This window comes from Mixophyes fleayi, chromosome 4 (genome assembly GCF_038048845.1).
Source record: "Mixophyes fleayi isolate aMixFle1 chromosome 4, aMixFle1.hap1, whole genome shotgun sequence".
NCBI classification, from domain to species: domain Eukaryota; kingdom Metazoa; phylum Chordata; class Amphibia; order Anura; family Limnodynastidae; genus Mixophyes; species Mixophyes fleayi.
The window spans coordinates 85,088,196-85,160,284 of record NC_134405.1 but is presented as its reverse complement, the minus strand read 5'-3'; the positions used below and the strand labels follow the sequence as shown (position 1 = coordinate 85,160,284).

General features: G+C 41.1%; 1 protein-coding gene across 2 annotated transcripts; it reads left to right on the top strand.

Moving 5' to 3' along the window:
- The first annotated feature begins 20,538 nt into the window (after positions 1 to 20,538).
- Positions 20,539 to 56,332, top strand: ARRDC4 (arrestin domain containing 4). 2 transcript variants are annotated; one of them, XM_075207701.1, is made up of 8 exons: positions 20,539 to 21,377; positions 35,811 to 35,874; positions 40,185 to 40,332; positions 43,636 to 43,738; positions 46,274 to 46,530; positions 47,450 to 47,612; positions 48,794 to 48,948; positions 52,249 to 56,332. In XM_075207701.1, the coding sequence occupies exons 1-8, from the start codon at positions 21,119 to 21,121 to the stop codon at positions 52,300 to 52,302; spliced, it is 1,203 nt and encodes a 400-aa protein (XP_075063802.1). In that variant the 5' UTR covers positions 20,539 to 21,118; the 3' UTR covers positions 52,303 to 56,332. The 2 variants fall into 2 exon arrangements, with proteins under 2 accessions (XP_075063802.1, XP_075063803.1); XM_075207702.1 differs by lacking the exon at positions 48,794 to 48,948.
- Positions 56,333 to 72,089: the final 15,757 nt, after the last annotated feature.

Below are 72,089 nucleotides of genomic sequence, written 5' to 3'. Positions count from 1 at the left end.
ATTCCACCACTGAAAATCGGAGATCGTGTTTGGTTATCAACCAAAAATATTCGTTTGAAGGTCCCATCTATGAAGTTCGCTCCTCGTTTTATTGGTCCGTATAGGATCATTCAAGTGATAAATCCAGTTTGTTTCAAACTTCTACTTCCTAAGAACCTTCGTATTTCAAATGCCTTCCATGTGTCTTTGCTCAAACCTCTTATTATCAACCGTTTCTCGGTCCCTCCTTCAGCACCTCGGCCAGTTCAAATTCATCAAGAGGAGGACTTTGAGATTACTCACATATTAGACGCAAAAATTTCGCGAGGAGTTCTTCGTTTCCTCGTTCATTGGAAGGGCTTTGGTCCTGAGGAGCGTTCATGGATCAAAGCAGAAGATCTCAACGCTCCAACTCTTCTTAAGAAGTTCTACTCCAAGTTTCCGTACAAACCCGGTTCCAGGTGTTCTGTGCCCACCTTTAAAAGGGGGGGTACTGTCACTCACCGGACTGTGAGTGCTACTTCTCGTGTGTTTAGGAACCGTGGTAGTCCGCCATCCTGAGGGTCTGCGCATGTGCAGCCCTTTCAAGCCTTCAGTATCTGTTACTTTTCATTAATTGGCTGATCAGGCAACACTCCCTATTTAAAGCACCTGTGGTCAATACCTCGTTGCCTGATCTTGGAGTCTCATTCCCATGAGCATCTGAAGGTGTTCCTGTGTTTCCTCGTGTATTCAGCTCCTGCTGATTCCTGTTTCTATTGTGGTTTCCAGACCACTTCTACTCTCCTGTGTTCATCGTGTCTGCACCAGCTGATTCCTATCCGCTGCCTCCGTTGCTTCTACAGAGTTCCTGCTCACCTCAACTCCCCGGTGTTCATCGTGTCTGCAGCCAGCTGATTCCTATCCGCTGCCTCCGTTGTTTCTACAGAGTTCCTACTCACTTCAACTCTCCTGTGTTCATCGTGTCTACACCAGCTGATTCCTATCCGCTGCCTCCGTTGTTTCTACAGAGTTCCTACTCACTTCAACTCTCCTGTGTTCATCGTGTCTGCACCAGCTGATTCCTATCCGCTGCCTCCGTTGCTTCTACAGAGTTCCTGCTCACCTCAACTCCCCGGTGTTCATCGTGTCTGCAGCCAGCTGATTCCTATCCGCTGCCTCCGCTGCTTCTACAGATTTCCTGCTCACCTCAACTCCCCGGTGTTCATCGTGTCTGCAGCCAGCTGATTCCTATCCGCTGCCTCCGTTGCTTCTACAGAGTTCCAGCTCATCTCAACTCTCCTGTGTGCATCGGGTCAGCGCTCCGCTGCTTCCATCTCTGCTACTGGAGTTCAGACCGCCTCAACTCTCCCGTGTTCTTCAAGTTCCAGTTCCATTTACTACTGCTTCCAGAGTATTGCCTCGTTCATGATGGTTTACCTGCCGTGCGCTGCACCAACTTGATTACCGCTTCCACCTTCCAGTGATCTCTCCTCCTGCCGGCCTCCAGCCGTTCAGGTATCCCTGCACTCCTCTCTGACAGCCTGCTCTCCTGAACCGCGGTATGCATACTTCTCATTGACTTTGCTGGTGTATTGCATATCTTGCTGGACTGTGTTGTGTTCTCCTCCGGAGTCCTTTATCCATTGAGACTATTGCTATCATTGACTTTGTCTCCTATTTGCCTGGATTGTTATTGTGACTTTGTATACTTTAGCAGTGCTGCTCTGTTATCATGGTATTGTGATATCATCGTGGGATCAAGTTCTGTGTACCCGTGTATACTCTGCATAGCATTCATCTCCTCGTGTCCTCCTCACATATATATTGCAGTGGTACAACTTGCTATATGCAGACCACTGCTTCCAGTTCCCTGTGACACCAGTTTCAAGTATCCTCTCACATAGCAGTGGTACAACTTGCTATACGCAGACCACTGACTTCCCTGTTATCTACCTTCACCTGGATTCCATTCCTTTACCTTGACAGCGGTACAACTTGCTATATGCAGACCGCTGACTCTCACTACCTCCTCGCTACCTCTGGACATTCCTCCTCACTATAGCAGTGGTACAACTTGCTATACGCAGACCACTGACTACCCTCACGTTTCCTTGTCCATCCAGTTCCTCGTGTTCAATTATATACTCTCTACCAGTGCTGCTAGTCATAGACTTTCCTCGAGCATTCTCTCACCATCTGCTGTTCCTCCAGTTCCGTTGTCACCCTGCTACCAGAGTACCTATTACCATCTATATTACTCTGGTAAGCCAACATCTGGTGATTTCCTGGGCAAAGACTCCTAGTGCCCGTGACACCCTGTCTGACTATGCCCTCTCGCGACCATTTTAATGGAATTTGCAGGGCTGTTTGTTAACATTGACTCTCTCATCGTACGGAGTCTTTTTGTGTTGTAGTCAATCATATTATTACAACACAGACAGGATCTGCAAATCAAAACTGATTAGGTAGCAGATTACAAGAAACTCCGTTCACCAATAGCTCTGCCTCTTGGCAACAATCTCGGCAGAGTCAGCCGTTTTTCTCACTAACCCTGCTCTGTATATGAGATTTACCAAATCCTATAACTGGTTACCAAATCAGCAGGGTTTTTCGTGCCTTTGTTATGAGTCTTACACTGACACCAATAACGACTCTGAGTGGACAACAGTATAATTACAGCTAACTATCTGCTTTTCCCTGTATCTACATTAATACAATGTGATCTATTTTGGTGGGAATATACTATCTTTACTTACCATCTAGACCATTTCACCTTGTAGGACAGTAGTGGAGCTAATCAAAATTGACTGTAGGTTAAAGGAGAGAAAAGCCGAAAAAGATCCATTGGTCTCCTTTGCCACTCCGCCTGTCTCCTACGCTGCATCATTGGATGCTCCTGAACCCATGCAATTAGGAGCTTACCGTCTTTCCACTGAAGAACATTCCAGGCGGCGATCCTTGGGTCTCTGCATGTATTGTTGCAATAAGGGCCACCTAGTCAGTGCTTGCGCTAACAAGTCAGGAAAGACCAAGCCTAGGTGCTGCAGAAAAGGTGCGCCTAGGTCTTCGGATAGTCTCTTCAGAAAATTCTGTCCTTATCCCTGCACGTCTTGCTTATGGTGCTCAGTCCATTAATATCTCAGCTTTCGACAGTGGTGCAGCCGGAAATTTCATTGACCTCAACTTGGCCCGGACTCTTGATATTCCCTAAATTGAGTTAGACTCGAGCATCACCTTCTGTGGGTTGGATGGTAATCCATTAACTGTAGGCAAGATTCTCGCTAGAACTCCACCCGTTCAATTATCAGTGGGTGTTCTCCATTCAGAAGGCCTGTGATTCTATTTAATCTCATGTTATTTCACTCCATTGATACTTGGGCGTCCTTGGCTTCAAAGCCATAACCCCCATATTGATTGGAAGAAAGGGGAGATCATTTCCTGGAGTCCCGAGTGTTCGTCTACCTGATTCAGCCTAGTTTGGAGCTCATTCCTGCTCCATATCACGAATTTTGTGATGTGATTTAAAAGAGAAAGGCAGACACTCTTCCTACTCACCGTGAATATGACTGCGCAATCAACATTATCCCTGGGTCTAGGTTGCCCAAAGGATGCTTATATGCTCTGTCAATTCCTGATACCCAAACCATGGAACAATATGTGAAGGAGAATCTCCTAAAAGGATTTATTCGACCTTCTTAATCTCTGGTAGGAACTGGGTGTTTCTTTGTAGCCAAAAAGGATAGCAGCTTAAGACTCTGCATTGACTATCGTGGTCTGAACAAGATTACGGTTAAAAACACATACCTACTTCCTCTCATCTCTAAACTCTTTGACCAACTCAAATCTGCTACTATCTTCTCCAAGATTGATCTTCGAGGTGCCTACAACCTAGTGCGGATCAGAGATGGAGACGAATAGAAAACAGTTGTTAATACTCACTCAGGGCATTACGAGTATTTGGTGATGCCATTCGGCCTCTGTAATGCTCCAGCAGTATTTCAGGACTTAATTAATGATGTTCTGTGGGAATTTTAGACACATTTGTTGTTGTTTATCTAGATGATATTCTAATCTACTCACAGTCCTTGGTGCAGCACCATCAACTTGTTCGAGAGCTGCTTCTTAGACTCCGCCAGCATCCCTTATATGCTTATAACATGAAAAATGTGAATTTGAGGTCACCCGTGTTACCTTCTTGGGTTATGTCATTTCCTCCAGGGGGTTCTCAATGGATTCTGACAAAGTCCGGACAGTTCAGGACTGGGTGCTTACTACTAACTTGAAAGCAATTCAACGATTTCTTGGCTTTGTGAACTATTATCGGAGGTACATCCGCTCATTCCCAGTGCTCATGGCACCAATTACTGCTCTTACTCGTAAAGGTGCTGATATAGCTAACTGGTCACCGGCAGCTCTTACCTGTTTTTCTGCTCTCAAGGTGGCCTTTACATCTGCTGCAGTCCTCAGGCACCCAAACCCTGAACTCCTGTTTATTGTCAAAGTAGACGCTTCAGATGTAGGGGCTGGTGCTATTCTCTCTCAGAGGGACCTCCACAACCAAAGGATGCATCCATGTACATATCTCTCCTGGAAATTTTCAACTGCTGAGATCAATTACGACGTGGGTAACCGTGAGTTGTTAGCCATCAAATGGACCTTGTAGGAGTGGCGACATTGTTTTGAGGGGGGCTACCCATCAAGTTACCATCCTCACAGACCATAAAAATATTTATGCTGCCAAGACCTTGAATCCTAAACAAGCCCGATGGGCCCTCTTTACTCGCTTTAATTTCTTAATCACTTTTCAGCCAGGCTCCAAAAATGTCAAAGCCAATGCTATCTGTCAGAGTTTCATGTCATGTCGTGCGCCACCTCCTGATCCTCGGCCCATAATTCAGTCCTCCGCAATCCATGCTTGCCTGACCCAAGAGCTTGGGATTACATTTTCAAAGAATTGTTTTCTCCTAAACCCCTACAGGCAAGCTGTTCGTTCCGGTCCATCTGAGGTTTTGACAGAATGTCACAGGAACAAACTTGCTGGGCATCCAGGAATATCCAAAACCATTGAAGTCCTCTCTCATTGGGTTTGGTGTCCTACCCTATGCTCTAATGTTAAGACTTATGTTCTCTTTTGTGAGATGTGTGCCAGAAGCAGTCCTCCAGGACCCGCCCTTCGGGCCAGTTGATTCCCTTGTCTATTCCAGTTAAGCCATGGACACATCTCTCGATGGATTTCATTGTAGACCTGCCACGGTCATCAGGTCACAATACTATCTGGGTGGTCGTGGATCGATTCAGCAAAATGGCTCACTTTCTACCATTACTCAATTTACCCAATGCGCAGACTCTGGCTTCAATGTTTGTTCAGCATATCTTTCATTTACACGGTCTCCCTGAGGACATCGTTTCTGATCGTGGCTCCCAGTTTGTCACTCAGTTTTGGAGGGCCATCTTCAATCTGCTGGGAATGAAGGTTAGTCTATCGTCAGCTTACCATCCATAATCCAACGGACAAACGGAAAGGGTAAACCAGTCTCTGGGGCAGTATCTCCACCTATACATCTCCAAGTTTCATGATAACTGGGCATCTCTACTCCCGTGGACTGAATTTGCCTATAATAACCTCTGTCACTCCTCAACCCGTATCTCTCCATTCTCCTGCTACCTCGGCTTCCATCCCAGGGATAATTCTCTCTCCTCCATAATTCTTTTGTGTTTCCTGGAATGTCCTCTACTGCATCACAACTTAGAACTATCTGGAAGAGGGTCCACTCTGCTCTGCTCCAGGCTTCTTTCAAATCTAAATCTGTGTCAGATCGGCATCGTAGAGCTTGTTACTTTAAAGTCGGAGATGAAGTCTGGCTCTCTACACGGAACATCAAGCTTAGGCAGCCTTGCAGGAAACTTGGACCCAGGTTTATTGACCTTTTACTATCATCAAGAAGGTTAAACCTGTGGTCTTTAGGCTTAAACTTCCTCTGTCCCTGAAAATTCCTAATACATTTAATTGTTCTCTCCTGAAACCGTTTGTCTCCTCTAATAAATTTAATTCTCACAGGTGTCGAGGATCATGGCCAATCAGTGTGGATGGGCATCATGAATTCCTTGTGGAAAAAATCCTCGATTCTAAGAAAATTCAGGGACAAATTCACTTTCTTGTACATTGGAAGGGCTACGGCCCAGTGGAACGGTCTTGTGTTCCACTGAGACGCCTACACGCTAATAGGCTTATCAAAGAGTTCTTTAGGAAGTTTCACCAGAAACCAGTGTTGGGTTTCCTTAACCCCTCCGCAATGGGGGGAGGGCTGTCACAATCCGCAGTGATCACAGCTCGCTTCTCCTGTCTGCTACAGACCCCCGAACCTGGCCTGTTTGCTGACTACTCTCTTACATCTGGATTAACTCCTCCTAGCTATCCGCTGTGGTGTTGCTCATAAAGTTGCACTACTTAGAGTTAAATCCTGGGGGCCTCCGAGTACATGTGAGCACGCCAAGCTCTACGGGAAAGGTGGCTGCTATAGGTGAAGACTTCTACCATTTGTTCTGTAGATTTATGACAAGGCAGTCAGCTTAACAGACACAGACAGCATCTCCTGCGTGTCACTGTCATTTTTTAAAAAGCTCTGTACCACCAACTTGATTGTGTGAGCAATACAGGGAGTGTGATGGAATTCTCCCTGCTGTAATGCTCTAACAATATTGGTTGCATTATCACAAATCACATATCCTCAGGAGAGTCCAAACGGGATAAGCCATGTTGCAATGACATCCCTTAGTTTTGCAAACAGGTTGTCAGTGGTATACCTTTTAGTGTACATTTTCAACATATGGGTGGGAGGTCCCAAGTACAATTTCATCTTGCAACATTTTTCTTTTCTGCCACTATTGTATGGCAAAGTTTCCTAGATGTTTTATGAACTGCCGTGTGTTTGTGTTGTTGCTCTGTCGCTTAGCATCCAGCCAGCTCGCTGCAGTCTTTGGCCGAAAGTGTATGAAAATAATATTGTGACCTGTGAGGTGGTCAAAATTGACTGGAAAAGACTGGCAATTAGTGTTGTTGAGGTTAATAATAATGTAGGAACAGAAAAAGGGCAAAATTATTTGATTTTAGCATATTTTAGCAATTTTTTAAAAAAAAATACAGATCCAAAACCAAAACCAAAACAGATAAGGACAGTTTTTACAAAACCAAAACACAAAGGTAATACAGATCCAAAACCAAAACCAAAACCAAAACACGGGGGTCAATGAACATCCAAAAAACATACTAGTTAATTGGCTGCTCTCAAATTGACCCTAGTTTCTGTCTCTATGTGTGTGTGTCTGTATGTTAGGGAATTTAGACTGCATGCTCCTATGGGACAGGAAGTGATGTGAGTGAGTTCTCTGTACAGCGCTGCGGAATTAGTGGCGCTATATAAATAAATTATAATGATCTCTAGTAAAATCTAAGTGTATCTCAAGTTACATTTTAATTTGAATCTGGGTGTAAGTACCCTCTGTACTTCCCGCAAGCAGACACACAGCAAACTGCAGAATACAAACAAGCGTAAGTACAATAAAAGGTTACATCAGAATATGTAAAACTTTGATTTGATCAGAAAATAACAGTATAATCATTTATTTAAATAAAGAAATAAATATTATTTTAATGCATACTGTACATATAGGGCTTGATTCACCAAGGAACGCAACATGAATGTATTGTGCGTTTTTAAAAAATCCATGTACATCAGGCATTTAAATATCTGTATTTAACTACAAGCGAATCCGAAGAAACATTTCTTGTTGAATTCGAGTCTAGGTGCGCACTGCCTGTACCCCTATAAAATACATTTATCAGGACGTTATTAATGTCTACTGAAGACAAAATTGATTTTATTGAAGCATGAAGAGGATAGGAAGAATTGTGTATTGGAAGGCACTCAGCGATCTTCTTGTTAAAAATAAAAAACTGTTACTTTATTAATATACTTAAAATGTACCTCCTAATTGAATAGCGAAATATTTAAGTGACTAAAGTGAATTAAAATAGCAAATTGAATTGCTATGCCCTGCTACTTATTATCAATATATATAAAAAGATAATCAGTATATAATAGTCACTCCTATTCTAATTATATTTGACTACCTAAGATACCATTGCAACTGAAAATGTATGCTGTGTGTACTGAGGTTATCTTGATTGGAACCAGTGGTCATATGATTATAGTTGACACAATTTATAAGGTAATGAGCTTATATGTTGACTCAGACCTCTGATGATGTAAGGAGCATTTTATTATATAAGTATATCCCATATATAATCATATCAGTAAACACTCATGTTTATATAAGCTCACACCAAGTTGAGTATTAATATATATTATTATTAAGTAGTATTTCTGGGGCTAAAAGGAACTCTGACTAGTGTTGATTAGGTTGTATAATATAGTAATCCTTTATCCCTGTAATTTACTACTGAACTGCTAACAAACAGGCGTTTGATATGTCTGTAGTTCTCCTACTAATATTGGTAGTGCCGTTTGTGCAGTCCTGCATACACACACTTAGTATACTGCTACCAATCAAGCACCTGATATGTCTGTTAGTTCACCTACTAAATAGCGGTAGTGCCGTTTGGCAATCATACACACACACATACATTTAGATTATTAAATGACCCATACAAGGGTGGGTGATAGTTAGGTTAATGCAGGTAGCAAGGAGTGAATATTTGCAGCAGCAGGGTAAACGCCAACGCGCGTTTCGCTACATGCTTTTTCAAGGCAACCAGAAATGAGGGAGATTGAGAGTATTTATGCAGCTGTTCACGCCCACTGATCTGACGTGTCACTCTACAATAGGCGGAGACTCCGTGTCTCATGATTTCCGTGATTGATAGTTGAAGTAACCTATCCTATTGATAGAATTTATGTTTAGCCATTCCCAATGATAGAGGATTGGGGGATCTACGTTTTCCGTTTATCAGCGTGTAAACAAACAGTATGTGAATACTGAATTGAGATTTCTTGAACTGTTTCAGTTTATTTAAAATACTACAGCAGTCTAAATAAGGGAATGAATCTCCATATAATATGGTAAGTATGTGATGATATTTGATCCTATGCATATAAGGATTAAAATTAAAGCTTATTATACATATGTGTTTAGGTAACACAGATTATGTAGAATATGTTATTGATAATTACTAAACTAGTGACATAATCCAGCAATGCTTAATCCCATTAACTCAATTGATATATTCCCTGTACATATATTTTATAATGTGTGAAACTCTTATTGTATTTATACATTCTAGATTAAACTAGATTGAGATTTGTCCATATTGAACCCATCAAGATCTGAATGGATCAAAGTGGAAAAGATATATAGTGAGAATAAAATAAATAAAATAAAAGTGATGAATATGAAGCCCATAAAGATTAAGCTATTCAAATTAATTAATAAATTGTGAAATTAACGATTGGATGAGCCCATGTTAAAACAAAGAAGAGGGCATTTAAGGTGAAACATTTGGACTACATATGGTCCCTATAATATAGTTACTTTATTAAGTGAACAAATATTTTAAGTGATTAGAGATTGGTATGAAACTATACCTACAGTTTGTGAAAATATGGATAAATCTTGTATAAAAAGATAGACACCCAACAAGCATTATAATTATCCTCATAAATAGACCATAAAGTTATTAGAATCATTGAGTCCATTTGGGATCAAACTATTCATCATAAAAATTTGTCTTGCTTCTCGTTTAAGGAGTTCCTGTTGAAAATTACCACCACGGATTCCCAATGAGACCTTTTCCATGGCAAAACCTGATAATAGTTTGGGGTTACTGCTATGATGTAATAAAAAATATTTTGCCACAGTTGTCAAAGGTTTAAATTTATCTTTATCCCGAGAGGCATTTTTAATATTGTTTACGTGTTCTAAGAGGCGTTTCTTGAACGGCCTACTTGTCATACCAATATATTTCAACCCACACGGGCAAGTTAAACAGTATATCACACCGATAGAGTTACAATTCAGAAACTCAGTTATTCGCCAAGTTTTAGAATAGCGGTCAGTATATTCTTTAGTTTGTATACAATACTCACACGCCTTACACGTGCCACATTTAAAGAATCCTATAGTTGTCTTAGGAATCTTGTTGTGGGAACTGAAATGGCTGTGCACCAATTGGTCTTTAAGATTTCTAGATCTTCTCCAAGATATGGAGACTTTGTTAGGCAAAATCTGATTTAGATCCTCATCTAATAATAATACATTCCAGTGTTTCTGAAAGATCTCTGAAATAGCCTTCCATTCGTTACAGAATGATCCAATCATTCTAACTCCAGAGTCCTGAACTTTATTTTTTGCAGATGGATAAATTAATGATTCTCTATTTGTTTGTTGGACCGAGTGTACTGCTTTCCGTATAATTTTATTACTGTACTCCCGCCATTTTAATCTTGTCTGCAATTCCTGAGATCTTACTTGAAAAGTATTCTCATCTGAGCAGTTACGTTTAGTCCTAAGAAGTTCACCCTTAGGGAGACCTCTAAGGACAGGGGGAAAATGGGAGCTGGTATAATGTAACAAACTATTCGTAGCTGTGGACTTCCTATAGACATCAGTACAAATTTTACCTACTCTATTAATTTGTATTTGTAGGTCAAGGAAATTTATAGTGTTTTTATGAATATCTGAAGTCAATTTCAAATTGAGATTATTGTCATTAAGAATTTCAATGAATTCCTGAAACATATTTTCCTGACCATCCCATAATATTAGTATGTCATCTATATAGCGAAGCCATAACAGTATATGGTTCGTATATTGTTCATTATCATCATTAAATACAAATTATTGTTCCCACCAGCCGAGAAAGATGTTAGCATACGTCGGTGCACAAGATGTGCCCATCGCAGTCCCTCTGATCTGAAGATAGAATTTATCCTCAAATAGGAAGTAGTTCTTTGTCAAAAAAAAATTGATTTTATGCACAGTTGCTCCTGACTGCAAACACGTGTTCTTCACCTGTTTTAATTTTATAATCACCTATCGTCCAGGTTCTAAAAATGTCCGGGCAGACGCCCTGTCCAGAAGTTTCCTGGCACACCATGCTCCGGTTACTAGTCCAGAGCCTATTGTTCCTGTGTCTATGATCCATGCCGGGTTAACCCAAGACCTGAGCTGTACCTTACAAAGGTTCCAGAGATTGGCTCCTGATAATACTCCGGTAGGATGCTTGTTTGTCCCAGTTCATCTAAGGAAGGCAGTCCTTGCTGAAGCACACAATAGTCAGACTGCTGGACATCCTGGAGTCTTCAAAACATTGGAAATCCTTTCTCGTACTGTATGGTGGCCGTTTTTGTCTGCTGATGTCAAGAGTCACGTCCTGTCTTGTAAAGTTTGTGCCAGGAAAAAAGTTCCCAGGACTCGGCCGGTAGGTCAGTTGGTTCCGTTGGCCGCTCCTGCAAAACCTTGGACACATTTGTCCATGGACTTTATAGTTGATCTGCCACCCTCTGCGGGACACAAAACCATTTGGGTCGGGGTAGACCGGTTCAGCAAAATGTCACATTTCATTCCGATAACCAGGCTTCCTACTGCTCGAGATTTGGCCGTCTTATTCATTCAACACATTTTCCGTCTCCATGGACTCCCTACTGACATCGTCTCCGATCGAGGTTCTCAGTTCATAGCGCAGTTCTGGAGATCCTTCTGTACCCTCCTTGGGATCAAGATCAGTTTGTCATCCGCATACCACCCTCAGTCAAATGGGCAAACTGAAAGGGTTAACCAGTCCTTAGAGAAGTTTTTACGATGCTACACATCGGAGTTCCATGACAACTGGTCCTCCTTGTTGCCCTGGGCGGAATTTGCCTGTAACAATTCCTGTCACTCATCTACCAAAACCTCTACGTTTTTTTGCAATTATGGTTTTCACCCCAGATCTAACTCTTTGTATTCACTCAAGTCCGTTGGTATCCAGGAGATCCGCTCCACTGCCAGGGATCTCAGAGTTATCTGGAGGAAAGTACACTCATCATTGAGACAAGCCTCACTTGTTGCAAAAAAAAAATCGGACTGATAATGTACCACCTGCTCCCTTAAGGTGGGCCAGAAAGTGTGGCTGTCTACAAAAAATATCAGGCTCAGACGGCCTTGCAAGAAGTTGGGTCGTAAGTTCATCGGGCTGTTTCCCATCATCAAGCAGGTGAACCCCGTCGCATTTAGGTTAAAAATTCCGGGCTTGTTGAGAATTCCCAACACATTTCATTGTTCTCTATTGAAGCCAGTACTTTATCCAACTCAAGCCCAGTCTTCAAGCAAGCCACAGAGATACGTTGTTCAGAAGATCCTGGATTCTAAAAAAGTGCAAGGGCAGGTGCACTTCTTAGTGCAGGGGAGGAATCGTGGGTTAGAACGATCTTGGATGCCGCGGAGACAACTCCATGCTCCTAAACGGTTGAAGGAATTCTTAAAAAAAATTTCCAAGGAAACCTGGATGTCGGGGTTCCTTAACCCCTCCACAAGGGGGGGTACTGTCACAAGCCGCGGCAGTACTCACAACCGCCGCGGCTCGCTTCCTGCCATCACTATGACGACCGGGACGTCACTTCCCCTTCCTACCCAGCCGTTGCCAAGGCAACGGCCGGACGCCTGTCATATAGCGCTGCATCCCGGAGGTGTTGGAAGCCGGGCGCATGCGCAAAAGAGGACACAGCTTGTGGGCTAATTAAAGGGGACTAGTTACAGGCATTAGCCTGCATCTGTGTGCACCTATCAGGGACTAGCCCTAATTGGTCTGGTGTTATGTTTCTCATTAGTCTGCAGGGGTGCATGTAAGTTTTGATTGGGCCAACTGTGTATTTAAGGCAATGAGTTCTGCTGCCTCCTTTCCGGTTATAGCTTCTGCTTCCCAGTCTGCTGACCTGCTTTGTTCCTGTTCCTATCTATTGAACTTCTGCTGATCTCCCGTATATGACCCCTGGCTTGGATTTGGACTTCGTTTGTGTATCCTGTGACCCTGACCTCTGGCCTGTTTACCATTTCTCCTGTCTGCCTGTGATCCTTGACCCCGGCTTGTTAACTGGAATTGCAACCTGCTGCCGGCCCTTGACCTCTGCGTGGATCTCACTCCGCTTGCCTGGGTTCTCCCCAGCCGGTACACACTTCACGACCCTCTGCCAGTCTGCAGCCCAGTCTGTCCCCACCAGCAGGGGCTCCAGTGAACACCTGATTGGCAGAGTAGACTCCGGGGTGTGTTGTGCCGGCTGGAGGGGTTCCTAACACTATGATTTCTGATATATCTGGATCTAACTTAAAGATATGACTATGTTTTTGAAGTATATCCTGTATAGCTCTCCATTGGTTGTTAAACCTACTGATGAATCTCACTTGGTCATTAGGGGTTTCAACATTTATTTCGGGGAAAATTAAAGAGTCTCTATTGATATTTTTCACTGCATTATATGATTTTTTAAAGCTTTTGTTGCCATATCCTTTTCTTTGTAATCTCATTTGCAGTTCGTTTGCCCATTGTTCAAAGACGTTATCTTGACTGCAATTGCGTTTGGTTCGTAGGTATTCTCCTTTAGGGATGCCTCTGATCGTGGATGGTAAATGGGAACTCGTGGCATAGAGGAGACTATTAGTGGCAGTTGTTTTCCTGAACATATCGGTTGAGAGTTCCTTATTTTCTATCACACATATTGTGAGGTCCAAAAAGTTAATTTTTATCTGACTCATTTCAAATGTTAGTCTCAAATTGATTTCAATAATATTCAAAAGACGTATGAATTTGATGAACAGATCCTTTCCTTCCCAAACTAGGAAAATGTCATTGATGAATCTGAACCACATCGTTATGTGTTTTGTGAATCTCTCATTTTTCTCGATGAAAACCACTTCTCTTTCCCACCACCCTAAATAGATGTTGGCATAAGTGGGGGCACAAGTTGTTCCCATTGCTGTTCCCCGTAATTGTAAGAACCGCTTGTCAAACGTAAAATAGTTCTTTTCTAGATCAAATTTTAACAGATCTAGAATGAAACCATTGTGGTCCGATTGGATCTTCATATCCAAAAAATGTCGAACTGCCTGAAGTCCTACATGATGTTCAATACTACTGTAGAGGCCTTCAACGTCACAGGTACATAGCCATGTATCATCTGCTACCAAAATAATATGTACTTTTACAATTATATCAAGGGAGTCCCAGGTATATAAGGGCAGTGTATAGACAAATTCCCTTAGGTGATTATCTATATACATACTAGCTTTTTCCGTAAGATTTGCTATACCGGAAACTATAGGTCTTCTAGGGGTTTCCTTTAATTTTTGTGGATTTTGGGCAAAATATAAAAAGTCGCAATGCTTGGATTCTCTGCCCACAAAAATTCAGGATGTTTTTTAGTTATTATACCAGCATCAAATGCATTTTTAATCAATTATTGATAATCTTTTAAAAAGGGATCCGTAGGGTTAGATGATAATCTTTCGTAGCATTTATTGTCATTGTCTATATACTTCCAATTTGTATTCCTCTATGGGCCAAATGACAATATTACCCCCCTTATCTGAGGGTTTAAACACTACATCTTTCCATTGGCTCATTTTATTCAATGCCATTTTTTCTTCCATTAGTCTGAGTATGTAGTAAACTATCGATATCTTTGGAAACTAATTCCATGTAGATTAATGCTTTAGGTAGGATAGAAATATTTGGACAGAAAGTAGATTTTTTTCCTTTAATATTGTTCTCTTATCTTTATTTGAGGATAGATGATCTGTGTCTGATGTTTCCATTTGTAATTCCTCTAGTATGAATTTGTGAATTTGAGATGTAAGAGGTGTGACCAGCTTATTATATCTACATTTCTACAATTTTATTTTATTCAGTTAGTAATATTTTGCTGTTTTTATCCAAAATCTTATTATTTCAATAAAGGTTAAGTTTTACACTTAGAATCACTAACATTTTGGAATATCGAATTATGTGGAGTGCTTAGTGCATCTTACCAAACCATGTTCTCGCGCCTCCTAATCTTGTTTAAAACTGTGGCAATAATAAAGGGAGCATGTAGCAGGATAGCGTGCGCAGCGGAAACTGGCGTTGCTGAGCAAAAGCGCGCACCTGCCGTCATATGCGGTTGGGGGTAAAAGTACAGCCGATACCAAAAATGATAAAAATAAATCAAGCAATGTATATCCGATGTTAAGCAATTTTAAAGGTAATGTTTCTGAAGAAGATGGTGAACCCACTGTTTTTTCAGCCATTGCCCATGCTAATAACATGCAAGAAGTACCACACAGACAATAAAAGAGAGCGTCCCTCCAGCAGGGGCAGCGGCTGAAATGGGTGAGAGTAGTGGAGAAATTAATAGCCAGGGGTCAAGTCATACCTGTAATTCTACAAACAGGTAAGTTAACTGTTAATTTGTGCTAAGTGTAACTGATCTGGTTTAAAGAGGAGTAACTTAAATGTATATTTTATTTTGTGTTTGTGTATGGTGTGTGTGACTGAATTTAGAAAAAAACAAAACAAACCTCTGCAATAGAAAAAAAGACCAGTTTTTCAAACAGTCTGAAGAAACTTTTGTTTTTATTCCATTCATAAAGTGCAGCCAGGAAAAAGAAGTGTATAAAAGAAATTTGTGGTGTCCATACAATGGCTTAGATTCAGAAAACCGAGAAGGAAAAATCACATGTATGTGCTATCCAGTAGGTGAGAGACATCCATTGTGTCAAGACAAATGGTCTTAGTTAATTGACCCTGACTGCAATGAGGCTATATAGCCTTAGAACAATAGAAGGATTGTAGATAACCATTGCTAGGGAATTTTTCTGAATAGAAACAATGGTCACCAAGGAATGAAAGCAGACTGAGTTTTTTTGTTTTGTTTTGTTTGTTTTCTGTTGTCTTGTGTTTATTTTCCTGTCGCAGGTCGATGATAAAGATTGAAAGTAAAGAAATTAAAATGTTTGTTTTTCTTTGTTATTTTATACTTTGTTTTGTTCTTCTCTGTTGTAGATAAGGACAGCCAAAGAAATATATTTATTAATTATTGGGATTGCAGGAGGAGTACAAAGTTTTCCCTTAAAAGACAAGTTAACAATGGGTCATTGTAACACTCTTTCTTCTAACTGCGGTGGCCTATGATAACTTATTTGGTTGAGATTTATTATTTAAAATGAAGTGTGTATCGGTTTTTGGACATGTCCGGTGCTCCAGTCACTCTGGGTCGAGGTCTTTGCCTTGATTTCCACTGTTTTGAAAACTACCGTTGCTCCAGACCATGCCCTGGTCTTACTCCATTTATACCCGACTTCTATTCCTAAACATGGCTGCTACTTATTGGGACATATGCTTATAGCTACTAGGGCAGCGATAGCTCAAAACTGGAAGTCTCCTACCCCCCAACCATCATCCGCATTGTCTCAAAAATTCAATATAGCTTTGAGATGGAGACAATAGACGTACCCTGTTCCTCATCTGCATCAACAACTATTGTAAAATGGTTCAGTTGGCACAAGTATGTCACAGACGGCCTTGGTGCACATCGGGATGCCTCCGTTTCTTCACTACCCACATCTCCAGCAGCTCTGATTAAATCCCCCCAGTCTAACGACCAGGTTACTACCCCTCTCACTCCCGTTTTACCAGGAGTACTCCCAGAATACCAAAATGTAGGTTAACATGTTTTATTGTTCATTCTTTTTTTTTTCTATATGCATAACGTTGAAATTGTGAGCCAATAGCCCAACTGAGTGATTTCCCTCCCCCCCCCACTGCATGGGGGCCCCTTGTGTCTCCCTTTGTTTTGACTTTCCCTCTTGCTTCCCCTTTTATCTCATTCTTTTCTTATTAAGTGATAATATAATATATACACACTGTCCCAAAGGTCCAATACTAGAGTTATTGTCTTACCCACGGGACTAAGACTTTTTTGATAGTGGCCAGAATTAGGGGTACACACACTACACTGACATAGTCATGAAGGTAGCTAAAGGTTTTGTTTTTATGTTTATAGAACCTGCTGATTTTAAGCAGGAGTTTTGGTGTGGAAATATGATTTGTTTTATAGATTGCATGTGGTATCTGCCCTCCTAAGTTCTGCCTAAACTACATATGTCTCCTGAACAAAGTGTACAAAGTGTGTCTCTAGATGCACAAAGGGTGGAAGGAAGGAGACAGGAGACTAGTTGAAGGTAAATTAGGTAGACATACAGATATGCATGACTGTGTAGAACATTTGATTAAGATTTTTGCCACAAGATCTGACATAAGTGAAAACCTTTAGAAAATGTAAAATTTTCATGTTTTATATTTTTCATAGTCAGGCAGATGTGTACTGGATATTGTTATAATTGACGAAGGTGCTAGACAAATTGACCCCTTTGCCCTCCTCACTTAGCCAAGTAGCTGAACTTGTGGGATTGAGAATGGCATGTGAGTTATCAATTGATCAACATTAGTTTTCAGTATTTTCCTAGGATAGGGGGCGACGTTAAGGCGACTGAGTAACTTTTATGACAATTACAGTACATGAGTAGAACACTCACATTACATGAAGGACTTGTGACAGTGACACAGTTACCAACTGAAGTAGCTGTTATTTAAGTTAAAGCTTACACACATGACTGTACATGACTTTAATAACACGGCGGACATAGCTGTCAAGTGGGCAGCAGGTTTAAACACAGTCAATTCTTTCAATTGTGAATAGATGACAGAGGCTTGTTCAGGTAGTGATATTGATGAGATGGGGATGAAGGACAAGTTGTTAGTACAATCGGTCCTGCCAATAATTCAGGGATAAAAGGAAAATTTGTTAACCTTGGAGCTCGGAGACAGTGTGAGGGGATATGGTCTGAGGAGTATTGTGTCCGTAAGTACTTTGACCCCATAGTTGAAGAGAGGTGCATCCAGCGATGCCAGTCCAGTAATAATTCGGACTCATGCAGGCATCCATGAAAATGATTATCATTCTTGGGTGGGTAAGGTTTTAGACTAAACTGAGTGCTGGGTGTGCTCTCACTTGCCTCAGAGACTATATCAAGCAGGACCAGTTCTCTTTCCACTAAATATTTCTGAGGTACCCGAATTATGGGGTCGGAGGCCAGTGAGGAAAGGTAATACAGCTAGGACCCTTAGTTTGAAGTCTTCCAATATGTAGCAGGCTGATCACAGTTTCACGTACAAAGAAACTTGAGTATTGGGAGACTGGGAAGAACGAACAGACAATAGCCCGTCCCACAAGTGTTGAATAAAAACCTGTTGATATTATTAGAGTGTATTTACTAAAACAGGTTGAAGGAGATCATAAATGAGATTGTTGACAGACATAGGATGACGTTATTGGTGAAAATGTATTATTTAAATGTCATCTAAGCTAAAAGACACGCTTTGGACAGATGACCATGCTAGGAACTTTAGTAGAATATTCTGTATTGTTGATACATATTCTATCGTACCTTGTATCCTTCCAGATAATGTATTACATATGTGGGTTTATTGGTAAGCGATGAAATTACTTTTATCAGGTTTAGAAGGGAGTGTCTTTCAGGGTTTAGTCACTTACACTGAGTAGCTGTATGGAGGGCTCAAAGGGTGTAGGGTTTTGATATAAGCACTCGTTTTATAGTTAGTCCGGATTTTAATTTTACACGTGGAGTGCATGGTGTTAAGTGTCCATTAGGGGCAAAATCCTTCCCTGTAGTGAGGTGGTGGATAGCATTCTGCATGATGTTTGGAAAGTATGGGAAATGGAGAGGAGGTGGATGAATGCTGTAAGCTGGGGTAAACTCTGGCTGGGGTTGAGACCTCCCTAGGTATGCTTAACCATTTAACTGTTTATTAACAGTTGTCAGGATGGTAAACAGCTCCAGCAATGGTACAGCAGTCATCCAAAAACACAAAAATCCCCACCACCTACATCTGGCTAGACATAACTTCCCTGTCTGCAAGCCGGCCACTTACTGGAATCAGTGGTCCCATCCACACATACAGACAGTGCCTTTATCCTCCACCCCAGCACTACAACAAATCACAGCAAAGCAAACCTATTACACCCATGTGGAACACCTGTGTGTGTTTGTGCTAAAAGAGGAACCTAGGGAAAACTTAACCCTGTCTGCAGCCTGCTGCTGCAGACTAACTGTGTTCCTACCTGTTCCCTTATAGGGGAAATGTGGCAAATATCCCTCTTTGCCACAATACATTTAAAGATTGTTTTCTTTTCCTGACAGTAAAGGGTGTGAGTATTGTGTTAGGGGATGTGATGTTTCTTTGGTGTATATAGTTATCTCATACATGCCCACTTTTAAGATTTCTCCCCCAGGAGATCCGGGAGAGAAGTCATGTGACATGGGGTAGGAGGGGGTGTGGTGACATTTCGCATCACCATAGCCCCGCCCCCACTATAAAAAGCCGAAATTTGCAATATTGAATGTAGGGGGTGGGGCTTAATGACTCGATTAAGCCCCACCCCTCCATTCCCTGCGTGAATTTTCGCCAAATTGCGGGAGTCTTGCCTACTCTTCTGGGAGTCTGTGAGGACTCCCCGAAATTCGGGAGCCTCCCGGGAATTCCGGGAGAGTAGGCAGGTATGAGTTATCTTATTTGTGAAGTGATGCAGTAGTTTTTGTGGAGGGATTGCAATACAATCGGTTATTATGATAATGTGAAGTTTTGCTCCTATTGGTCCTTCTTTACCCTCTGATCTTGCATATAGTCTATTTTATGTTGGACAAAATGATATGGGATTTATTTTTGTTGTAATTTTTTTAATAAAAACATTGACAGCTACTTATTCAATATGATCAAAATGCTATCTATGCCCACTTTGCCACCTGATTTCATGCCCAAAATGTTGTTGGACCAGGTAAAAGCCACGTGTTTTGTATGTAACTGACCACCCTGTGTTGATTCCCACTATCAAATGTGTGACATAACGGCAACTAACCCTTGCAAAACTACAGCTACTTTTTCAAAATGATCAAAATGCTATCTGTGCCCACTTTGCAACCTGATTTCATGGCCAAAACGTTGTTGGGCCAGATTAAATACTATTGCAATTTGTGTAACGGGCCCACCTTAGAGTTAATCTAATGTGAAATCAGTTATTCAACTTGATTTAATCCTTTAAAATGAAAGTTTTCTGAATAAGAAGCTGGAGCATGAATAAGAAGTGAATAAGAAGCTATCTTCAGCATCGTCAGAATATTCTACTGAAAACTGAATAAGGCCCATTTGCTGATGTCCTTATCTATGTACCGACAGCAAAAAAAAATGTACATTTTCTTTCTCTCCTTTGTCTAAGGCTTATTAGCTTCATACACACACGTTTTCTCCACCCCAGTAACTTGCACAGAAACTTCACAATAACAAACTTTAACAGAGATGCAGTTTCCAGTCAATCAGCTCTAGTTTCACATATCCTGCTGTGCTGTGTAAGGTGGAGAAAAGAGCTGTGATTGGTGAATGACATGCAGGCTATCAATTGGACTGCCAAATGGTTGTGGGTGGGGAGGGGACTGGGCTGAGAATGACGGAAGTGTTTTTTTTGGCTGTGAGCTTTCAAAACACTCTGTACTATCCAGCACAAAACGACAGTGAACTGGCTGAAGGATCAGTAGGACAAGTGTATTATTTAAAAGATTCTTTGGAAGTTTGCTGCTTTCTTACAAACAGCAATTCATCTCTGGACACCAGGGAGTGCCACACTTTTGCCTTGTTTTGAACATGTTCTCATGACAGGTGACTGCATAGCCTCCAACATTGTGTTTTCCTGTGTGGCTAGTCTCCTTAAGATCTGTTGCCTGCACTTTTTGCACAGCGTGTCGATGACAAACAGCGGTGACACATTCCCAGCAGCCAATTGTTGGTCCTATCGGAATCCACAAGTCCATTTGATCATCTTTATTACATTTTTACAGTCTGGACGCTGCTGCGCTGAAGTTGGTGCAGGTCTCTCTGGGGTGTTTTTGCCCCCTTAGGGGGGCAGGGGGGTGTTTGCATCTGAAACAGAATCTTTTTAAGGTTCTTTTTCAAAAATACAAACAGCACAGCATTTTTTTTGCTTTGCCTATATGACTAGTCACAACCATGAATCATTTTGTTGCTTAACTGTGTATACCCCATTATTGTAGGGGGGAAATGGCTGGGGTATCTATAATGAACATTGTTCTGGAGAATGAGGGAAAAAATGGCTACTCTGCAGGTGAATCTGTATCTGGAGAGGTGATTCTGGAGCTGCTAGAAGATATTCAAGTATTAGGCCTTCACCTACGTGCACATGGGGGTGCAGTAGTGTCCTTTACACCAAAGAGAAGAGGAACGACCCATAATGCACCATCTTCAGGAGAACATGTTGAGTACCTTAATGAGGAGGTTACTTTACTGGCTGCATCCACAGGTGAGGGCCATTAAGACCACACCTCATTTAAGTATCTATTTAGAAAATAAATAAAAACAATTAAGCTAAATATATTTCAACGCATTTAGAATAGGCATTATAGTATTGTTTGTGCTTTCCATAATGGTCAAAATAACTTTACACAATATCCTAATTAAAATAAAGTATTAAAAAGTCATAGAAATGTCATCGCTCATAAAATGTATATAGCATAGTAAGACCTACTGTAAGAGCAATCAACATGACAGCTCCCAATCCACAAATGGTACAACTGAAGTGAGTCTAAATATTTAACAGTTTTAGATGTACAGTACAAATAGCTGCTTCTCTGCACTTTCTGTAACCCAGGACAGTCTCTTGCTGACATTACCTATTCACTCTTTCCCATCCAAACTCACTAAAATTTATTTACTAACATTGGATGTAGGTGCAAGTTTGCATTAAACCACAACTTTTCAGAAATTTGCTTTTCTTGTGTCACTTGAACTAGACAGGAAAAAAACTAATTAGTGAATACTATGTTTTACTACAAGATTGCGTCTAGAATGCAGTTATAGTAAATGGCTGTGTGTGTGTGTTTTTTTTTGTTTGCATTCCACTTTGTTTAAACTGTAACATGCTGTAGAATGGTTGTCTGAAAGTGTTTTCTCTGTATCACAAGTCTGGCCACACCCCGACCTGTCCTTCCATTCTATCCAATGAGCAACAGGATTATCATTCAATATATATACTATTCTACTAAGCGTTGCTAAACAGAGTACCACTGAAAACCCATATGACAACACACCAGGGTTTCTTCATCCTCTCCCATTTTGAGTTAAAAGTGTTATTTAATACTAATCATATTGTAATATCATGTTTTTAGAAGCTAGTGAAACTTCTGATCAGCTCTATTAAAAATAAAAATGTAAAATGCAGTCAAACCCCAAATTTTAAGTGTCTGTGTTTTCCAGCAACGTGCACTTTTTAGATGTGTTTGACAGGGGCCATATAGACCTCAAAAGTGTAAATGGATAAAGCAGGGGCACCTAGTGTATTTTTCAAATCTGGTTACAAAAAGACTGGTCATTATGTGTCTGTGCATTTTATCTGGCAATGGGGGAGGGGGTTATTTATGTAATATATGGTTGGCAATGGAAGGGTAAGGTATCTTGTAATGAAGTATCAGGGGGAGAGTGGACCCAGGGACGCAGCTGAAAGCTGCCCTTTCACTTATATCACTTCCCTGCCCTCTCATGCTGGTATTTTCCGTTTGTATTAAGGCTGTTGTGATGTCTGTGAACTCACCATGTCATGTGACTCATTCAGTCATATGGTACAAAGATCGCAGGTGAGGAGGGAGGAATGTGGGGGATGTGCAGGTTACAGGCCTGCAAGGAAGGGCTATTGATCAGCAATATATAAGGGTGGTATTGTAATGGTGCACAGATATAAAGTGATGGTAAATCTATAATATTAATTACAGCAGTATTTGTTTGTTTTTCAATCTTTACATATTTATCTGTTTCTGGTTTATTATTGTAAATTATTTGTAATATTAAAAAAATAATTATGCAATGATGATATCATTGTGTAATACATGACTGTTCTAAGGGGTATGTAAACTTTACCATGTGTTCTCCTTTGTTATATAGTTAAATACAAGTATTATACAAAACTGTGATAAAATAATAAAATGTGACTACTTCTTAAGTAATCATTATTTGGCTTCCAAAACATATTTAACCTGTCTTGGAGTATACAAAGAATAATTGCACCAACAAGATGCACTATTGCATTGCCTAACTATTGTAATGTCTATGTATTCAAATAAAAGGTACATAGATGTGGAGCAGACAAGATACTGCAAATATAGCGATTTCTAAACCTTATGCTGATATGCAGCATTACTGAACATGAAAGGCATTGACACTCGGGGCTTTCATCATCATCATCGTCATCATAATCATCATTTATTTATATAGCGCCACTAATTCCGCAGCGCTTTACAGAGAACTCGCGCACATCAGTCCCTGCCCCATTGGAGCTTACAGTCTAAATTCCCTAACACACACAGACTGGGGTCAATTTATTAGCAGCCAGTTAACCTACTAGTATGTTTTTGAAGCGTGGGAGGAAACCCACGCAAACACGGGGAGAACATACAAACTCCTCACAGATAAGGCCATGGTCGGGAATTGAACTCGTGACCCCAGTGCTGTAATGCAGAAGTGCTAACCACTTAGCCACCATGCTGCCCCGGCTTTATTTATTAATACTTATTTTTTTTTATCCTTACTGTGGCAATGCAATATTACTTATTGCTGCAAGTTACCATAATTTTAACAGTTTGATACTAGTGAAACCTACTTTCCATTGCTGGGGTGATGACCTGTGATAGCAGTGTATCACTTTTGATGTACAGAGCCCTAGATTTGTGATTGTAGCCAAACTATTTCACATTGGTAATGTACCCAGAAGACGTATATATTATTCCCACAAAATTTCCTATGTTGTGGCAGCGGTTACTGTGGCACTTAGAATGCCTTCCAGTGTCGCAGTCCCTCTGAATGTTGGGCATAATACAGTAGAAGGCACAATTAAAGCGGTGGTATAGCACTGCCCTACATTAGAGCAGTCAGCAGCATGCAGAGGTACCAGTGTTCCACCACTGTGGTGTAGCAGGAGAGGTGAGTACTAACCTAATATATAAACTTTTTTCAGAGATGGTTTTAAAGTGACCCAAGGCAAAGTTTGCCTCCCCTGGGAGAATTGTCCCCAGCTAAAGTACGTAGAGAAAACATAAATCTACATCAACCAAACACACATGCACTTTCCAGTTAGGCATTCATTATATTGCTTTTGGTGTCATTTTTAATGTCTGGACTGTTTATAGAAGGGCCTAATATTATTAAAATTATTGAAAAAGGCTCCCCACCCAAAAGCCACATAAAACATTACATTAGTACGGCACAGTTTGGCATTGGGTGCATTAGGAAGTTGTCCAAAAACTATTAGCATGCCAATATAGCCGAAATATTGTTACATGGGAATTTGACTATGTTTACCTAAAAAAAAGTTGCTACCCCTGTAGATGATTATGTTATACATAGAGTGAATAATTTGTGTTTTGGATATGACTTTTTCTGCCTGTGACCCAGTGATAATTAAGCAACAGGCTCTCTGTTCTGTTACACAGCTTTGGCTGTGGAAATAGGACCGTGAGCTGCCTGCTGGAACAGTATGCAGTACAGCTAAAAATACCTCCAATATTAGACTGGGCAAGCATTCCATTACCTATTGGATGCACTGTTCCTGATGCTAGTAGATCCTACTAGAGGCTAATGCGTGTGGCTAACACATCCCTCCCTGAATGGTATACACTGTTTGTCCTAGTTGTATTCTCAGCTGGTAGATGACTAAACATCACTAAGGGTTGATATTGTTCATAGGATTATGTTGACATCTGCTTCAGTGTCTGTTATCTATGCGGCATCAGATGTCTCACTGATATAGAATACAACACAAATTACAGGCACTGTGAATCCATATGTAACCTGTATAACAATATGATATAAAAAATGGTAAAGGCTGCTGTCTAAAGGAGACTGCCCTTAAACAAAACCTAATAAATTTACAATGTGTTATACAAATTTGTGTTATACAAACTTATATTAATGGTCTATGAACTTCTAACCTGGTGCATAAACATGAGTGACTGAAATATACAAAAGAACTAAAGTATACAATTATATATTCTGTATCTCATCAGCTGCGCTCTTTCTGTGCTGAGTAATATGCCTTCTGTGAACTCTCTTCTTGTTTTACTGTTTCTCAATTCACTCTGACTTCCACATTCTTAAAATAGTTGTCACTCTGTACCCTATGAACTTAACTTCTTCCAGTCTCTGGAGCATGCTATAAAGTCTAACTTGGATTGTAAACTTATGTGGTCAGGGTCCTACACACCGACTTACAAACTAAGACCACCCTATTGTTTGAGATGCTTTGTCTACTTTAAATTTTGTAAAACACTAATTGTAGTATAATAATGCATCTGTAAAAAATATTTTCAATGATTGGCAACCCTTACCCAAGTAGCTGTTTGTTTGTATTTTTTTTTTTTTTTTGGTTTTTTGTTTTTTTTACGCCACATGCATTGAATAAACTCGTTTTCAAGCTGCATAGAGGATTTGCAGTTGCGGTGAGCTTTTGTTCTCATGAAGTAACACTTGAAATCTGCACTGCTGTCTTTGCATTTTACTAGCCTCTTCACTCAACCACCTGCTGCTCCGTGCAGCTGATTCTCCCAGTGCTAGTCCGGTTATTCTCAATGGGCAGCACAGTGGCCTACTGGTTAGCGCTTCTGCCTCACAGCACTAGGGTCATGAGTTTGAATCCCAACCATGGCCTTATCTGTGTGGAGTTTGTATGTTCTCCCTGTGTTTGAGTGGGTTTCTTCCGGGTGCTCTGGTTTTCTCCCACACTCCAAAAACATACTAGTAGGTTAATTGGCTGTAATCAAAAATGACCCTAGTCTCTCCCTCTCTGTCTGTCTGTGTGCGAGTGTTTGTCTATAGTAGGGAATTTAGACTGTAAGCTCCACTGGGGCAGGGACTGATGTGAATGAGTTCTCTACAGCGCTGCGGAATTAGTGGCGTTTTATAAATAAATGATGATGATGATGATGCCCCAACTTGTTTAAAATGCATAGCAGGGAAGTTTTTCCCAAATAACACACCTGGGATAAACCTTTATTCCAAACCAAATAAAGACACGGACACAAAATTAAAGTTGGAATGAATGACGGTATTTATTTATTTTTAAACTAATAGGACTGTAAGGCGGACGAGAGCAGGGCAGTCAGGAACGCAAAACTAATACGGTGGAAAGGTCAGACCATAATACCACCAACCCAGGATCATACCTTATCTATTGGCCGGTGCTAAGATCAAGTCCAACGGCAAGACTACACCCCCTATAAACTCCACCAGTATAAACCATACAAAACTGGCCCAAAGGTCCTACTAACAAAACGGACCAACCATGGTATGACACCATAACCGCAGGGGGGTAGTGACCTATGACAAGATCAACCAAGCACCATATGCACAGTTACAGACTGCACTGTTCTCCTACCACGCCGCATGAAATTATACATGCGGCCCGCCAACTACAGACCTAACAATTCGCCTTAAACGCCAAAAAAGCTGGTCAATAAACAAACGAACACCCTCATCTGACAAATGAACACCGTCAACTCTATATAAAAAGGGGGACTCTACTTTCAACAAAGGGTGCTTTATAACAGAACCACCCACAGAACAAAAAATTTTACTGGCCACCTGATTTATTTTACGTACCGCCGCCCCGATGTTAATGGCGGGCATACCAGATCTCCAATGCCTACGAGGAACAATACAGGACCAGCATAATTTAATATTAGGCCATCTTTTTGAAATAGCATACGTGTCCTGCCGAATTCTGATGATTAACTCCAGGGTCTTAATTTGCCCCACATCGTTTCCACCAGCGTGGACCACTAAAACGTCCGGCACACCAAATGATAAAATTTCCTCTGAAAGAAGAGGGAGCAAATTGTCCCATTTTAAACCACGTTTACCTATCCATCTAATGTAAACGTTATCCGCTAACCAATGACAATTACGAGATAACGGATGTCTGCTAGCCCAGAAAATGTAGGAGTGACCCAACACCCAAACGGAAATCATAGAGGAATTGGATCCTAAAACGAGATAATAAAAGGAGGAGGATAAGCAATAAAGCACGAAAAACTAACTAAGCGGAGAAGAAACATTAACATATTTGCCATGAACTGAAGTTAAATTCCACAACTATAAAATAAACCTATTTAAAACTAGGAGGTAGGGAGTGAGGTGAATGCTGTGACAAAACATTAATTCCAACCTTAAACCTAACAAAACGAAAGGAAAAGCAGCAACCCAGGTGAAGGTGAAAACCTATAAGGAAAAAGCCCTTCAACGCCCCCGCAAATAGCGGCGAGCAGCCTAGCACCCTGGGTTCACTAGCTTAGAGGAGAAAAGAGGTAGAGAAGAGCTGCTTAGAGGGAAAAAACACATGTTAAACATCAGGACGAATATACGATTTATAACAGCCAGACTTCCATCTTCCTAGCCTTTGTATGGAAGTTACTGAAGCCCCACTTGCTGCGGCCACTGTGGCCGCCCCTATCCGAAATGAATGCGTCCCGAATTCTGATGAATTTAAACCAAGAGCGTTTAAAGTGTTGCACATAACCGCATGAAATTGAAATTTGGTGAGGGGGGAGAGATCTTCATGCACTAGCCAAACCTCTGATCCATGTGGCCTAATGCTGGAGAAATATTTACAAATTTTAACAGGACATATACTTTGATCCTGTATTTTACTAAGCGTGAACCAATGACCAATCCCTGCCTGATCTGTTTTTGATCGCCTAATTTTCACTTGAATGCTGTCGTCCGACAACACCACATATTTACCTAATAATGAAGCATCTGTCCTGCTTTTGGATTGTGCAACTAACTCACTAACTCGCATGGCGCCATGAAAAGCTAAGGAGAATGCAGCCGCAAACAGGGAAGCTTCGAAATGGTCCGATGTAATATCCGGTAAAGTAAAAATCATACGGGACAATAAAATAGGATCTATGGGCTTTCTCCTATCCTTGGGGGTGGGGTGGAGCCTAGACCAGCCTTTTAACGCTTTACTTATTAGAAATCATTTAGTGGGATCAGGTACACTTTGTAACTTGGCCATGAACGATATACCTGCCAGCATAGCTACTAAGGCCCTCCTGGTAACACCCCCACATGAAGTCTATCTTACCGTTAGAATCCCCCGAGGAACGATCGGGACCGGATAACAGAAAAACCTCCCATCGTTTCCAGGCTGCCCGATAAGCCTTCCACGTACTTGGTGCTAGAGAGGCCTCTGCTAAGAATCTTAAACCGGACCGACCATCTGATAAACATAAAATGGACAAGATGTACCCACGGGGTCAGCACTGGGAGCTAAAGATCTAAAGCGCTCCCACTCAAAACGGGACAGAGAATCAGCAATACAGTTGTCTATACCAGGTACATGTTTGGCGCGAAAATTTATGTCGAAGACCAGGCAACGAAGCACCAGAACGCGTAGCAAATTAATTGCCGGCTTAGAGGAAGCGCTCTGATGGTTAATCGCCTGCACCACGCCCAAATTGTCACACCAAAAGGAAACATTACGCCCTGACAGCTGAGAGGCCCACAATTCCAGCGCTACGATTATGGGAAAGAGCTCCAATACCAATAAATTCTTTGTAAGCCCCCCCGTTTATCCACGATTGCGGCCATGAAGCAGCGCACCACCGACCTTGGAAGAAAGCACCAAAGCCTTTAGCGCCTGAGGCATCTGTGAATAGGTCTAACTCTAATGTGGAAATGGGAGGTGAAGGCCAAATCCTGGAACCGTTGAACTTCTGAAGGAATGTCACCCATATTGTTAAATCTTCCCTTATCTCGTCACTCAGAGCTATTAAAGCATGGGGTCTGTTTCTGCCTGCTGTGGCCAACTGCAGTTTCCTGCAGAAGATTCTACCCATGGGTATAACTCTACATGCAAAATTGAAGGATCCTAATAACGCTTGAATTTGTTTAAGAGTACGACAAGGAGAGGCCAGAGTACTGGATATCAAACTCTCCATTTTAGCTATTTTGTCAGCTGGCAAGCGACAGCAGCCCGCCTCAGAGTCTATTTCTATCCCTAGGAACGACAAGCAAGATGATGGGCCTTCTGTCTTATCCCTGGCTACTGGTACCCCCATAACCAAGAAAAGAGCCTGAGCCGCGTATAGCAAATCAGAGCACACTGAAGAGCCAGCCGGGCCTATGAATAGAAAATCATCCAAGTAATGAGCGATGCCCTCTTGCCTTGTGCCCGCCTGGATCGCCCAGTGAAGGAAGGAACTAAAAGCTTCAAAGTAAGCACATGACAAGGAGCACCCCATGGGAAGGCATCTGTCGATAAAATATTTATCTTTAATTTTAAAACCCATGTACCGGAACGATTCCGGGTGTAGGGGAAGTAGTCTGAAAGCCGACTCAATGTCTAGTTTGGCCATAAGAGCCCCTGTTCCAAACCTTCGAATAAGCATTGAAGCCTCTACGAATGACTGGTAAACCACTGAACTTATGTCCTGATCTATGGCATCGTTAACGGACTTGCCTGCGGGATGTGACATGTGCTGAATAAGCCTAAATTTACCCGGAACTTTTTTAGGGACTATACCTACTGGGAATATGACTAAATCCGCCAGGGGGGGGAATCAAATGGGCCGATCATGCGGCCTAGGCTTATCTCCACGGATTTTTTCGTCTAGGATATCAGGGAATAAGTATGCCGATTTTAAGTTCCTAGAGGCCCTAGCACTAACTGATGTGTTGATAGGGAGCCTAAACCCGTGGCGAAAGCCTTCACTTAAGAAGGAAGCCTGCTCCGTATTTGGGTACAGTCTAAGCCATCTTTCAAGTGCGTCATTACATATGGGGGATGGGGCTTTACTGAGCGTTGTTATCATTGCCACGGTTTCTGGAGAGGCCGGGGGCACTCCTCGGACACTCTCTGGCTGCGTGGCCACCGCGGCAGTAGGAGCAGATATGTTTGTATCTGCAAGATTCACCCCTGCCGCACGCTCCATTGTTGAAGGCGAAGCATCTGTTTTTTGCAAACTGGGGAGCTCCATGTCTCCCCCCTTGCGGAAACCGATTCCACTGTGCCCCTGAACTAAAGGCTAAACTAGCGCGGTTTAGTTGCATCCAGATCTCGACATCCTTAACGCCCAATGGCATGTCTACCAGACCCTCTACTCTCTCTCTAAATAATTTGTCGTATTTGCGCCACGTACCTGGGCGGTCATTAATAAACATCTCGTTTATCATATGCAAATACTTCCAGACCTCCTCAGTGGCTTGAGGTCTCGTGTCAATATAGCACGCCGCGAAGGAGCAATAACCTGACAGCCAGTTAGAGAAGGTTTTGTATGCGTCCTCGCCTATCCCCCCTTTCCCTCGGGCCGATTCTAGCTCTTTCTTGCTAGCCTTAGTGATCTCGAACATGTCTACAAACCAACCTTTCTTAATCCTATCTGTAATACAGGGGCGAATGCCTGCTAAAAGAGCGGTGTTCTCACAGAGCACCATGGGGTTTTTACTCAATGACGACTTCACTACAGGCCCTTGTCTATCTCCTTTCGATGCTGACCTACTGAAGTGAGTATTAAGGATCTTAATCAACTTCCAGGGACCCTCCCCCGATGAAGAGGGGGAGTCCTCGTCAGTGGATGACATGGGTGGGCTATGTGTAAGTGCGAGAGATAAACCAACATTAGACAACTCACCGCCCGCACCCGCAGCCGACCGGATTCTGCCGCCCCAGATGGCCCCGGGACCGCCGAAGTCTCCATCGCAACCTGTTGAGATTCCGGAACCGACAACACTCCCAGCGGTATGCCTGCCGACGACGCCTGATTCTCAGATGCGACCTCCGTCTGGACCGTGGCTCTACTGTGACCACAGCCGGATTCGGGGGCTGTAGCGAAGTTGATACTCCTAGACCTTGGTATTCTGAAAACACAGGCACGTTAACGTGGGAAACAACCTGATGAACACCAGCAGGAGGTAAACCCCAGAGACTGTTTTGACCTGTCCCGACCAAACCCGACGGAGGGGGAAAGTTCCAGGGGGACCCCTGATGACCCGCCGCCAACGCACCCGCAGGGGAGACCGGAACCGGATAATAATGAGTATAGGATCCCGTAGGAACGGGGTAAGGAGGGGAAGGGGAAAAAGAACTACCCGGGACAGCCACACCCCCAGCCGGGGGATAAGGTAAATTCCAGCCCTCCCCACCCCCCAGCCTGTTGAGGCTGATACTCGGCTGCACGCCCCGTGGAAGGCTACTGACAGGGTCCACCGGGATGGGAGGAGGAACTAAAGGGGGACCCCCGCCCCTGACCTGGGACAGAGACGTGGAGGGGGGGTAGGGGCAAAGAGCAAATGAGGGGGGGGGAGCTACGGAAGAATACAAGTTTACACCCCCCACAAGAACATCAGCGCCCCCCGAACAGGGGCCCGCAGAGACGAAGAGATCCCCGCTCGCTGTGTCCGCTACGGGGAAACCGAGGGAAGAGCTCTTTCCCAAAAAGACTGCTCCCTGACTCCTAGAGAACCCTGATGTCCGGGTCAACTCCGCCCTCCCCCCTGGGACCAGGGGGTCCCGAATGATAGGGCCTAACCCCCTATATGGAGAAGGGGCCTCCCGCTGTGATACTGATGCCTCAGATATGCCCCCAGACGATACACCTGCTCCCTCCCAGCTCCGGAAGATACCAGGGCCCTGAGGGTTAATGGAAGGAGGAAGAGGGTCCTGCTGCCTGCCCATGTCCCCCTGCGCTATCCCGCTACACCTGTTAATAACATTGGCCCCCTTAACAGCTGCGGGGGCTGCCTTAGTGCCCCCCCCCCCCCGCAGAAACCAGAGAACCTCCGGCGGTGGAGCTCATTGCCCGCCGCCCGCTGGAAGGGGACCTGTGCCGACTGTGTCTGAATGGAGAAGCACTGCGAGTCCCCCTAGCGGCCACACCGCTGGGAATAGGGGACAGCGCTGTCTCCACGTGGGCTACCACTGGGGAAGAGAGGGACTGGGCTGCGGGGACTGCGTCCCTGTACCTGGCTGGGGCACTCCTCACCCTGCTAGGACGAGACATAGCTGTCAGCTACACAAAGGAGGAAGAGACAAGCGGAGAGAGAAGGGGAGAAGGAGGGGGGGGGGAGGGGAGGGAGAATACACGGAGCCCCGCGCTGCAGAGAGAGAGAGAAAGAAGGAGAGATTGAAGGGAAGAATGAGGAGGAAAGGAGGTAAAATAAAAAGAATAAAATAAAAAGACAGAACCACAAGGAGAAATAAAGGAGAGAAAAAAGGGGGACACAGCACACAGAAATACAAAAGAAATCTGGAAACCAGTACTCAGCCTAGCTCTCAGGAATCCGGAAGCAGGAAGGGCAGAAGCCTCTGCACACTGACTTATAACTGTGTATAAGTCCCAACCCCTTCCTGCACTCATTGGCTGAAACTTACAGGAATCCACAGCTAATAGGTTCTTTGGTAAGTCACTCACCCGCATGATTTTAACTGCGTTTAGTCTGAGGGACACACTTCTCATTTGTCCGCAGATTCTGGAAATAGCAGTAACTCCAGCATGGAGAAGAGTGCTGTGGCTGGTGAGATGGGGGTGAACAGGGAATTAGGAGGTGCTTAGAATTAAAGCTGGCAAAGCATAAACATTGTGATACCTCATGTTAAGTCAAATAAGTCAAATAAAATGAATGTTGTTGGAGGGTGATGATATAGTGGGCATAGCAGAAGCCTGACTAGAGGAGACGCATGTTATTTATAATTATGATAGAAAAGGGGATGGATTTGTCTTTATATTAAATCATCTTTAGGACCTAACTTGTGGGATGATTTATGTAATAAAAATGAAAATGCAGAGGCCTTCTGGGTGGATGTATGGGGAAAAAAAGATGTCCAGGGCTGGATTAAGGGCTACATGGGCCTAGAGCTGACAATTATTATGTTGATTGTTCTCCTGGATGAATACTTTCAGAGAGACAGTCTCTGCAGGGGCGCAGAGTGACTCACAGTGAGTGGCGGGAAGATGTGTGTGACATCACCGTTGCCGGGAGGGAGGAGGTACCCTGTCCTTGTCATGCCGCATGGTACTGCTGGTACAGATATTCACTGTAAGTGAAATCAGCTGGCCATCAAACACATTACTTATGAGTGAGAACGATCAGACCTGCCCAAGAGAGGCTCTCCCGATCCTGGCCCAGATGATTCAATCATTAAACAAACAGAGTCTATTAAAAAATATATTAGGCATGATCTTGATGGGCCTATTTAGTGTGGAGGCCTGGAGCTGCAGCTCCATCAGACCCATTATTAATATGGCCCTAAAGATATCATGAAAGTGCTGATTGTGTTTTCTTATAAGCCACCAAATATAAGAGTGTTACAGAGTAAATAATTGATGCAGAGTCAGCAAAGCATAATGGGGTTCTAATTACGGGGATTTTATCAACTGTAATATAAATTGGGACAAGAAATCCAGAAGTTCTGAAAAAGGGAGCCTATTATTTATCAATATTATAAGATAATGGCCATTCCCTGTTGGTGGAAGATGTGCTGCACTGTTGGACTTGGTATTAACTAATAGAAATGATATGGAATGTACAGGTTAGGGAGTATTTAGGCAATCGTGATCATTATGATAACATGTAACCTGTGTTTTAAGTAGACATTTGTAGGAGAGATACAAAAACCAGGAATTTAAGAAAGTTTGCATTGAATCAACTTTGAGAAGATTTAAAGCACATAGACCGTGATATCCTCTAAAACCAATATAAACTCACATGTATACCCCTTATGGCAAACAATCTGCAAATAAAAGGAAACTGATGTGGATAAATACAGGATTAGAATTGATATGTGCAAACAGACCTTTTAAAATGTTCAATCTAGAAGGGACTAGACAGAGGCATTAAGCAAATACGGATAAGATAACAAGATCTGTAAAAGATAATTCAGATTATAGCAAAAATGGAAACGAAGAAGTGAGAGTTAAAGTCTAAACTTGCAACTATTTTTAAGTCCGTAAATTCCAAAAAAAAAATCAAATTGATCATATTTAGCCACTATAATGCGAGTGATTAGGTGGAGGAGATAAATAGAGGGACCGCTTAAATATTATTATTATTATTATTATCGTTTATTTGTAGGGCGCCACAAGGTTTCCGCAGCGCCACACACAGTACAAACAGTAGACTATACAGTACACTATACAGGGTAGAACAGTACAGAACAATAAACACAAAGTACCAGTACTTCAGAAACTCCGGGAGGGCAGATACAGTAGAGACGGAGCAGAAGAACAGGTATGGAGACTGGAGGGAAGAGGGCCCTGCTCATTCGAGCTTACATCCTAAGGGAGGGTAAACAAAGTCAGGCACAAAAGGGAGCCAGTGAATCAAAGGGGAGAGAGAAGAGGGGTCAAAGGAGGATGAGCAGAAGAGATGAGAGGTTAAATGGAAGGTTGGTAGGCCTTAAGGAACAGGTGAGTTTTAAGTGCCCGTTTGAAGGAGCACAGATTGGGAGAGAGACGGATGGAGCGAGTGTTTAGTCGATCAAAAAATTCTGTATAATATGTATTATTAACCCATACACAATATTAAATGTATATTTTGCATGTGTTCATAAAAGACTGATATGTGCTACACCAACACCAAGTAGTCTTATGAGGGGGTAAATTGAAAACTGTATATGGGTAGTGGATGTAATGTAATATATATATATATTTTTTTTCCAAAGCCTTTGATACAGCTGCACATAACAGTCTGGTACATATGATAATTCTAGGACTTGGGGGGGGGGGGGGGGTATGTACCTTGGTAGATAAGAGGCTTAAGTATAGAAAACTGAGTGTTGTTGTAAGTGGAACATATTCAGACTGGGTTACAGTTGAGAGCTTTTCATACTGAGTTCTGTGCAGGTAACAATAAGGTATCCACTTTGACTGAAAGATCATCATCATCATTATTTATTTATACAGCGCCAGTGAATTCCATAGGGCTTTACAATTGGGAACAAACACAGTAATAAAACAATACTGGGTAAGACAGACAGATGTGAGCGGGTAAGTGCTACATATTGCATATTGGTCCATCCAGAATGCAAAGGTAAAAAGGGTTTAGTGGGCTGTATGATTGTATGATCCAGTCACTCAGCAGTGTTGGTCAGAGGGCTGTTGTCTTGTGTTAGCAGAGTAGAGGGTGGTAATAGGGTAGATTAAGATGCAGGTTAAGGGAATATTATAAGCTTGCCTGAAGAGGTGGGTTTTTAGAGAACACTTGAAGGTTTGAAGACTAGCAGAAAGTCTTACTGTGCGACAGAGGGAATTCCACAAAGTGGGTGCAGCTCGAATGAAGTCCTATAAATGGGAATCTGAGGATGTAATGAGAGTGGGAGAGACGCAGATCTTGTGCAGAACGAAGGTGTCGAGTTGGGAGATAGTTTGAGTGAGAAAATGTATGTCGGTGCAGTTTTGTTGATGGCCTTGTTTGTTAGAAGAAGTATTTTATATTGGATAGATGTTTTCATCAGTACAGCAAGGGATACTTCACTGTAAGGGTAGTCAGATTATGGATCGACCTAGGGAGATCGTGGTGGCCAATGAATGGAATTTTTCTGCCTTCTGCTATTATATTTTTCATGCTCTCTGCTAATATATTAACATTCAGTAGCGTTCTTGCAACAAAACTTTATAAAACTTTTCCACTGTTTTCAGTGCACTTATGTCATGATGTTTAATGAATATTAATAACAATTCCTTGTTTTTAGGTGAAACCCGCATGTTTACAGCTGGGAGGCACAAATTTCTGTTTAATTTCCGACTTCCTGCGGGGTAAGTTTGTTTTTATGTTCAAGTCATATGCCACTGAGACTCCGTGCAGTTCATGTAAACCTTTCATACAATATCCTATCTGGTGTTCTCTTTGGAATGTTTGCTCTCACTAACAAAGCTGTACCTGTCCAAGATATATTTTGCTGTAATATACAATAATACTAATAGCTTCATCCAGCTCTTTCCTGTAACTGAAACCTGAGTCCTACAGCATGACATGGCAGTGAAAGCTATCATTGACTGTTGTCGGCTCTCGTTCTCCCAAACGCCACTTCCTGTGGGCCATGGTAGAGGTCGTTGTTCTCCTCCTCAATTCCAGTAGCCAGTATTGTATACGCTCCTTTGGAGTGCATGCTATCTGTATTTTCTACCAACAGCATTTAAATGTAGCTGCCATTTTCCACCCACCTAGGTCTACATATTCTACCATTGCTCTTAGATTCTGAATTCTGGCTATTGTTCTTTCTATCATCTGACTCCTCCACCCTTATAATGTGAAACTTAAACCCTTCATGATTGTTCTCGCTATCTCCTTGGTATCATGTCTTGTCTCACTTCCTCCTTACATTAATGTACATATTCTAGCACTTACAATGATGGGCAGTGTTCCTGATCTGATTTCCAGGTCTCTTTACTCTCTGACTATTTGCTCCTTTCTTCACAGTCACAAAATGCTTTCCCCCTACCTATCCCCCCCTCCCCTCTATGCTAGTGATTTTCACTCCATCAACTTGCTTTGGCATGTTTAAGTTTCTTCCCTCTTGATCTCTGCAAAAATTAAACTGGATGAACAAAGCGTACAACTCTTCCCTTTCATCCCTGGCTGATCAGTATGCCCCCTTACAACTCGCTCTCATCCATCTCCAAGGGAGGGCTGGCAAGTTTTAGCCCAGGGGGCAAGACTCGACTCACATGACTCAGCCCAAGGTTGCCCACTATGGGACTGGTCCGGAGGCAGATGCCCCCTTGCCCCTGTCCATCTCAAACATGTTTCCTCCACACTTATATTCCCTGCTCAGATTAACTCTGGAGGAAGAGTTTTTTTTGCAGACATTTTCCACTATAAATTATTTTCACCTATTTTAACTTTGCCCCCCCTGACCAAGAAACTACTATTCACATTAATCCGCACTCCAAAATCCCATCATCGAGCTCTTTTCTCATTGTTGTTTTTTTTCTTCTCCTTCTTCTGTCCTCTGCCTTCCTCCTTCTCTATCTTGCATTCTCCCCATGTCATTGTAGACTGTTTAATAGGTAAGGTATAAGCTATCCACTGGTATATTCCATCTCACCCTTCCTCCTCTATAAATTGTTTTCTCCAACCACAGAGTTGGAAGTTTCTGGACTCCTCTCTTTCTTTCCTTCTACCACATGCTCAATTAATCCTATTCTCTCATCAGCTTAGTATTCTTACACGTACCATAGTTCCCACTCTCAGCTGCATCTTCCTCCTTATTTTCTGGGAAATTTCTTTTATCCTTTAAATGGGCAGCCAATTCTCAAAAACAGCTGGACCCTGTATCCTCTATATGTTATCAGCCCTTCTAATGATTATGATTTGCCTCTGTATTGCTAGAACAGTTGGTATTCATTCATATGGTTGGATTACTTAATTTCTATGGCCTCCTGGACCAACTGCAATCTGGCTTTCATAAATTGCAGTTTACACATACTAGCTCACTATTTAGAAAATGATCTTCATATTGTTAAATCTAAGGGTCATTTTTTTATGCATGTTCTACTTTATCTGTAATTTTGCCTTCAACACTGCTGACCACATTCTTTTCACTCAAATTCTACAATCTCTTATTTTCAGAAAGACAACGTTGTCCTGTCTTTCCCCACACCTCTCTCATGGCTTCTTTTCCATCTCTTTTGTGTAGACATCTTCATTTTTGATTGGTCACTCTGTAGGTGTGCCTCAGGGAACGGTTCTTGGATCACTCTTGTTCTTTCTCTATATGCTATTCCTTGGTGAACTTATCAGCTCCTTTGGCTTCCAGTATCACCTATATGCAGATATATTTGTCCACCGTTATCTACACATGTAACATCCAGTCTAAAGTTTCCAAATACCTAGGAGCCATATCCTATTGGGCGGTGCTCCGATGCTTAAACTTAACATCTAAAACATAACTCCTAATATTTTCTTCAAAAGCTGGCATGATACTCCCCTTTGTTATACTATACCTCGTTCACTCTGCCTCAAAAGAATGGATTATTGCCAGGGGAGCCCTGACGACCTGGTTGGAGGCTCAGTGTGAATAGGTCTATGGCCATGTACCCGGGTCGCAGGACCCAGGAATTAGACCCAAGTCTTTTGGAAGGTTATTCCCTAGTCTGACCTGGGTAGCCCCCAGCCTTAATGGTGAGACCCAGGTTTTTCAACCAGGGTCTCATTGAAAGCTATTGTGAAGTTTAAAGAAAAAAAGGAGCCAATCAAAGCTCCTCTTGTGATGTTGCCAGGGAGACCCGGGCAGACCTGTGTTCAGAGGGAACACGATCTACCCGGGAATGTGCCGGGGTGTCCTGCACTGTCACCTGGCTATTTCCCAGGTTCAAAAACCCGGGATAGGCAATGTCAATCAAACTGTCATACAGTCTGTTACCAAAGCATATTACCTTTTTCTGCTTATATTCTTTTTCTGTCTAAAATCTGATTCTCTTTCCTTCTTATTATCGCCACGGTCAACCCTTTCCTCTGTGTCTCAAGAGCGAAAACTCTTAATTCATTCTGTTCACATTCTCTATGTGGCTTACTGTAACCTTCTAGTGAAAGGCTTCCCTGCCCCCAGGTCAGTCTCAACAAACTTTAAATCCCTCTCCTGGCTCCATATCATGAAGTGCTCATGCTTTTTACCTTCAATACCTTCCTATCTGTTCCTTCTTCCTAATGTGCTTTACTCTTGCTATGTCTATAATCTTCACCGGTGCAGAACTTTCTTTGTCACCATTTTCACCTCTACTGCTGTCTTTCACCTTAACCCTATTAACCCCATTGCTCTCTCTGTCCCTTACCTATCGAATGCTCTCATTTTTACTGTGTCATACACTTCTTTCCTGAACTTTAAGTCTAAACTTAAGACAATCCTCATGACTGAAGAATTCCAATGAGTCTTACATGGCATCTACTACAAACACAGCCAGCCATCTACTGCACCTTCTGTCTCTGTATCTAGCTCGACCTACAAGTAGAAAGTTAGCTTTATAGAACAAGGGACTCTTATCCTATTGTTTGATTCTATTTTACACTTACTGCATTGAACATATTGTTCTATACTGTATCCTCAAGCTCTTGTAAAGCGGTATATAAATAATTGTATACATATATAAAAGGTTTTCCAACTATGACACTACTATATGTTAGTGAGGGTTCTTTTAGATTAACTAGTTAATTAACTAATTTTTGCCATTTTCTACTTTAAATACATAATGTACAGCACTGTGTATTTTCATCTCCTGAAATAATCATTGGTTTTATAGTGGTAGAGATTAATTTTTTACGAAAATATTTTAAGGGCCACTCTAAACCTATTTTACTTTTTGTTGTAATATTTTCGACTGCAAGGCGTTCACTGTCTTTAATAGTGTCACAAACTTTGCTTGCATATTTTACCTTGCCTAAACATGGATTGGTTTTGTTTCCTAATGCAAATACCTCCTCTTAAAGCCTCCCTGATATTCCTAACCATATCTTGTAAAAATCTTACAATTCAACAACTTGGACTACAGGCAGGGGTTGTGGTAAGGCCGGAAGTACTGAAATAACAGAGACCAGGCATAGCGGAGACTGACACAACCACCTTAAGTTGGCCATCGATGTCCGTACTTAAATCTCTGCTCATTTTTGCCCGAACCTCATAGAGGTGCGAGAAAAACTGAGCAGAGATTCCTCTACTGTAGTAACCACTAGGGTGCTCAGCTGGACATCGCAGTGATGTGCATCAACACTGCTCCCAGAATTTCATTCTCTCCTTAGACTTGCTTTTCCCCATTACAGGATTCTCTGCAAACTCAGTTTAGCATGTCTCCGAAACAATATAAACTGCAAAAACTTTACTGTACTAAATGTCTATAATGTGTATGTGGTAGCTTACATACTCCTTGGTTAATACATCACTGCAGAATATGCTCTAAGGGATGATAACGATGATGGGAATCATTGTTATATTAGCATACCTATTACCACATTTCATAGGGATCACTTGGTTGAAAGCTTTCTTATGGGCCCAGTACTATTGTTTATATATTATTATATATTATATTATAAATGCAATTTTTGTTTTTTATATTTTATTTGTTACTTTTAGACAATTGGTTACTTCTTTCACTGGAAAATACGGTAAGGTACAATATCAGCTCTCGGCAGTTTTGGAAAGACCCTCCGTGCCTGCTCATAGTGTCCACCGCGAGCTTCGAGTCACCAGCCGTATTGATGTCAACTCTCCATCTTTACTGGTAAGAACTATACTAACAATAAGAAAGTGTTATTCCAAACCTGCCGCCAGTCTGAATGACTCCATTTAATTTCTGTTTGCTTTCCAATAAGAAGCACTTCTATCAGTCTGCATTTGGTATCTGCATTCCTTATGTATGCAGGTGTGCCAGTTTGTTTTATTAGCCGTACATCACGCAAACCCATTTACTGCACAGGCTGCATTTGTAAGGCCTGCTGTCCTAAACATGAATAATGACAGCTGCAGAAGACATAATTATGGGAGACTTATTATTAATCATTGCAGGTCTGCTATCTAACTCAGACCATTATATGTCACGTATCCTTCCATTTTTCATGCCATTTTCTACCACTAAGTAAGTGTATGCAGCTGCCGGCGGAATCCTTTCAGCTATCATGCCCTAATGGCAAATTGGATCACATTAAAGCATTGAACTCCATAATGACTGCAAATGCATAGTATGGCAGGGAGGATCAGAGCACGAGTAACAACACAGTGGCGAGATGTGGAGCTAATGAGCTTTATTCTTTTATCTGCACCCATTTCATCAAAATAATATACAATTATACCTTGCACTTTCATGACAGCTATACAGGAGCCTAATGGTCCAGTATTTAAATATGAATGATATCATCACAGAAAAATACTCTGGCAATTGAAGCTGATTTTAAACAACACCAATTTGGCATAAAATGTGTGGGGATTTTTTTTTATTTTGGAGGAGAATTGTTCACTGAAGACTTATTACGTTACACTACAAAGTGATAGGTGTAGGACTGTTACTTTGGTATATACATTGGTTACTTTACAAAAAGGTATTTGTCTTGTACATTTTAAAGGGCTCCTTCAACTTCAGACACCTCCACTGTAATATAACCTGCCCTCACCTGTGCCATCAACGGGACTCATAGCTGAGTTAATGCGTCCAGTCATCTTCAGAAGACTGGATGGACTGTATAGAGTCTTCCAGTGGCATGAGCTGCAGTAAAGTCTGACTGATATTTACATTGAGGAGGTTAGGGGCAGGTGGAGACCCCCTTTAAACTGTAAGAGGAAAATCCTCTTTGTTTGCTAAATAAGGTAATGCTCTATGGCCTGATTCATTAAGGAACTTAAATTAAGAAGTTTCTTATTTAAGTCTCCTGGACAAAACCATGTTACAATGCAAGGAGTGCAAATAAGTATTCTGTTTTGCACATAAGTTAAATACTGACTGTTTTTTCATGTAGCACACAAATATCAACTTTAAATTTCAGTGTACAAATAAGCTATCAAGTATTTGTGTGCTACATGAAAAAACAGGCAGTATTTAACTTATGTGCAAAACAGAATACTAATTTTCACCCCTTGCATTGTAACATGGTTTTGTCCAGGAGACTTAAATAAGAAATTTCTTAATTTAAGTTCCTTAATGAATCAGGCACCTAGTGTTCATGTAGCAATCCAGTATGCATAAACGGGAATATGTGTGATCTGTAACAGGAGAGCTTAACTTATTTTTAGTGTAATGCTTATTAACTAGATGTAACCCTCCAAATATCGTTCTGCTCAACCTCCTTCCCAGACTCCATTAAAGTCTTTGTATCCTCCTATTGCTTCAATTCATTCTATCCTATGGGCAGCACGGTGGCTTAGTAGTTAGCACGTCTGCCTCACAACACTGGGGTCATGAATTCAATTCCCGACCATGGCCTTTATCTGTCTGGAGTCTGTATGTTCTCCCTGTGTTTGTGTGGGTTTCCTCTAGGTGCAGTGTCTTTAACCTCTTGTGTATAAGCAAGTAACAGAACTCTTAGATGACAAAGCATCAGTAGGCAGTATGCTAATTGTACACTGTAAGTTGTTATAATATGCACATTTTATTTTTTTAATAATATTGCACCTAAATACATTGATAAAGACAGGCCCACATTAAACATTTGTGAAGGTATGAATGTCCTGTCCCGTAGGGCACATTTGCTGATGTCATGCAGTCACGTTAGAGCAGATATACCCTCACTTTTGGGTAGGGCATGGGTTGCAGTCAAGATGGCAAAGATTGTAGAAGTTTGCATCATCTTATGAAAGGAGATTGGTTAAGCTGCATGGATTTTGGCAATGTGGGCAGTTATGCCTAAAGGCAAAGAAAAAAAAGAAATTTAGTTTAATTAACCTACCAGTATGTTTTGTGTTTTTTGAAATGTGGGAGGAAACGGGAGAAACCAGATGTTCTCCCCGAAATGCAGACTCCAAACAGATAAGGCGCAGGTCAAAATCAAACTCATGACCCCAGCACTGTGAGGCAGTAATGCTAACCACTGTGCAGCTACAGAAAGATCAAGGGGCGTGAACTTATGTATGCGCTATCGTACAAATATGCGGTTTTTATCACAATTCAACATGCGGAGGGCCTACATTTTCTTCCTGGTTTGTTATTTTGAGATGCATCCGCCTCTGCACTAGCAGCATCTGTACCTGGTTTACAATAAGTCATCATCATTATCATGCGTATTTGCATCTGCCCTATAGCAGGTGCAAAACATACTCATCTTGTGTGTTTCTGCATTTGCGTGGTTATGCCTTTAGTGGACTCAGCCGGAATTTGCATGCCCTTTCTTTCCCTGTCCCGCCTCTCCAGATGCAGACGGATGGGAGTGCCTGAATCATGCAAGTCTGCATAGGAGAATATGCATTAGTCTGCATAGGAGAATATGCATTAGTCTGCATAGGAGAATATACATTAGTCTGCATAGGAGAATATGCATTCACCCACTTTCTGAGCATGCACAAAGCGATCTCAAGCAAAATGCACTATGCACACTGGAGTATGTCCCAATCTGCATCAGACCCTATGTGCAGAAAATCAGTGCACTCATTTAACCCACAGTAATCAACCAGGCACTGCTTCCAAAATTTGTTATAGACAGAAGCAGAGTAAGTTTTTTATTATTATTATTATGATTTATTTATTATTTACACACCTTCAGCTCATAACTATTCTGAGGCGTATATGCTTTTAATGGAAAAGGAATCCTGTTTGAGCGTTAAGTTATCAATTTGAAAGCAAGAGGGTAAACCATTAGTAGAAAATCAGTGCTGTATAAATATTATGAATTGTTGCCATGTGATAATTGTAATCTTAGTTTGCCTTTTATACTATGGTCTTGGCAGTTCCCTATCTGGCTCACCTGTTTGCTATCTAGTAATTGAACCTTTAATCACAGCAGATTTCCCTTAATACATGTCTGATTTCAGCAGCATTGTGCTTGTGTTGTCCTGCTATTTATATATTCACCATGTGGTCTGAGAACTATTTGTTTTCTAGACTCCGGTAGAACGATCCAAAGAACAAATGGTTGGCTGCTATTTCTTAACCTCGGGACCAATATCTTTAAGTGCCAAAATTGGACGAAAGGGTTACTGCAATGGTATGTTGAATTTTCTGTTGTAATTAAAACTTATTGATAATGCAATCAAACTTTAAATTATATGAGTATTAGAAGCCACTGAGAAGATCTGTGACCATATACAATATACACAGAACTGCGAAGTAACTTTTGATATCCTTAATAATGTACAGTAGGGAATGCATTTTTGCTTATTACAAGTTTCCCTAATGAACACAGAATTGATAACATCAAAATGAACCAAAGAAAAGTGATAACATCAGAGCTCAATGTTTATACATATGTTTTTTGCAGGCGTTCATACATGTAATAATATTTGTGTATTATACACCAATATAGATAAAAGACAATACTATAAATAAAGATTAATCATTTATTACCCAATGTTCTATTTAAAATGCAATAGGTTAGCATTTGCACCAGTGGAGACTGCCAAACTGCTTGGTCTGCTGTTGGAAAATTAAATAGCTAGCAGTGATTGTTATATAACTGTGCCACACCTTGCCAAAGCAATTTTATCAATACAGAAGTGGAAGTTGTGCAATCAATTTATAGCTTCACAGCAGGTGCTTGAAAGGATGGGGTTATCCATAGAGGAAAACAATAGAGAAAAATCCCCCAGCACACTGCCATGAACTGCCCCATTGGAGCTTACTTTCTAAATTCCCTAACACACACACACACACACACACACACACACACAGAGAGACTAGGGTCAATTTTGATAGCAGCCAGTTAACCTACCAGTATGTTTAGGAGGAGTGTGGGAGGAAACCCATGCAAACACGGGGAGAACATATAAACTCCACACAGATAAGGCCATGGTGCTAACCAATTAGCCACCGTGCTGCTCAGTAGCTACATAAAAAAATCAGAATTCTCAGTTGCACACACTTGCAAATGCATGATAATCCACCCGCCATGTCAAGGTGCTTCTGCTAATAGGGTGGTCCTAACTCTAAACAATGAGAGTCCCTATTTTTGGGTCATACATATATGTGTTTTTAAATTGAAAACTAACTTACCAAGAGGTACCCAAAAAGCCTCCAAATGTCAATACAGCACCAGAACTCCCCATCAGCTACTGATAGCAAACATGTCTCTCAAACCAACAATACAGAAGTGGTAGTTGCTCAATCAATTTACAGGTTCACAGAAAGTTCTTGAAAATGTGGGATTATCCAGAAAAGTAATCATCATAATATACCCTCGTTTTACACTGTATAAGAATTAGGCTCAGTGCAACCAGTTTTCAGCTGTTTTATTGAACTAATATTCATAACAGGTATATTGAGCTTTCAACAGTACTGCGGTGGTACTTTCGGTGCAGACTCACTAAGTCTGCCTACAGGAAAAAATGTAACAACGCTTGAGATTCAGATAATAAAATTAATTAAATAGATCTATCTATCAATAAATCTGTGTATAAAACAATATATAAAATGCTATAACTTGAATCATTAGCGGTAATCAAATATAATACATTTTTATTATTAACAGACACAATAAAATCAGATCAAGTCATCAGGGACCTTGATTAAACTTAATCCACTGATTACGAGACTGTGCTCTAATATATAATCTAATATTACAACTTTGATTAATATTCTGAAGACATGTGTTTAAGTAAATACATAAGCAATCCCTCAGATGTAGCAAATAACATCAGTCCAGGAAAAGAGAATCCTTAGCACGAAATCTTGCAGCTTAGTTAGGTCTCCAACAATTCCGTCAATCCGCCTCCTTAATGAAACTAGTGTAGTAGAATTTAGTAATTCAGGGACCATTGTCCCGATTTGAAAGTGTACAGTTTCTCCAATCAGTGGTCGAAGTGCGGGGTGTATATGGTGGTATGCCACACCGCCACTTCTCCTTCTGCCTTCATTGTAAACCTATCAAATTCCATTCACTTACATTCCCATTACATTTTTCATACAGTCACTTTTCAATGTCGCTTCGACCACTGTCTTCAATATTATTTAAAACAGATCGATAGTGATATCACTTTAATGATGTTGCAGCAATAACCCTAAATCTGGAGGTATCACAGAGAAGAGAACACTACAACAACAGCACTTCATCAATTTTGTAATGTTATCCTCTAAACAATGGATTAACCAATATTTGTAGTCCTCAACGAGGGAAGCACCAACACGAAATCAACAGTTCCAATTATTGCAACGCGTTTTGTTGTAAACAACTTCAAAGAAGTGGAGGCTTCCTCTGAAAAATTTATGAATATTTGAATGATTCTATTGTGTTTGTAATTACATAATTATTGTGTCAAGCGCCGCTAATCATTCATGTTAAAATATATATGTATGTATTTGTGTGTGTTCACCCATAGCAGGGTTCTTACTGAAAACCTCAAGTAACGAGTGGCTGAACATTTCATTCAGTGTTATCATGTTATCAATAAGGTGCATAAGATGACTTCAGTATACAGCACAGTGGCTAGAGGAGAAACCTATATGTGGGCAGGATGAGCTCCGGTGCAAAATGTTTTTTTAGAAAAATAAAAAAACTTCATATATATATATATTACCTTAATTTTAGGGGAAGCTATACCCATTTATGCAGAAATTGAAAATGGTTCATCGCGGTTAATTGTTCCCAAGGCTGCCATATACCAAACACAAACTTTCATAGTCCGTGGAAAGACTAAAACACACAGACAGATGCTGGCCAGTGTGCGCGGGAATCACATTGCCTCTGGAAGCACTGAAACATGGAATGGAAAAACACTCAAAATACCTCCGGTAACACCCACCATCACGGACTGCCACATCATCCATGTGGAGTATTCTCTAGCGGTACGTATGCTGAAATTAATGACATAAACTATGGTTGAATAATCTAAGTATTTCTTGTTGAATATATTAAAATACTATAGTTATAAGACTTTAGGAGCTAGAAATGATGGAGCAAGAAATGTTATCTACACACTGCTATATATGGAAAATGCCCCGATATCCCAGCGTGGCCCTAATACAACCCTCATGCTCAATAAGAACCTGAAAAAATAATTGGCTCATTATTGGACATGATTCAGTTTCCGACAATTGAAACTGAATTTGCTCTCGGATTGCACAGAGAGATAACATAAAACTATGTGTAGCTTATACACGTGTTAGGCACAACTAAGCAAGGAAAGTGTTGTAAGGTTACAGTTCCTTTTTAAATTCTGATAATAAAGTGTCAGGGATCAATCAACAAAAACAGAGTGGGCTAAAAATGTGCTGTAGAATAAAAGTTCCTCTAAATATAAGTATACATGCCCGCTCTCCTGGAATGTCCAGGAGACTTCCTAGTGAAGTGGGCAGGATGGAAGTCTCAATGACGCAATTTGCGTCACTTCCCCCCCCCCCCTCCCCCATTATGCATATAAGGTTGTGTAATATTAGTATTGTGGGAATAATAAAACAAAGCATTGCTTTTAGTCATATATTTTTAGCCTCACCAGGTTACTTCACTGATTAGAACTGTGCCCCAATTAGTGTCAAATCTGCCCTGGGCTTAGACAAACACTGCAGGTGCAGCAGCTGTGACATGGGCATTGGACATTCTCAGAGTGTGTACGTATAAGATATTACTGCAACGTGTTGTCCATAGTCAAAAATCCTACTTTATGTGTGTGTGTATATACATATATTTATTGATTGTCACCTCTTTAAATCTCTGACTATTCAGAGGAATAATGTGGGTCTAAATTTGTATTTTTCTTCCCTACAGGTTTATATTCACATTCCTGGTGCACAGAAGCTGGTGGTGGATCTACCTCTAGTCATTGGCACAGTCCCATTTACTTCATTCATGTACAGCAACTCAATTGTTGCCAGACAGTTTACACTAGACATGAGCTGGCTTGCCTTGGCATTGCCAGAACAACCAGAAGGTAAGAGGATTGCACTAATGGTGAGCAGGGGAATAATAGGTGCTGTAAAGATATACAAAGTATAATAGGTCAGTCCTGAGCTTAGAGGATAGTGTATCTAAAACAGTGTTAATAGGTTTATTAAGGATAAGGTTCTTTTAAAGATTAACTAAATCGCTCATTATGAACTGGACACAAAGGGCTAGATTTACTAAAAGGCGGATTTGAAAAAGTGGAGATGTTGTCTATAGCAACCAATCAGATTCTAGGTTTCATTTTGTAGAATGCACTAAATAAATGAAAGCTAGAATCTGATTGGTTGCTATAGGCAACATCTCCCCTTTTTCAAACCCGCAGTTTAGTAAATATACCACAAAGTCCCACCCCCTGATATGGAGATGGTGGCAGCCTTCCTAAGCCTGTTGCTTGTCTGTTTTTTGTTTTTCTGAATACTGAAGTGAACAACTGCCATTGGTGTATTATGTATGACCAGTGAATACCTCAGCCGATGAACATACCAGATTTAGTACTTGGTAATAGTCTATCAAGATGCAAGATGTTGTAGGACTTCCAGACTCTTAAGTGGAGTGTACATCTATTAGGGGGGTAGGATGTTTCAATAGCACTTAATAAAATGTTTGTGTAGATGCTCCTTTTCATTGGCACCCTGTCCCTCTTGTTCGCTCCCTTTCATTGGTTCATCAACCTTATATAAAGGATGAGGATTAAAAGTATAAACATATATATTTGGCTATTTTATAGGAGAGTGAAGAATGTAGATGTTATCTTTTTTTATTTGTTGCACGTTATACAGTCATAGTAGTTCTATTAGGGTTCAGCACGTGTGTTTGATTATATCATCATGTTAATTGGAACAACTGTATGGATTCTCTATAAATCCTCTCTGTACTACTTGCCCAGTATGAAGGGTGTTGAAGAAGCGCATCTCCAAAACAAGTAGTAGGAGGTTACTGAGTGGGTTAACCCACTATATGCCTATTGTACTAGTTTAGAACTTCCTATATATCGGATTTCCAGTTACAGTATCAAATGCCTGAATATGGATTGTTACTGTAAAAGAAAATGTGTTTTTATCTTTAAAATATTTAGTATTATCATTTTGATGATATTCCTTTGTTATGAACGGTTAACATTTGTGCTGTTTTGTTATGTATATGTTTTTTTTTTTCTACTATGACTAGCACCACCAAATTATGGCGATATTGTGTCCGAAGGTGATCTTTCTTGGAGCGCCCCTTCAATCACAGAACAGGATGACTTAATTGAAGGCCTTCACTTTCCACCACTTGCCGTTATGCAGGAGTTCTTGTTCCAACCACCACCGTTGTATTCAGAGGTAGAATTGTACATGTGCACTTGAGTTCATTGTAAGGGACAAATAAAAAAATAATAATTTAATGTTTAAATTCTAAATATTGCACTTTTAGTAGAGATGCTCGGGGTCAGTTTTCCGAAAACCGAGCTCATCCGAACTTAGCAGATCCGAGTACCGAGCCAAGCAGGCTCGGTACTTTCACACGCAAAATGTAATTGTTGTGTCGTTGGATCTCACAAGTTTTGGATTCTATAAGTACCGCCATGTAAGGAAATCCAGCGCCATTTGACAGACAGAAACAGAAGGGGTAGAAGCTTTTTTGGCAGTCTCCAGTGCACTTGGGCAGCATCATTGATGAAACATAAACAATAGGGATGGCAGTATTCTGAAAAGTCTCCAGTGACATTGCTCTGTACCATAGCTCACACAGAAACTAAAGGGAAGGCAGTGTTCTTGTCACTCTCCAGTCTCCAGTGACATTGCTCTGTGCCATCGATATGGATTCACATCAGTCCACAGAAGACCAGGAGCACCAAGCAGCTGCTGGCACCAGGCATGATGATAGTAATCCCTCTACGTCATCTGCTAAAGCCTATGTTCAAGTGCATAGTAGTTTTAAGTTCGGGAAACAAAAATGTAAAAAAAAAGCTTTTACCTTGGTAAAGAAAAAAAACACCTGTAATCAAGGCAAAGTTAATTGCAGAAAAACATAAAATTGCCAACATGCCATTCTACACACAGTGGCAAGGAAAGAATCAGGCCTTTGAGTTACTGTATGAGTGCTAGTTCTGCAACTGTCAGTAAGGCATCTTTTTGTAAGGTCAGTCATAATGATGTAAGACCTTGTCATTCAGACTCAAAAAGTGGTGCCCAAATACATTTAAGAAACTATGTTCAAATTCAGAAATGACACAAATGCCTGAGGAGAGTCTATCCACGAGTGATATGTGTAAGCCTAAGCCTTCTGATACTGTACTCCTAAAGAAACCTTCTTTCAGCATTTCTGCATATGTGTGGATGAGCAGCCCAAGTGTAGCCGGTGATACACAAATTGAGGATGCCACTTTGGAATTGCAACAGGATGAGGGGGATATTTGTGTAGCTGATGACAACGCTAATGAGAATGTTGATGACGACGATGATGTTGTTTAAGTCCTGCACCAGTGGAAGCAGTTGTTGCCAGTGATAAGAAGAAGGCCAATGTCATGCCTGGGCATAAGACCAAAAAATCCACCTCTGTGTGAAATAATTTTTACACAAATCCTGACAACAGTTGTCTAGCCATTTGTAGCATTAATAAAGCCACAGTCAGTAGAGGTAGGGACCTTGACCATCTAGGAACCTCATATATGTTACGCCATTTGAAGAGAGTTCATGGGAAGCTTTTGTGAAAATCTGAAACTTATGCTAAAAAAACTAACAACAAGCAGTCCAGCATCAGCTAGCTCCCTTGTCTCACCTAGATTCCGGCACCTGCAATCTACACGCACAACACCGTATTCATCATTATCCTCACTAGCGATCAGAGTTAGTCCTGCATCCAAGTTGCTTAGGCTAGATGACTCCTCCACTCTCCAGGATTCCTAAGAGGAATTCTTGAGAGTTAGTTCCCATGCTGCTGCTGGGGGTGGATCTTCATCCCAGAAGCAGACCATGAAGAATACTACTAGAAGTATACAACAATTGACTGTTAAACAATCCTTTGCAAGAGAAAGCAAATATGAAAGCTGACAGCCAGTCACAAAGCTGATCACAGATGCCATGGTGACTATGCTAATATTAGATCTGTGTTCAATATCCACTATTAATGCTGCTGGTTTTAGACAGTTAATTGAGGTCTTGCGTCCTCGTTACCAAATTCCATCACGTCACCATTTTACTTGAAAAGCTATTCCTCACCTCTACCAGAAAGTTCATAAAAATATAACTATTGGGCTAAAAATGCCTTTCTACCCACTGTATAGTTGACCACAGATGTGTGGACAAACGGAACTGGGAAAACTAAAGACTATATCACTGTGACAGCCCACTGGGTTGGTCATTCGCCTTCACAAGCAGGAACAACTGCAGCATGTACCCAACTACTATTTTCCTGAGGCAGGCTACTCTGTGTATCACCGGCTTCACTAAGAGACATACAGTTGACAATCTGTTACAAAATCTAAGGGATGTCATTGCTATATGGCTTATCCCACTTGGACTCTCCTCAGGATATGTCATTTCTGATAATACCACCAATATTGTGAGAGCATTACAGCTGGGTCAATTCTATCACATTCCCTGTTTTGCTCAGACAATCAACTTGGTGGTGCAGAGCTTTTTGAAAAATGACAGGGACGTGCAGGAGATGCTGTCTGTAGCCCGTAAATCTTCAAGACATTTCCAGCATTCTGGCTTCCTGAGTCCTCCAGAATCAAATTTAAATTACTCACCCTTACCTACAAAGCCCTCAACAACACTTTTTAAGATTTTTTAAGCAACATAGTCTATTACGCATGGATATAAAAATACTATGGGTCATGTAGAAACTGATGATTACTTGTCCAGAAATCAGCATTTCAAGGTTCATGGACATTTGCAAACGCTTACCTAAAATATGCCCCTCGTTTTGTTGGCTTTATTTTATGTCTTAAAATTCTCATGAGCAAGGGGACATTGGGATGGTCTTTATCACGTCTGTGATGGACATGACAGGACAGACTAAACCTGATCTTTGAGACCTCAGAGGTGGAGGAGAACTAAAAGTTTTATATGGGGAGGAATTCTACTCAAAGCAGGAAATCTGTAAATGCATTTTTCCACCTCCATATCTCATTTAAATAAGCTTCTCCTGCAAAATTACATCTCATTTATCTACTTAAGTGCAATAGTAGGCCTATTTGTGTCCATTGGTCAGTGTAAATATTTGTACCCCCACAGATGCTTCTATCTTGGCCCACAAATCTATGCATTTCCACATTAAACTGGGGGCAATTGCACAAAACTAGCTGTGAGTTCCCGGCGGGTTTGAAAAGTAGAGATGTTGCCTATAACAACCAATCGGATTCTAGTTATTTATTTAGTACATTCTACAGAATGATAGCTAGCGTCTGATTGTTTGCTGTAGGCAACATCTCCGCTTTTCAAACCCGCTGGAAACTCGCAGCTTGATGCATTTACCCCTTGGACTATGCAAATTGCTATAGCTATGGGCTAAACGAAAGAAGGGTACCTGTGACAAGACTACTTGGAGAAGTGGAATATTTTATATTAAGTAGGACATTCTCATTGTGAACTTTTTGCACAAAGAGCTTAACAAAGTTGTATGTTTTCCATACACAGGCTGACCCATATCCCGACCACACAACAGAAGAAAGAACTGCCTCATTCACTTGAAAAAAAATCAAAAACAACCGCTTCATTTATAAAACCAGTTCATTTCCTTATTTGAAGTAATGCCTCATGAACTATGTGGAATACTACACTTTTGGTCTTGCTTGGTACTTGCTTCATGTCTGCTGTGGGGAAAAAGTGAAAAACTTCAGGGAAGTTGCCAAACCTTAAATGGTTCTATAAATTCTTGAAACTCTTTTTCTATTCCTCCCATAACTGTGAAAATAACAATTGAGGAATTGCAAGTTGGTGTTGAAGTGTAGCAAAATGGATAAATGTTGATTTGTCAGAAAATATACCGGTGTACAGTTTTGAAAACTGGAGCGTGGGTAGCTGTAATTTATTGCAACCAATCACATTTACTTTAATTTTCCACACTTTGCTAAAAAATTGGCAGTTACAATCTGAACTGGTTGATATGTTGTTATAGCACTTTGATGCACAATTACCCTTTCACCAGTTTTCATAGTCCTTGCTGTGTTTTGGGAAGATGGTGAAATTGAAATGGTTTTTGTTTTGTTTTTTGTTGTTGCCATCACTGTGAGTACACAAATGTCAGGAATGTAAAGCTCACATTTATCATACATTAAAGGGAAAATGTAGCAAGTTGCCTAATCAGAAGCAAATTGCAGGGAAATTATGATAAATCCTGTGCGGGATGACTCGTTTTGTGTACAAAAACTTTTTTCTTTGGTAGACCAGAGCTGTGATGACTGTACATATTCAGATTTTCAACCAAATACTGTGCGCCAGTGGTAAATTTTCAGGCACCCTGGTTATCTGGCTCCTTATAGTTCTCAGGCCCTAACATACTGTGTTGTGCATGTACACAGTCTGTGTGTTTATTTCAACTCTGTTGAAGTTTTGATGTACACCGTAGCATTTATAAAGCCAAAGTTTCAACCAAGTGAGCCCCAAATCCTGTGAAATCCATCCATTTCTTTTCTTTATGTACTGCTTATTTGGCCAGTGGTCTAGCACCAAGATACTGGAGCCCATCACATAACTATGTTCATAGCAACTTTTCAGAATTTATGGGTTAGTAGTCTCCAACATGACTGGTCACTCCGGTGTTGGTTTGTATTTTATATAATAACACTTCTATATAATTGACTGGAATCGTATGCTGGTCACTGTTGGAGGGTAATTAAGTTAGTATACAAAAAATGGTAATTACCTGCACTCCTGTGATTAGATTCAGTGTTCTGCTCGGACAGGCAGTTAAAGTCTAGCACATGACATTATTATCAAATTAACAGCTGGGTTTTTTAAACCCCTTCTTCGTTGAATCCTCTGGGAAGGTAATGGGGCAAGCCATGTTGTATATTAATGTGTCGTACCTAATTTAGCTTTGGGTGGAATTATTCTTTAGGTATGATTTGTTTTGTTAGCGTGCCATGCAATGGATGTTTGTGCATAGTCAAACCTACTAATGTGCATAGCATCACCCCTGTGTTTATATATGTGCTAATGTAACTGGCACATAGTACTCTACAAAATTGCAGACTTCTAACATTAGGAGAAATTTGTTCATAAAGTGGTGTATAAGAAAATATATATATTTTATGTGGTGTATTTACTAGATGTCTGAAATTGTGTAAAATACAATATGATGGTGTGTGTAACTACAGTGCCTTGCAAAAGTATTCAGACACTTTGAAATATTGCTGGATTAGATATGATATAGTACCTGCAGTGTGTGTGTGTGTGCTATGAAATGTAGACTGTAAGCTCCAATGGGGCAGGGACTGATGTGAGTGACAAATATTCTCTCAACAGCGCTGCGGAATTGGTGGCGCTATATTAATGATGATGATGATGAGATCTGGGATGTAATGACTGCTGTCTCTCTGTCTGTGCTGGATGGCAGTGCCTCTAAGGACTGCTTTGTATAGACACCAAGTAAGGGCAAGTGGTATATACTGAGAAGTATTTTATAAAGCAAGTATTGTGAAGGTATTGCATAAAATAGGGAACGTTTGGGGGCAAGTTAGTAAATGGAATGGTTGTAAATACTCCACTGCTGAGTACCTATTGGAGCATAGTGAAGTCATCTGATCATACTGATAGGAGCATGGTTAGGCCATGGTATGGGGTGAATAATTGCTTAAACGTTCAAAGGTTGTTAACATTTCTCTTATGTGTATTGTTGCATTGTCTTGTAGTCCTATGTAATATATGCAACAAAAGAGCAAATAGCACTATGTACTCTAATATAGCATTCGATCAGGCCATCGTGTTTATTAGTTTTAACTTGCATTAGATGAACCATAGATATTTTACATTTATTACATGAGTGCTATTTGCTCAATGGTATTAAATAATCTTCATTGTACTTGAATCGCAGCCTTGTTTTAAATGATCTCAAGCATCATCTTAATCAAATTGAGCACTTTATTTTTTTGTTGTTCTCAGGATAATATCTGGGTGCTTAAAGGTGAAGTATTTTCAAAGTACATCTTTTTTTTATGTTTTGTGACTCTATATATATGGACATTTTGAAATATATTTGAATTGTAATATATATGTTTATGTGTAACAACGTCCTTGGGTACAATTTCTTATATGCTGATGTAGGCTACAGATGTCACTGCTATTGCTACCTATAAACAGGTTCATTCAACGACTAAAACACTGTAGACAGTAATAGCAACAGTGACACTTGGAGGCTATATGAAGTTAATGAACTCTGTGTTTAATAAAATGTAATTTATAAAGCGCAAGACTGACACATTGCACACTCATCTATATAGGCGCAATTGTGTTTGTTTATAGGTCAGTGTATACATTTGTTCACCCGCATTGAGCACAGTCATGATCCATCTACTCAGATGTCTAAGATCTTTATGGTTTGGAGGGTGGGAATATCAACTGCACAAGTGAACACATCACCACTAAGTGTCTCCTACTATTGATTTGGCACTCGCGGGTTATTAACTAAAGGATATTGTGTGGATGCCATGCCAGAGTCCCTTGCAATTTGGGAGTACTTCCACCGTATCTTATCTCTGTTGGTATCTTCTCTGTTAGTTTCTAATACCTCTTACACCTATCTTACATTCTACATGCAGAAAGCTGTAGGAGTCCCTGGCTTGTGACCCCCAAACTTCTGCTAATTTGGGGTGGGGCTTGGTAACTTAAAATTGTAAAAAAAAAAATTGGGTGAAAAATAAACTTTCAACTTTTCTCTTCTGCTTGTTTCACCATCAATATTAGGTCATATGATTCCTGCCAGGAAGTCAGTTCCTAGGCCCTTGTTGCAGGTGGCAAATATTTACATTTGCTTAAACTCAAATATTTGTCCATTCAGTTATGACATATTTGAGTCTACATGGCGTAAGGTCATTCTGAGGACACATGCCTAATATTCTCCCCATCCAGCTAATTTAAATATCACGCAAAATAAAATCTCTTGTTAGAGTTAGGCCCATACTTGTACCTATCCCACAATAGTAAGGAATGTCCAAAATGCTCTCAAGCCTGCCCATCATCTTGTGGAAGACGCATTCATTCCGCAGCGCAGATCCTTAGAAACAAGTGCTCAGTCCACAATTACACCTTTTGTGGCATCTTATTTGCACTGATGAAACCCTTGCTCTGCATCTCCGTTCATAAATGACTACAGATGTTTAAATAGAGAAGTCTGTTCACTGAATATGGTTTTCAATAAAGTACGTTTTACTGCTTTCAGAATGTTTGTTTTCAATTAACTTAATGTCCATATTCTACATCTACGGAGGATTTTCTATTAACCCTTACTGTGATTTTCTTTTTTCTTTTTTAAATTAACCATTTAAGTGCAATATTTTTATCATGACTAATGTATAACAAGTCTGTGACAGCCAAAACTGCTTGAAATTATATCCCATCTAATGCAATGGCTGAGTAGACACTGAATGTGATTTGACAAGTATCTTAAGTGGCTGTATTGCACTAATACCTGCTATGTGTATGATATTTTGTAGCAAACCGTGGCCTTAAATTTGCTAATAATGTGTTTTTGTATGTTCAAAAATAAAGTGAATATTCTGGACTGATCTGATTCCTGTGTATAAGTTACAAGATCAAAACATTTCCATTTAAGATAAAAAAAAATAAAAAATGGTTTATTTAAATATCTCCAGTCATATCATGCAGCGCTTCACAAAGAATAAGCAGTCATTCACATCAGTACAATCTAAACTCTCTACCACACACACACACACACACTTGTTTGTAGTGCATCGTGAGTATCCATGTTTGAAACATGACACATAGGGCACCCCTTTCCTAATGTCCTGTCAACAGGACAATCCTATAGGTATGTGTAGGAGCAGTTTATCACCAATCACCAAAGTTACCACTTGAGATTTACACTTTGACCAAAATATTGACATGGACTGCGTGGTGGGAAAGTTTCATGTATTTTGGCCATCTGAGGACATACATGCACCTGCATATACTGTCACATAGCTATGCAGGTTACAATCATGGTCAACTACTGCGTATTGTTTCAACAAATTGTATTTCTCTTTACAGCTGCTAACCGGTTCTTTATATAGAATTTCACAGATAACCAGTTTTGATCTTTCAGTGCTGATAGTTCAGCCATGATACATGCGACACAATCATGCTTTGCGGGCACCCGGCATGTTTGACTAAACTTGATCATGTGCTTCTCCACAGTTTGGATCTCATCTCTGTCCCAGGTTATTCTCCGCACTTCTTTACATCCTAAAAACATGCAGAGTGGTTCATTACAAATGCAAAAGCAGTTTGCCTCTGTATTTTGCAGATAACAAAACTGTGTACTACACCAACCTGTGAAGCCTTGTCTGGGCACTGGTCCCGTTTGGTTGGGTCCCTACACTGTCTCCCTTCTGACAGGGAAGTGTCACTCTGTAGCTGGACTGGTTCTAAAAAGAAAGAGATATGTAAATGACTGAGGTAAAAGTTAAAACCATTCAAGATTTCCAACTTGCCGTCCGGATCGATGTCAAACTCTTCCAAATTCTTGTCTTTGAATTTAGCCATGTTACCACTATCGAGAGCCATTAATAGTCTGTTGATCCTGTCAAGTTGGAGGGTATCTTCTGCAAGATGGTAATACTGCCGGTACACCTTTTGTCATGCCCAAAGATGTCTGCCAATTGATCCAATTCAGTGTCATTTAGGTTGAGGGACTTAGATAGAGTGGCGACATGCTTTTAAAGCTTCGTGGATTTTTAGCCCTACACACTCGGGCAATCAAGCAAGCTGAGGTGTGTTCCACTATGACTTTCTATGAGTTCAGCTAGTTCCATCTTGCCTCATAGATCTTCCTAAAGTCGCATTAATTTTGAACAACAGTGCAGCCCTCCTTCATCACTCGGCCCTCCACAATGCTTGATATCTTTTGCAAGTCATGCCAAACTTTCAGTGCTAGTGAAGGTGTCTTAAATGTACCTGTCTCCTCGTCATAGCCAGCTGCCAACTTCACCACGTCTACTACATGCAGAAAGTTTGATGGAATGGTCTTCCATCCTCTCCAAAGGGGTAGCTCTTCTGGCACGTAACAGTAGCCTACCCATTTCTCTAAACTACTGATGAATGTACTTATGTTTGCCAACATATAAACAGACCCAGTTCAAGAGATTGCAATATGCAAATGAGCAGATCATTTAAGACTTAATGAATAGCAACACAAATCTAGTTTGTCCACTTACATTTTAAGTGGACAACCCAGTTTATTGGTGTTATCCAATCTTATTAAGTTTATTTGTCTTGTACCTTACTGCAATTTATCCTGTTGAACACTGATGAAAATAACGGATCAACCTACTTTTTTTGGTAAAGACCCTCTTACTCAGCAACCCGGGTCAATTGTCTATGAAGAAGCAACTTCAGTAAGGCATACCTCCCAATTGTCCTGATTTGGCGGGACATCCCGATTTGCGGCCTGCAAAAACTGACTGGCGTTTTACCTAAACTTGCCCATTGGCAGGCTTGTTTTGTCCCAATTTTGTGATTCTAAATTTTGGGATGTATGAGTAAGCAACACTGTGTGCTTCAAAATCAGACTTTTCTTCACACATGAAGTACTGCAAATGGCAGCCTTCCCCTCATTTGCTGAAACAGGCAAAATCTGAAACATAGATGACTGTTTATCCATCAGAAAGGAACAGGCTCCTCAGATCTAGAATTAAGTAAAAGTTACCTCCACTATGTACATTCTAGTTATACAGAAAACTAGTTTGTAAATGTTTGTAATTTATATATGGTAATATATACATTTTATGTTTGTTTTAATGTAATGTCTGGGGGATCTTATTGCTTTCCTGCAATATAAATTTTTAAATGAGCACAAAGCTAATGGTTAAATTGAACTGACAACAACACAGAAATTAAAGTTGCTCAGTGATCTAATAAGTATCAACAAGTGCAAGAAAGGGAGGGGTGCAAGAAGGGAAACATACAAAATCCCCCAGCATACCTCTATAGTCCAGTAAAATAAAAACAATTAATATAACTGCTTCTTATTTGTAAATAAACTGCAGAAGATTTAGTTACACATATTTTCAAATAATTGATAACCCATCTGCCATATGGCAGCATATCTGCTAATAGGATGGTCCTTAAATTTTAAAAACACATTAATAACATAGGTCTCCCGTACCCATGGGAGAGTAGGGCATTCTCCCGTATCTGCCACTTCCTATTGAAGAGGGCAGAGTTTGGAGCCTCCATGACTAGATTCTAAGGGAATTGTGTCATTTTGGCCCGCCCCGCCCCCACAATAAAATAACGTGTTTATATCATTGCTTCTAGGAGTGGAGCTAAAAATGGCTCAATTCTCCTTAGCCCTGCCCCCACAAGCCCACCTTCCCCCTGGATCTCACATAGGCCAACTTTATGAAGTTGGCAATTATGATTAATATATGACTAATTTGGTTACTACTCTACTGGTTATGGTTAGTAACATTGTATTAGCAGAAGCTCTGTGAAGTGGCCGGTGGCTTATCATATATTTACAAATGTGCGTTCCTAAGTCTTCTGTGTGTTACTTACAAATAGGAAGTAGTTGTAATTAGTCCTTTTTTTAACCAGGTTACTGGGGTATTTTGTGTGCGTTACTATTTTAAAATGTCCAGATGTTGCCATACCTCACTAGATAGACCCTGTGGTGGTGGCAGATGGTTCCATTGGAAGGTGTTAGACAAGCTTCTCCATCGCAGCCATGTTTGTCCCTCTTTCAGATTTTTAAATGGTATGAAGTATGCTCAATATGATCTGTTTTATTGTACATTAATATACAAAGGTCACAAACCTCTCCTCTCTCCAGTTCCTAGTTATTATTTACTTAGTACATTCTACAAAATGATATCTAGAATCTGATTGGTTGCTATAGGCAACATCTCCACTTTTCAAAACCGCCAGGAACTCGCAGCTTGGTACATTTATCCCCCTAGTCTTTAAAGTCATTTTGAACTCTACACATTTGTACTTTTAAAAACTACAGCAATGTTAGATTTGCGTCATTTTTTTTTTTTTTTTAGTTAGCTGTCATTTAAAATGAAACCTCTCTCTCATATAATATATATATATATATATATATATATATACACACACACACACACAGAGAGAGGTGTGTGTGTGTGCTTAATTTATTGGTCATGTATTTAAAAAAAGCAGAAAAGAGTGACAGTGTTATACTCTGCTCTAATTTCTGCCATATAGGAAGATTGATTATCAGACATTAAGTAGCTGGTCTTCATGGATTTATACCTTTTTGTGTTTTAATTTGTATAATTGTCTGCCTGTCTGATGAGGTATTTCCTATTAACTGAAAAGTTAAAACATGATCCAGTTTCACCATCCAAACAGAAATGGCTCATGTCAGCAATGTCACCCTATATGCAGGATAAGCTGTTTTTAGTTTTGAGTATTTGTTTTTAATAGTGTTTGTGTCTTTCTCGGTAGAGCCAATTATCCCACTGTCTCCTGAAACCATTTCTAGGCCTAATTCTCATTAACTGCAGTGACATTGTACGGTATGCACCTTCCTCTTGCAGCCACTGGCTGTGTTATTAATCAAAAAGAACAAAGTGCTATCATCAGGAAATCTCATTATGCCTATTTACAGAGTGGAATGAAAGACTAAAATAAATTGAGCAGAGATTATTCCTGTACTTGTGAAATCTCCTCAGTATGGGTGTCTGATGGCTCCATAAGGCCATGTGATGTTTATTTAAAAAGTTTTGACATGCCGGTTTAAATGGATATGAAATAGAAAAGAATGACAATTAACATTAAATCTTGCATACAGTACATGTATGTACTTTTAGTTGTCATTGAGCTTAATATAAAGGATCAATGTTCATTTCTGAAATTGTAAAAATGTAGACACAATGCATTTTTATGCGCAATTGTGTACATAACATAGGTGCACTCCCACATTCTGCTTTTCAGAACTGCCCTGATTACACAAGGATGGTTCCTCTTTTGCAAATTTTGTAGTCTTATCGGAAATGCATTTGGGTGAAAGAAGAAAAAAAAAGTTACGTCAAAGTTCTGGCTACTACCACTTTCTGACCAATCCTCTTCATTAACTTAAAGCTTTCCATTTTTTTGCCTCAATTATGTGTTGCAATAGTCATGAATGAAGACATTTGGGATTGTCTTTATTGCAAGTGTCACTTTATCGCCTCCTGCAAAACAAAGTCTCATTTTTGCATGTGGGTGCAATACGAGATGCATGAATGTGCTCAGCTCACATTAAGCTAGTGCTTCCCTGATCCAACCCCTCCCATCAGCAGGTGCAGATATTAACACTCTACTTAAAGATGTCAATCTCTTGCCATGTTACTCCATGCACTTCATATATAACAACCTTTACTGAATTCTGCTCTTTCCTGCTCTTATAGGTTGTGTGGTAGTTACCATGCTCAAATGTTTTGGTCTGTACCTGATATACCACTGAATTACATAAAGTTCTTTAACTTCTCCTTAACTATTTATTTTACTTTTCTCAAGTCTGTGGCCTAGATTTATCAAACCTTCTGTAAAGGAAAAGCGGAGCTTCCCATAGCAACCAATCAGATGCTAGCGATAGTTTTCTACAATGTACTAGATAAATGATATCTAGGATTTGATTAGTTGCTATTGGCCTCCACATTTCCTTTTTAGAACGTATGATAAATCTACCCATGTGTCATACCCTCCATGTATAGTTACCCTCCAAATTGCAGTATACGTGTTAGGTAATCCATTGCAAGATAGAAGTAGAAGAGAATTTCAAACAACTGTAAATTTATTTTGAATATATAGTAAGCATCCAGAGTAACCAATGATCAGATATAAAGGAGACACAACTTGAAACTGTTTAATAAGCACAGAAAAGTCACTAGGAATGGTAGCTAAACAGCTGGAGAAATGAAAGGCCTTCAGAAACCCTGGCAGTCTGCAGTACGTAAAACAGTATCATAACAGATCTGATAGTAGACAATAGTAATTACAGATGCAGTCTTGGAAATGGAGGCTATTCAATATTCTTGATCACATGAAGGCAGCAAAATTCCAAGTACAACTGAGAGGAACCCAGAGCCCCTTAGGGAAGTATCTGCAGGCAGACTGATGTCGAAAGACAGCAGGCCATTGTTTCATATAAGCAGTTCTATGTTCAAGCTGCAGAAACAGAAGAATTCAAAGTAAGCTAGATGCCAAAAAGTTTGGAGTAGTAGTGTGCCCCCTGAGATAGAGTTTTTATTTAGTTTTCCACAGAGGACGCAGTGTCTTTGAGTGGGACAAACTATTTTCCGTTGTCCACCATTTAAGTGCAGAATTCTGACCAGTCCTTAAGAAAAACTGCTGTTTGGGAAGCTGAATGGGAAGATGACTCTGCTCTTATGAACCTCTGTTAGCTTTGAAAATGTATGCTCCGCAAGTCTGTCAAGACAGCTATCCTCATAATTATAAATAATAATTATTTATATCACAGCTAGATAATCCACAACACTTTACAGAATAAATCTTCCACACAAGCACACACTAGGATTCATTTTTGTAAGAAGCAAAAAGCAACCTTTTGGGAAGCAGAGAGCCAGCAGATAACCAAAGCAAACACAGGGAGGACATACAAACTCCACATATATAGGGCTCTGGATGGAATTGAACCCATGACCCAGCACTGTGAGGCAGCAATATTAACCTATGTGTCACCATGCCCATATTGATTTGCTGCATACACTGGATTTCCCTAATATGGTGAATACCATTTCCTTTAGGACTGCCTCTATTACAGAGATAAAGGGCAGCTATAAAGAATGCATGTAATTTTCTGACCTCAATTAGGGTCATGAAGCCTTTTAGTAAGAGGGTTAGGCTTCCAAAGCCAGGTGTCTGACTCAAAATTACATAGACTCTGGAAGATCCCAAAGAGAAAATTTGGGTACAGATCTTCGTGGTATGAGATGAGCAGTGTCCAGTGGCTGAACTTCCATTACAAAGGAACAAACTATAGAAAGTTTGTCACTTTCTTCCATTCATCCCCTTACACCTTATGTGGCAGTAGAATGCCACAGACAAGGGTTACTACAGGTCTATGAGTCAGGGCTAAATCTTCTGTTGAAATGGTTTTCTCAATAAATTCTTCTTTGCTCAATGACATTACAGTCCCGTACTGGATAAGATCCCAACATTGGCTATGGACCAAGGGAAAAATAGAGCCCATAAAAGGGTTGGACGAGCCACTTGTTCCCAAAATGTCTCCGTTTATAGTATCAGTGGTTTGCAAAATATAAAGTAGGTCTGTGCTTAGTTCTTTATATAAAATAGAACATGTCTTTAGCGCTTTTGCATGGAGTATAATGCTGTTATTAGTTTCAGTGAGCAAGTATAAATGTTATAGCTTGGGTGGATTGGGGAAAAAAACTGGTATTTTGCATTTATAGTTCTTAGAATGTTATTTGTATATGGTATAAATGGTTATAGCTTATGCTTTTCTGTGTTCCAGGGGGGGAACAGGGTAGATCCATGTTATAGGCTCTTTGTTATTAGCTAGTTTAGGATAGTTAAAAGGAACAAATACTGTTCCTAAAGGGACAAATGCTATATAAATAAAGGAATAGTTTAAAAAAAGTTGGGTTAAATTAAGTAAATTGTCACAGCTCTCTGGTATATCCCACAATATTAACGCACAACAGTGGTGATGATAAACTTAAGAGATGTTTATTAAAACTGCAGGCAGGGTAAGATCTCAGTGGCTGAAGGGCCAGGAAAGGCATGCAACAAAAAGTCCAGACATGATATTCAAAAACAAAGTCCTCTTAACTTGCCAGATTCCGGGTTCCAGAGATGCAGAGTGATGTCAGAGTCAAAAAGCCAGGTAAGCAGAAACAACAATAATCCGGAGCTGCAACACAAACAATGATCCCGTAAGGTGCAATTGCCAAGGGTGAGTCTTTATACTCTGGTGAGTAACATACAATTTACAGCTGAGTGAGGCAGCTCAGCTGTTTCCAGGACACACAATCCCCATAGTGGCCACTAGTGGGAAAAATACAGTCTTGCACTTGTAAAGACTTAGTGCAGAAACCATTAGGCCATAACAGTACACTCCCCTTAACAAAACGGATTCCAGACGCTTTTTCTTTTCTTCTCCCCAACCGTGAAAGCAGCTTTTTTTTATTCTTGCGGGCTTTAGAACGATGACTTTTCTTTTCAGATACAGGACTCCCGACTGGAGCTGAGCATATGGCTGCTTCAGGAGCTGGAATATCGGCAAATGCTGGAGCTTGCACTAGAGGTAATGTTAGTTCCGGTGAAGACATAGAAGCTTCTACAGTATCAGAGGGTGGGTCAAAAAGAGATGGTGGTCCAAATTTCTATGCCACTGCAATGATGAAGATGTTGGTATGATAGAGAATAGGGTGATCAGATTCTATCAAGGACGGTGCCCACTCCAAAGCCATCCCTTAAAAACCCATTAGTATGGTAGCTACTTGATTAAAGCTTTTGGCATAATAAGTAGGATTGGATCGGAAATTATTGAAACACTGCCGTGTAAGAGCACAAAATTGATCTAGGTTCCCATGAAAAGGCAGATGCTGAAACATGGGAAGGTTACAGGCGTTAGCTTTGGCAATTATAGCACAGGAGTCTATGGCTGGGCACTCTGAAGACTTTGGCTGTGGGTTAGCAGCTGTTACCTCAGACTGGGTATCCGACTCAGAAGGCCCGGACTAGGCACACAGCTTGGAGAACTCTGGTTGAGCATATATATATATGAAGGCCCGGACTGGACACACAGCTTGGAGAACTCGGATTGAGCACATATATCTGAAGATCCGGATTGGGCACACAACTCAGACTGGATAGCACTGTAGGAAGCCTCAGGCTGGATAGCACTGTGGGAAGCCTCAGAGCGGACAGCACCAAGTGGTAACTCAGGCTGAACCGCAGGAGCTGACACCTCGGGCTGAACCGCAGGAGCTGACACCTCGGGCTGAACCGCAGGAGCTGACACCTCGGGCTGAACCGCAGGAGCTGGCACCTCGGGCTGAACCGCAGGAGCTGGCACCTCGGGCTGAACCGCAAGAGCTGGCACCTCGGGCTGAACCGCAAGAGCTGGCACCTCAGGCTGAACCGCAAGAGCCAGAAGCTTGGCACTGGAGGCAGGAGCTGGCACCACAGAGTGGGAGGCAGTAATAATTGGTGGATCCAGAATAATCTTTTTACTGGGAGTAAGATTGGCTGTTCAGCAGAGTACCTCTGTTTTCTGCATGGACATGACCATAGAATGTGTTCATTGCTAGCCCAATAAAAACAGAAGTTCAAAGTTCTTCTGCGGCTACGTTCCTCCTGTGAAAAGGGACTGTAGACCATCTCTAGCTTGAAATAGTTTTGTAGACATGGCAGTGATGACTGGTGTCTGAGTTGAAAAAGAAGTAGTGGTGGTTGGCTGAATTGTAGATCTTTCCTCAGAAAATACAGCAGCTGATTTTCCATATGTAGCTCATGTCTTGCAATAACTGGAGTCTGGGTTGTCAGTGAAGTTGTTTTTGGGCAGGAAACCGTTTCTAAGTGAGCACAACACTGAACAACATTTTTGAAAAGTCCTTTGATCAGCTGAGGAAGCAGATACAAAACTTGGGCTAACTGAGAGCGAAGTTGCAGTATATAAATCTGCAGAGTCTGTAGCATAGAGGCGTCTGAAAAAGCTGACACAGGTGTGGCCCCTGCGAGATCCATGAGGTTAGGCTGGATCATTCTGTCATGACTCTCTGGTATATCCCACAATATTAACGCACAAGAACAGTGGTGATGATAAACTTAAGAGATGTTTATTGAAACTACAGGCAGGGTAAGATCTCAGTGGCTGAAGGGCCAGGCAAGGCATGCACCAAAAAGTCCAGACATGATATTCAAATACAAAGTCCTTTTAACTTGCCAGATTCCGGGTTCCAGAGATGCAGAGTGAAGTCATAGCCAAAAAGCCAGGTAAGCAAAAACAGCAATAATCCAGAGCTGCAACACAAACAATGGTCCAGCAAGGTGTAATTGCCAAGGGTGAGTCTTTATACTCTGGTGATCAGCATACAATTTACAGCTGAGTGAGGTAGCTCAGCTGTTTCCAGGACACACAATCCCCATAGTGGCCACTAGTGGGGAAAGTACAGAACCTGTAAAGACTGCAGAAAGCATTAGGCCATAACATAATGCAGTATTAATAATAATAATAATAATAATAATAATAATAATAAAAAAAAAAAAATATATATATATATATACTAAGAATATAATTAATTAAGAAATAATTCTGCACAATAAGGGTAATGGATAGTTATGATAGTGTTTGACCTGCCCCATGCCCACTGTTTGTCCACATCAGAGCCGTAACTAGGGTGGTGCGGGCGGTGCCGTCGCCCCGAGCGCAAGCCCGAGGGGGCGCAGCAGCCGCCCGCTACCTTCCCCTCTGTGGCACAAAGTAAAAAAAAAAAAATATATAAAAAAATATTGGGGCCCCTCCCCCGACTCGCGGCACCCCCCCCGCCCGCGACTCATGCAGGGGGGGGTGCCGCGAGTCGGGGGAGGGGGGTCGGTTGCCGCGACTCGGGGGAGGGGCTAATGTGGTGGCTGGTTAAACAATGATCACACTGTCTGTCAGACAGTGTGTATAAAGTTATTTGTCAGGACCCGCCCCCTCCTCTTCCAGGATGCTGTGCTCTGCTCCACCCCTCCCCTCTGAAAAGAAAGTGAGGAGCGGCCATTGCTGAGCAGAGTGAGTGAGTCCCCTGCATCTACTGCTGACTGCTATGCTGACCATCCAGGAGGGAAGAAAAATAGGTAAGTAAATGTTATATTGTAATTAAAATATATATTTTTTAAAAAATAGGAAATGGGGTGCTCCATCCAGGAGCAAAAACTGAGGGAGTGTAGTGGGGAAGCAAAAGCTATGGGGGCAGGGGACATGAAAATGTATAATGATTATTTTTTGGTATTGTATTTTTTTGTATTTTGCATTTATGTATTCTCCCCTGTCCCTCTCATCTACCCCCTTGTGCCACCTTCTCCCCAGTCCCACTCATCTACCCCCCTGTCCCACCTTCTCCACAGTCCCTCTCATCTACCCCCCTGTGCCACCTTCTCCCCAGTTCCTCTCATCTACTCCCCCCCCCATGTGCCACCTTGTCCCCAGGCTCTCTCATCTACTACCCCCTCTGTGCCACCTTGTCCCCAGGCCCTCTCATCTACTACCCCCTCTGTGCCACCTTGTCCCCAGGCCCTCTCATCTACTACCCCCTCTGTGCCACCTTGTCCCCAGGCCCACCTTCTCCCCTGTCCCTCTCATCTACCCCCCTGTACCACCTTCTCCTCAGTCCCTCTCATCTACCCCCCTGTGCCACCTTCTCCCCAGTTCCTCTCATCTACTCCCCCCCCCCATGTGCCACCTTGTCCCCAGGCTCTCTCATCTACTACCCCCTCTGTGCCACCTTGTCCCCAGGCCCTCTCATCTACTACCCCCTCTGTGCCACCTTGTCCCCAGGCCCTCTCATCTACAACCCCCTCTGTGCCACCTTGTCCCCAGGCCCATCTTCTCCCCTGTCCCTCTCATCTACCCCCTTGCACCATCTTCTCCCCTATTCCTCTTACTTGTCATCCTGCAGCCCACTTCCAGCACTGGGTTTATATGTATTTAAAAATCCAAATTTATATAGTGTATGTCGTGTAAAGTACAGGAAATAGAAAATTTGTCATTTTCATATTCATAACCTATGATTTCTATTTTCCTCCACATAGTGTCTATTGGAAAAAATACAGGTGTAGCCAAGGGCTCTTATATTTCTTCCCTATAGTGAGAGAAATTTGTATAGGTTACACCTGTATTTTTGAGGCTACCAACTACACAGCAATACAAAAGAATTCATTTAGTAAAGTGCTAGCCACACCCCCACATTAGGTTGGCCACACCCACTTGGCAAATGTCACGCCCACTTAGATGGGGGGCGCCGGTGCCCTGTCTCGCCCAGGGCACTAAAATGTCTAGTTACGGCACTGGTCCACATAATTCATGAAAGCAGTTGTGTTGCACCTATATCAGCAGAATGTGCACTAGATAAATTTATCTGGATTACATGCACTTCCAGATCACAACATCTTTTTTTTTTTTATCAAATTTAACACTTCATGCCCTTCTCATGAGACTGGGATTTACAGAAAACAGGCCAAAATTAGTGCTGACACTGTCAAGTGCTCTTACATTTATAGGCTTCATTTTAGATACCTCTTCTTTTTCTTTGGCAGTGCATTGGGGAAAGTGACTAGAGGTGCAGTAATATGTCCAGCGCACCATCAGAAAGCATAGGATGTCCTTTTGGTATCTGGACTGGATCATGTGGAAAATGGCTTCCCTGTCCCCAGGTTTTACAAATGTGTCTCTTCAATGGAGAGAGTTTCCTAGGGTCCATAGTTCGCACAGTGAACCATGGTTGGATTATACAGTATATCACTCAGCAAGTAAGACAGGAGATGTCCCATTGGTTCAGTCTTTTTTTTGGCTTCCTCCATGTCTTCTTCTAGATGCCTCTTTATATGCACACTAAGAGATGGGTCTCTAGTGGGTTAAGGAGGTTTTTTCAAGAGACAGCACCTGGGCAGCCAAATCAGCTCTGTTAGAGCTAAGGGTAGCAAAATTGTCACTTAGGGTCCTAGTTCCCAAACAGATTCAAGGGGTCTTCATACAGCTGTTCCTAGACAATAGGACAGCAGTATTTTATATATCTCTATGCAGTGAAGTTTTAGAAATCTGGGACTGGGCAGTTCAGTAAAACACTTTTCTTATTGCAACATATTTACTGAGGGAGCCCAAAAATTTGGCACATTTTTTAATGTTCCAGCAGGTTCTATAGACTGGGTGGTGCTGAAGAATCACAATTTTTTTAAATATAGTACACACATTTGGAAGTCCAAATATGGACCTTTTCACAAACCCTTCCAATGCGTAGACACCTAGATTGCTCTCCACAGTTCATGGCTGGATGTGGGGTGTCCTTATGTCTTTTCTCTAACTGTCCTGTTGTTCAGGATGGAGCAGGTAACCCAAATAGTCCAGATATACAATGTTTGAGCTGCCAGGGTTTTGTTTCCCTTATGCTAACTACTGCACAAGGCCCCCACACTTCCCCTGGTGTTTCCTACTGCATGTTATCTCCTCCTTGAGACCCATACTATCTAAATACTCCAGTATGTGGGTCCTTTTTATGCCATTTTTGGCCGCTATGAATGCAGGTCTTGATATGTATCAGCTGCAGTGTAAACTAGCAGCTAGCGGCGCAGAACTGGGTCTCATTTACGTTACAGACCCCTGGTTAAAGCAGACTCAAGGGGGATACAATGCTGTCTCCATTTTCAATCAGTCCATTGTGGAATTTGACCTGGTGCATGATATTGATTTCTCATGCCTCTTTAAGAGGGAACATCTCACAGCTGTTTTTTTACCTGTCAGAAACCTTTTTAGCCAACAAGGACCTCCACTGTTAGAGTATGATTGTCGCTATTATGAGACAGTATTAATACTAACCAATCTACGACTCACTATGAGGTGTAGCTACTAGTGTTGCGGCTGCTAAAGTCGTACTTGCATTTTTGCACGCTGCACCTCTGCTCGGATTTTAGTCAAACATTACAGAAAAGTCTTTGATTTACAAAACATGAAGTTTTCTCAGAGCAGTCACCACTGTGATAGTGTGTCCAAAAGTTGGTACAAACTGCCCAAACATGCTGTTCTAGAGAAATAGGATTGCAAACTAGCAACAGTGCATCTTTAATCACCTGATTGTAGAGTTCTAGGATGGCTGCCAATTTCCCAGCATTAGATTCTTCAGGGTTTCAGCATTACAGTTTCCACTGGCAGATGATTTTTTTTGTCTTTCATCCCTCTGCTAAGCACTTTATTTCATTTGATAGTTGTCATTATGTGCCTTGTGTCTTTATTTGTTATATTTCAGTAAACATTAAGCAGTGGTTCCAAATCAGCTTGTTACAATTGTGTTTTTACCTGCTCCCCCTTTTTATAGAAAAACTTTTTTTGCTTCTGTTCAGTAGGGGTGGATTGTTACATACCCCAAAACATCATCATTCTTGCAGGCCCGCTCTGTCTGGAGCAGTGAAAGATGCTGAATTGGTATATTGGAAGCCTTTCTACCGATCCCACCCGCTGTTCCTAGGTGGCAGTTATATTTACCTAGAACAAAGGAAGTTTGGAGTATATAAATTCTTGCAAAATTGTATTTTTACTCCATAATGCCAACTTGTAGATAGTTGTTTGAGGAAGATATTGGCATCTCTGAGGAGTGCCATGGGCATTTTGAATTTATGCACTGCAGCAAGCCAATTGCCCCATCATCGCTCCGCCCCTTGTAATAGCTTTTATTTAGTAGTAGTGAGCAGAGCAGTTCGTTGACAGCAATCAAGAGCTCCGGATGAAGATGCACAGATCAAGATAGGAAGACGCCAGAGAAAATGGCAACACAGAAGGGAGAAGTTGCTGGGAGACAAGTCAGAAAACTTCACACTCTAGTTGAGAATCACAAGGTGGTGAAGGTAGACCCAGGAGAGGCTGGTGCAGCAGGGGGCAGGAAAATAGCTTGCAATTACTGCAACATCTACTGGCTCAGGTGAGGATGGCTGGAACATTCTGTGTTTGTTTGTCTTCATACTCCCCAGTCCTGGGTCAGCCACTGCCATCCCTGTAGGGTAGTAGACCTGTATACACAGTTAATAATTGGGGCACTAGGTCCATGGGGACAGTTTATAATACAGGCATTATGCTTGTGGGCACAGTAATGATTCAGACACAAGGACCATGAGCACCAGATTATTCTAACATCTTCTCTCTAGGCCAGACTGTGAAGGCATTTGCAAGGAGGTTGCTGAAAAGATTAGTACTGTTCTGCAGGTGGATCGGGCGAGACCAGTTGGCAGCTCATTGTTGGTAATCAAGGGCCTGATTCATTAAGGAAAGTTAAGAAAAAATAAGCAAGTAAGGCAAAACCATGTTGCATTGGAGGGGGAGGTAAATTTAAAATGTGATGACAGATTTATTGATGGGACAGGGCATGTCCTAGATAAACTTTAAATTTCAGTGTACAAATAAGCCATCAAGTATTTGTGTGCTACATGAAAAACAGACGGCACTTATCTTATGTGCAAAATAATAAACTAATTTGCACCCCTTGCATTGCAACATGGTTTTATCCAGAAAAGTTGAGTAAGAAAACGTACTAAATTTTTTGCTTAACTGTCCTTAATGAATCAGGCCCCTACTCCGGAAACACAGTTAGTAGTCTTTGTCCCCAGTTCAAGATATGACATACAAAAGAGCTAAACAAAACCAGCATATTTACCACATTCATAACATGTTTAAATATAGTAAGATCAATAAAAACACTTCTAACTTGGTTTGGTAAAATGCAATTTTGCACAAGCAATTCTTCAAATCACTTGCCTGCAAGTAATTGTTTTAATGTGGGTTTATTGAGATGCAAACTTTTAGATTATATTGAATTATATGCAAATTAAGGTTACCATTTTTTGTGTTAGTGTATTATGCTGATAGTATAACTGTGCGGAATATGCTTGCCTAATATTAATTCCACACCAAATCCCAACCTTAAAAAGCAGTGTAGACTCCTGATAATATCGTTCAGTATCTTCTAAACCCAACCTTTCCCCAGCAGACTCCCAGTCTCCTCTGGTGTTGGGTTGCCATGTGCTTTGGTATTTCCAGGATAATCCATCTTTCCTTCCAAAATCTTTAGAATATTCCTGTAATTTAAATGCCTAATGAATCCAAGTTAACATGATAGTTGAGCTCTAATTATAATGGTATTCAGCTTATATGAGTGTCTTGTATTTTCATTTAAAATTTATGAAAGCCTTGTGGCTCCCAACTTACTCCTTACCTTTCCTTTCCGCCTGCAACCTAATCATGTATCTCCCTCTAGTTGTACAACTAGGCAGAAATGAGAGCTGCTTCTATGAGACCACTTGCCCAGGATCTGGAACAGGATCGGAAAAGGTGACCTTAATTCCTGTGAACAGTTGTGTTAAGCAAGGAAAAGCAGCACAGCAGCCTATCTTCTGGAACCTATCTGACTCTACTCATTGACCTATTAGTACAGACAGGTATGGGATGATTTACCTGTCATAATCCTTTTTCAGACTTATGTGCCTCTCCGTCTGCTTTCTCTTGGGACACACATTAATGGCTCCCTGAGTGCATGGGACCTGATATGCCATCTCACGATAGCACATCAGGTATTAGGGGCTCGCTC

Bases quoted from the DNA above. Each gene is read 5' to 3' on its own strand.
- ARRDC4 (XM_075207701.1), top strand. From the start codon at position 21,119: ATGGCTGGGGTATCTATAATGAACATTGTTCTGGAGAATGAGGGAAAA. The intron at 40,333-43,635 runs GTAAGAACTATA...TTTGTTTTCTAG, and splicing joins TCAACTCTCCATCTTTACTG to ACTCCGGTAGAACGATCCAA. The intron at 48,949-52,248 runs GTAGAATTGTAC...TTCCATACACAG, and splicing joins CACCACCGTTGTATTCAGAG to GCTGACCCATATCCCGACCA.